Genomic DNA, 72,089 nt, shown 5'->3' on the forward strand with positions numbered 1-72,089 from the left:
TTAGGGACTTAATTACAGGTACTCCACCGATTTTCCGGCAACGGATGGTCCGGCACCTCTTTTAACCAGGACAAAATTCCCTTGACCTCCAGATTAGTTTACTGGGCTGCCCACAGATGGCATTACGTGTTAACCGCGCTCGCTTTGTTTATTCTGCAGTTGCTGGTGGTAGCTTCTTGATTTTGTGTAATTCTCAGCTTGTTTTGGACATATTTAACCCCAGCTATGGCTTCAAAGGCAAGTACAAGTGTCAGTGGTGGTGTAAAGCGTAAACACCAGTCCACATCGATACAAGATAAGGTGGAACTCTTGAGAAAACTCGACCGTAGTGTTTCGGTGTGACGGGTGTGTGATCAGTATGGTATTGGTTCGTCAACTGTGTGTGATATAAAGAAGCAAAGAGAAAAAGTAACGAGATTCTATGCAGAAAGTGATTCCAAGAAGCAAGTGTGCATTAGAAAAACATTGAAAGACAGTAAGAGTACTGAACATGATAGAGTGATGAGTTTCTAGCAGCCATGGTGCTTTAAAAATACCGGGGGGAAGGGGTGTATACCAAGTGGTTCAAAGGTGTATTGCTTAATTATTATATATGACCTCTGTTAATCCGGCAAAACGGATGGTCCGGAAAGGCTCAGGAACCAAAGGTGCCGGAAAATTGGTGGTGTACCTGTATTACTAGTGTAGAGGATAAAGAACAAGATACAGTAAACTAAAGCAATAAATGAGACAACTCCAACAATCAGTGCAGGAAGTATTAAATAACTTACAAGAAATAGTTACACAGTGATAATGTGGCACCTGGGGCTGACTAACATAACATGTCACGAGAACAATTGCAAATAAACAAACACAATGACAATCGCATTATAAAGAACCTGAGGTGGAGGAGGGAAGGAGAGACAGTGAGAAATATGGGACTTTATACTGTATAGGAGTTGCACATCACAAGTGTAGCTTTAAGTAATACTAGTAACCCCGAGAGAACAAAATCCTGAATGAAACAAGAATGACACCAGTCTAGTTAATAAGACTGGACTTAAATGCATAGGTGGATACAGAACAGGCAGACATCCTGGGGTTGAGAAGATGTGTTTACCAGGTTATCACTCACCATCCAGAAAGGACAGGTGGTGGTGTACTACTGTGTCATGGAGCACCTGACAATAACCAGTAATGATGAGCGAATGAAACTAAATCGTCCAAATTTACTTTGGTGTGAACTAATAGCAGAGAACAAAAAGCAAGGTGACAGTAGGTGTGTGTTATAAGGCTGACTCAACCTCACAGGGAGAAGTGGCAGACTCCAATGTCATCCAGAACAGACAGTAGACTGGGTGACTCTTACCATACAAGCTGAGGAGCAAACCTTGACCTTCAAGACACAACACATGAAGGAACCTACTAGAGAAAAAACATTATGGATATACTCTTGACAACATAGGTAGCAATGGTGGACAAAGTCCACATCAGGGAAAAATTAACTCTGGCCAACAACCACCTGACCCTTGCTTTATGTCAACTCACTATATGCACAAATTCTTGAGAAAATTCTGAGGGACACAATCTTCCAACACCTAACCGAGTAGTCTGATCAATGTATCACACGGTTCCATAGAGAATATCCTGTTTGACACACTTATTCAATTTCCTTGAAATGGTAACACATTACATGGACCAAGGTCTACCAGTGGATGAGTAGTACAGTCACTGTCAAAATTTTGATACCCGTGGTGAAACGGAGTCTCTGAACTGACTTATCCTGACTGTTTTCTGATGCAAGTGTGCTGTTTTATCTTATTTGGGGTCAAGCAAACCTTTGATCTCGGGCGTAATACGTGGACTTATCTAGGGCACTTGACAAAGTCCCACATTCACAGGTAGTCTCTAAAATCCAGCCACATAGAATCATAGGCCAAATTTTGAAGTGCATTAACAACAGGTTCAATGACAAGACACAAAGGGTGGTCATAAATGGAGTACATTCAGAATGGAAAACATTTCTCAGTAGTATAGCACAAAGTTTTATTCTTGAATCCAACCTGTTGAGATCTACATAAATGACAGATGAAATTATATCAAGACATATTGTTAGGTTTGTGGATGACATGAAGATATTTGGGAAGATTGCAAGTCAAGACGATGTTGCAACCATGCAAAAAGATCTGCACAAGCTGTTCAAATGGTCTTTAGACTAGCAAAAGACCTTTAACAACACAAAATGCAAGACTCTGCATGTAGGATGCAACAACCTAAATCACCACCATTCTGTTAGTAACACTTTCCTGGATACTGTCGATAAGGAGAAAGATATTGGTGTTGTCATAGATCAGTCACTGATGGAGGCAGAACAAGTGGAGGCAATAGTGACAAAAAAAAAAAATCAAGATTTGGGAATTATAAAGCATAGCCTTCAAATACAAAGATATGAAAATGCTCCTTTAACTGTACAGATCTCAAGTATGTCCCAGTCTGGATTACTGAATACAGGGCATGTAAACACTACCTTCAAAAAGACCCAACATCATTAGAAAAGGTGCAACATGGTGACTAAAATAATTCCTGAACTATGTCATCTCGGTTATCCAAATAAACTGAGGGCCTGAGGACTAACAACCCTTCACTCTTGTAATATTCCATTAAGCTTCTAATAAATCACATCCAATGGATGCCCCTTTCAACTGGAATTTGAAGAACTGTTGACAGTCATAATTATAGGCATCAGTTCTAATAAGTATAATTCAAAATTTTACAACCAAACATGCCACTTCAGTACTATATATATATATATATATATATATATATATATATATATATATATATATATATATATATATATATATATATATATATATATATATACTCAATTGAAATTACACTAACACAAAATAAAAACAACAAAAGGTGGAAGGCAAAACATTGAACATAATCTGTGTCTCGACTATCAAACTTATTCGCCAACTTTCACCTGTCTGTACATCGTAAATTAGTAGGTTATTTAGTTATGTTAAGCATCATACATTAATAGTGCATAGCTTGATATTATGGTGTCAATAACAGACCTAAATTATGGCAAATCCATGAAAATATGCCAGTCAGCTGCTCGCCGGGTGGACCCATCCTTGTGTTTACTATTGTTTCTCATGGGCTACAACTAGAAGTCAGCCCCACTCCCTGTTATAACTAGGGGTTGATTTGAGTCATTTGAGTGTGCAACGTAGTTCTAATTTATCAACTTGAATTTCATATGCAATAATAAGTAAAAAACATAGGAATAATATACCGTTGCATTTATAAGCTATGGGCAGCCTCACCTTAAATTAATTCGGTCCGGTGACTCCTTACTAGCAAACATGACAGGTGGCATCCAGGTACCATGGCCTCTTGTGCAAGACTTACCAATGACCACCACTGGACCTGTAGGAAGACCAGATAGTCATAACTGATAGCTATTAAGTATGAGTGTGTAGTGGTGGTAACACACATGCTCATTGCTCAACTACAGTAGATGCACTCATTTTTGTGGTAGACTGGAAATAAAGTCAGTTAGAAAATCTTTTGAAAAAGATTCTCTTGCTGTTATCTCCTAACAGTTACAGTATATGTCTATGTTAAGGCAAAGTCTCATTATATTATTATTTTCGTGAATCTTAAGTCTAGTATTGATGAATTTTGATCCTAACAAACATGCGATTCGAAACCATCATGCCTGGGGCTTGTTTACTACTGGTTGGCTGGTGGTCTTGTCAACAAAACCGTATAACGTAAGGCATTGTGAGCAGGTGCTTTGTACTGTGAAGGATAACACACTGCTGACACCGAATATCCTGTAGCAGGAAATTCATACTGAAGATCTCACGCCCGACAGATAATAACTCCTAAAAGTTGATAGTGTCTCCATATTGGACTACTATTACATGTACTCTTTCATCCACTACTATTGCATGTTCCACTCTTGCGTCTCATTACATAGGCCAACCAATATTTCACTTCCCATTTTTTTGATACACCCATACTACCCGAGTAGACCCTGATCCACTATGCCTAACATTTTCACTTCTTATTTCTCTAAGTATATAAGTAAGCTGCATTGTTGGGCAGATAGTCATATCCTGTAGACAGGTGACGTCATCGAGTATTGATAACGTGTTGCCAGTCATGATCTAAGATAGCAGAACTGATAACACGATATAGTGATGAATGAATCCTAAAATAACAAGAGCTCCACCTGAAGATAGTTTTCTTTCTCACAAGGTTATTAAACATTATATATGACAAACCACAATTTAATGTCATTTAGTACATAGACACTTATGAGTTGAAGCGACCATTGTAGCCAGTCTGGAGACGCATCCACGATGTTGCTGTAAAGTCTGTAATGAGTTGTTTCATAGTAGGTAGAAAGTGTCCATATCTTGTTAAGGTAGTCTGCGTTATTTTCTCCTAACTGAAGTTAAAGTGTACGTATCGAGTTAATGTACATGTGTACGTGTGAATGTGGTGGTTTGTTTGTGTGTGACTAGTACCTACCAGTATTCTTCAAGTCACGTTTTCTTTCATCAATATCTCCTTAGCTTCGTCTATCGTCATCAATATGCGTCAAATATACCATAAAGATTATCAATGTCATATAAAATCATCAGTAATAAGAGGGTTAAATAAAGGTAGATATATTAAGTATTGTATATTCAAAATATAAAAAAAAAGAGTAATGTACAGGTCATTCATCACATAAATATTATTATAGCTAGTTTTGGGGAAGCAGGTGTGTGTACATACCTGTTACCACTAGGGAGGACGTTTACATAACATCACTAGGGAGACAGATGTGTACATAATCTCACCATGAGGGAGGCACATGTGTACATAGCATCACTAGGGAGGCAGATGTGTACATAACATCACTAGGGAGGCAGATGTGTACAAAACATCACCACTAGGGAGGCAGATGTGTACATAACATCACCATTAGGGAGGCAGATGTGTACATATCCCCACTAGGGAGGCAGATGTGTACATAACATCACCATAAGGAGCCAGATGTGTACATATCCCCACTAGGGAGGCAGATGTGTACATAACATCACCATAGGGAGCCAGATGTACACATAACATCACTAGGAACTCTTTCCTTCCTGTATGATGTAGTTCACCACACAAGCAAGGAAACTTTTTAATAATATAACAGATAATAGGTTTAGGGATGAGCTTATTAAAGTAGCTGAGTTAAGTACTAAGTTTACAAAATGATTTCTTCAGCTCTGAAGAACCACTTCAGAGGTTCAAATATCAGGATAATACTGTGTTTGTGTTTAAACGTTTAGTGTCTGTGTGCACAAATAGCGGTCATGTCAAAGATAGACTTTTATATTGATATGTAGGCAATATAAAAATTAAATGATGTGACCATAGACAATATCAACGTTGCTTTTATATATACACACAGGCATTCGCATGGATACGAGAACAGTATATTGCCACACCCTGGACTGAAGTAAAACATATCTAATTATTAACATTTTTGACTCCCCAAATTTATCAGCACCTTTGGGAAATGGTTGAGAGTAACTACAGTCTATACACTAACTTAGTTTATATTTGGCCCGTAATTGTTTGGTTGCCAGGAAGGACAGTGTGCAAGAGGTGTGGGCTGCCCCAGCTACAAGTGCATGGGCGGCGCCTGAGGGAACATACCGTGACCACCGTTCATCATGGGCATCATCATAGCCATGCGATTTTGTTGCATGTTCCCTTGCCAAGGTCCACCTATACCACCGGGCCCATTCATACATCCTGGCCCATTCATACCACCCCGTCCATTCATACCACCTGGCCCATTCATACCACCTGGTCCATTCATACCACCTGGCCCATTCATACCACCTGATCCATTCATACCACCTGCTCCATTCATACAACCTGGTCCATTCATACCACCTGGCCCAGGACCGTACATATTATTACCACCCCCCATAAAGCCCTGGTCATTAACATTCCCCATCCTTCCCGCGGGATTCATGGGGCCGTTACTCATCCCCATCCCAAGTGGGCCATTCATCATCCGTGGGTCCTGACGGTTCATGCCGCCGCCGTTCCCGAAATTCTGGAAGTTGTTGTGCATCATGTTCCTCGGGCCGGGCATACCATTACCCATTCCCATAAAGCTGCGTTGGTTGTTGACCAGTATCTGTTCACGAAGGTCAGGACAGTTGCCCATTCTTGGGTCTCTGGCATCATTGAAGGAATGGGTGATTCTAGGGTCCATATTGTTTATACACAAGTCTGTATGATCAGACATCGTCCTCCTGGAGTCAGTCATGGCGATCCTGGGGTCTAGTTGCGTACTAGTGTTGATTACTTGTGTCCTCGTGTCTCCTTTATTATCAAGGGGTTCCGGTCTGCTTGTTCTAACTGTTCTTGGGTCTGGCTGAGAAGTTTTTAGATCTGTTGCAAGTTTTTGGTCTGCTGTAGCACCCCTGGGGTCTCGGGTTGGTCGCAGAAGGTCACCAGTTCTCATGTCTACGTCGCCTGTAGTCTTAAATCCTTTATTCAACAACTGGCGAAGATCAACATCAGAGTTGCATATTTGTGTAAGATCTGTGGGCGTTGAGCGGTTGGATGAGGGAGGAGACGGCGGCGAAGGTTCCCGCTGGTTAGACAGAGGTGGAGTTATGCGATGTGAGAAGGGAGTTGAGGCAGAGGAAGTGGAAGACGGTCTTGATGGAGGGTTGGAGTTGGAAGCGGTGTTGTCATCTTCTACGGGAGTTAGGCTGTTGATGAAATCAGTGTGGATGTGCGGCGCCAGTAGGCGAGTTAAGTGTTCCCTGATGCCGTCTACGTCACCGCTGCCATGACCAAGCTTCGTGAGTAAATCCTCCGGGGGAGAGTCTGGCACGCTGTCTAGACAAGACAACACCAGCTCCACCACATGAGGGTGATCCAGCCGCTCGTATAGTGCTCGCTCCTTCTCTGAAAAACGCTCTGTGGACAATTCTGGCTTCTTCTTTGTGCTTGTTATCAAACTCTTCAAAAACTCAAAGTTTGAATTAACTTCCTTAACTTTCTTATGTTTAACAACTTTTCTTTCTTCAGGTGTGGACCTGCCCGATGCTGGTGGTGTATTAGGCTTGCTGGACGGGTCTTGGCTGACAGACGCTCGTGGGTCGAGAGGAGGACTGAGTCGTGGGTCCGCCCGCTGAACTGTTCGCGGGTCTCTGGGTTCAACACTGACTCTCCGGTCCCATGACTCACCATGTGCTTCTCTGGGGTCGCGGGGGACACGTGGTTCTCTGGGGTCGCGTGCCTCGCGAGGATCTCTTGGTGGTGTTGTTCGGCTTTCCTGGACATCTTCACCCTCGTGTTTGGGTCGTTTGGTGGGCGGAGTGTTACGGCCGGTGATGGAGTCTTCACTTTGTGCCATCTGAGATGGTCTCTTGCGGCTTTCCTGTGGCGGGGCCCACTGGGAAAGCATGCGACGCGGGACGCCCACAGTCACCATCATGTCAATCAGCTGACGACGCAGAGCAGTGGAGTCAGCTCGTCTTAACAAACGGAAGAGGTTCCTTTGTAGTATCTTGTGAAGTGACCGCACGTTGTGGTCGAACAGTGTAGGAGGCGGTGACGCAATCTGTTTTTCTATGAGATTGGTGACAGGTCCCCATAGGTCAGGCTTGTAACAGGCGACGGTGATGAGGGCTCGCACCGCCACGATGAAGGCTGAGCCCCCGACGTAGGGCGTGGTTACCAATCCTTTGAGTGCCGCTATTCCCTTGGCAACCATCTTGGGGCTCTGAGCAGCAAGACCTGAGAAGCGGTTCACGTCACTCAACAGGTGGGCAACCAGCGCCGCCTCCAGGAAGCGAACAATGTGTATGATCAAACCCTCGTTCTCGGCTGTGGTCAGCATGTGTATGAGGTGTTCTGCTACACTCTTGACCGCTGGCCAGGCACCATTAAAGGTAACCTCGTCCAGGTCGCCTGAGGTTAATAGCTGCAGGGCGTGGCGGTACACGTTAGCAAACACCCGTATAGTGCGCTTCACCACCGCCTGGTCAGGGTCAGCCAGTAGGTCTCGTAACCCTGACACTAGGTCCGGCGCACTTAACATGGCCGCATATTCCATCACGCACCCTGAAAATACAAAAAAAAAAATACAATTAGTACCTAAGATACACTATTACAGTATTATTATATCACAGTACAGTACTTATATTATCTCAGAATATAGTCATCTCTTTATAATGTGTTCAATACAATCCAGTAAGACAAGAGGCAGGAACTCAGGACTATTAAGAGTGCAGTATCTCCCCAGTGTGTTCAACGGAATATACAATGACCACTATACTGACAGTGTGAAAGTTATACCAAGAGGTAGAGCGTCACACAACTAACACTATACATTTGTGAAGGACAAGAGAAACTCATTTCACAGTACTGCATGACCTTTCAAGAACATAGTTTATCCTATAATAAAAAAATAGCCAAGAGTGATGGATGTATATTACGCCCATACACTACTTCCTACAATATATTACGCCCATATACAGCCTCCTACAATAATATATTACGCCCATACACAACCTCCTACAATAATATATTACGCCCATACACTACTTCCTACAATATATTACGACCATATACAGCCTCCTACAATAATATATTACGCCCATACACAACCTCCTACAATAATATATTACGCCCATACACTACTTCCTACAATATATTACGCCCATATACAGCCTCCTACAATAATATATTACGCCCATACACAACCTCCTACAACAATATATTACGCCCGTACACTACCTCCTACAACAATATATTTCTCGTGTTGACTAAAGTTATCAGCCACACCCTGTACAGTATGTTTAACCCCCTTTACTAGGAGACGCTACTTTTATTATTTAATTTGGCTAAGGGCGTATGATACTATTCTAGAGAGGCCCCAGAGAGTAAAGGTTCCTTAAGCTGTCTTGTGCGTGTGTATGAAGAAGTTAGAACATATCGAAGTAACTTAGAACTAAAGTAAAAAAAAATAATAGTAATATGGGAGTAAAGAGACTCTCCACCATAGCTAGGTATTCTCCACCCGAGCTATGTACTCTCCACCCTAGCTATGTACTCTCCACTATAGCCAGGTAGACAAAAAAAAATCAACGGGAGTACCGTACCCAACCACCCGGATCTTCTCAAAGGTCACATCATCAGACTGTAGACATGCGAACACACGCTTCACTCACCGACTCAAGCAACCACACAAAATGGCGGTCTCAAGAGTAGGACGATCAAAACTGCCCTAAGAACATAACGTAACATGATCTCATTCTCATGATACTTTCTCTTTAACATGATGCTCCAGTTCCTTTATATGATACTTTGCTCTCTATGATTCATTCTCTTTAACATGATACTTTGCTTTCTATGATTCATTATCTTTAACATGATACATTATAATAATATAATACGTCCTCTTAATATGATCTACTCTCTTTAACATGATACTCTCTAGCATTCCTAAGCTGCAATAACCTATCCCCTTAGGTTATGTTACGTTAGGTTAAGGTGTGGGTATTAGAGAAACCAGGTTAAGTTAAAATGGGAGATAAAGTTAAGTAAAGGTTATGGTAAGTTAGGTTAAATTAAGGGGAAGGTTAATTTTGGTAAGGCGGGTAGGTTAAAATAGGCTAGCTTTGATGGGAGGTTGGGTTAGGACGGGTCAGGTTCGGTAATAAGTAGGTTAGGTTAGATTACGAGTAGGTTGGGTTAGAGGTATGTTAAGTTACGGGTAGGTTAGGTGAAGTGCAGGGTAAGCCAAATAAAGAAATGATGAAGTCTCCCTACTTTGAACGTTTTCTGTTGCTGTACTCAGATTCATTCATTTTCATTACTAAATGTTGAGTTTCATAATGTACCGTCCACAGCTGCACGTTACATACACCTCCCTTACTTCACCCACTTACATCTCCCCAACACCACGGAGTTTCTAAGTGTATAAAAATCACCATAATAAATCATACACAGGCTTCTTGATATATATAAATATGAATAAATGTATAGCAAGTAATAGGCGAGTGACGTTATGAATGCGAGATTTCCTCACCGAGCGAACACTTTCACTAGCCTCCGTCCTTCAGGGGGTGAGCAGGAACACTTTCCGTTATATCACACCACATCAACTCTTGTCTTTGTTTATCGTACACCAACTACCGTTTATGTTTTCATTTATATAGTTAACTAGTTTTAATAATCATATACCAAATGTGAGATTGACCAATAAACAGATGAATTACGTGCTGCACAGGTTCATGATAACGACGTCAGTTACCCGTCTCGTGTAAGTCAGTGATAAGTTAGATATTTTTTTACGGATTACTTGAAGATTAGCGTTCCAAGCATAATTCACCTAAGATTAACCACCCTAACCCTCCCTTGGCCCCTCCTCTCCCACGAAGCGTTCGGTTATTTAATCTTATGGCGAAATAAGCATAGGGGCTAATCTTCACGTGATCTTATACACGAGTGCTAAGATTTTTCTTAAAGTGTACGAAAATAATTTATATGTTATCATTTACCTACATTTTATAGTTGTCCGTATGCTTGAGAAAGTCTCCGTAAAACCACATGAATCCTCACGCGTACGGATTATAATGTACGAGTGAATGTGTGTACGTGTCACTTTCACTAGTAAACGACCCACCAACATACTGGAGGGTATATTACTGGGGTACTGTGCAAGTATGTTTCTAATTCAACACAATCTCTCATTATTACAGTACCTATTTCTCGCCAGGGCAGTATAAACCTACTTGACACATTAACTTAAACACAAACAGTAACGTCCACTGGCAATGCCAATGCAATAAAACTATTAATAACACCTAAACTGACACACACACGTAGCGCCAGCACGGTAACATGTCCAAGCTCACTTTATCCCCCCCCCACCCCCTGAGGCAGACCCATGCAGTTAACCAGTCACCTTAACAGGTCGAAGTGGTGGTGACTGGTATCATCACTATCTCCACCACCATTAATCCAATATCATTATTCTACCACCACGACTATCACTCCATTACCACTACGCCACCAACACTTCACCGCTGAGTCACAAGACCTTCGTCCGGCTCAATAAAAAATGTTGTCACTCGCATTCTTTACTCAAGGGAGAGCTCCTCAGAGCTGTGTAGGACTGACTTACCGTCCTAACAGATGACAAGAAAACCTGTCTAACTGGTTCACTTCAACTGCTCAACGTTCATAATAAAATGTTTCCTCCAATAAATGTGAGAACGCTTTAAACTGTTTCAACTACTCTTGAAAACAAAGATGAACTGACCTTTAAATAAGCGATGATTTAATTCAATAGTAGTGAAACGTCACATCATGGACTATACAAAGCTGGACAGGAATTGGAGACTTAGCCAATCAGAATGTGAAGCCAGTGGGCCTTGCTTCACAGTGGGCCTATCACAATATGGTGTAACCCTAGACACGCCCAAGTGACTCAACAGTCTCCTGACATTTGACACTGTCCTCTTAAGTGTATTAAGTGGTGGAGCGGGTAGTGATAGAAGGGGGGCAGCAGGAGCCTTGCAGTATGTCATAAGAGCCGTAATCCACCTCCTCTAACCCCCTGTCACGTAATGGAACAGTAACCCTTCCCAGCCACTCCACCACCTCTCCCGGTCAACCCCTATCACGTAATGGAATAGTAACCCCTCCCGGTAAACACTAGACCTAACAGATGGGGGACCTTCATGTTATGGTACAGTGACCTCTCCCCATTGGTCAATACTCAACCTAACACGTGTGAACACTCAGTACACTCACATCTTCAGTCACACGCATATTACTTAACGCAGCAACACCAAACATCTTCAGCATTTACAGATGTTATTCGTCATGTACACATCACATCAAACTTTACTTACCTTAATCATTTTCCTAACCTAATCAAACACATTCCTAACCATACCACATGAATGCTTAACCAAATCCAATCAATTCTCTAACCAAACAACCAAAATCAACCTAGAACACCTAACCTAAGCCTTAACTTTTCTATTTCTCCAATAAGTCAACAAGATATAGTGATGACATTTTTACTCGTAGATTATAATACAGAATATGTGAGTTGATTGTCGCACGCGCGCACACACACACACATCCATAGACGCGCGCACACACACACATCCATAGACGCGCGCGCACACACACATCCATAGACGCGCACACTCATCCATACACACACGCGCTCATCCATACACACACACACACATCCATAGACACGAGCACACACACACATCCACAGACACGCGCACACACATCCAGAGACACGAGCGCACACACACATCCATAGACGCGCACACTCATCCATAGACACGAGCACACACACATACACAGACACCCGCACACACATCCAGACACGCACACACATCCACAGACACCCGCACACACATCCACAGACACGCACACACACATCCAGACACGCACACACACACATCCACAGACACCCGCACACACATCCAGACACGCGCATACATAATCAGACACGCACATACATAACCAGACACGCACACATACATCCACAGACACATGCGCGCGCACACACACACACACGTTAACCATTAATCACTACAACTAGCAGGTATAATAACCATAATAAGTCGATACATCAATGGTACTCGACACACACCCCCACACTGTAGAAGCAAACCCTGACACCTGTTCACTAATTAGACTCAACTTGACCATTAATCTTCCCAGCGTCCTCAGCAACTGTCAGCATTTTTAGTGGCAGCTGCTCAGTCAGTCACATTACATCAATAATCATCAATTTGATTTCTTCTAATTATGAGTTAACCATATATATATTTTTTTTTCATAATTACTTAGCATGTTAAAGGTTTGAGGTTTATGGACATAATGGTGTACCAGTTTGATTTAGCATCAGTTCTAATGGTCAATAAGACTGGTGTGTGTGTGTGATGACTGGGGCCCATTAAGACATAGCGTATGTGATGACCGGGGCCCATTAAGACTTAGTGTATGATGACTGGGGCCCATTAAGACTTCTAGTGTGTGATGACTGGTGCCCATTAAGACTTCTAGTGTGTGATGACTGGGGCCCATTAAGACTTCTAGTATGTGATGACTGGGGCCCATTAAGACTGAGTGTATGATGACTGGGGCCCATTACATAAGACTGAGTGTTGATGTCAGCCCATTGCGACTCTTAGTGTATGTGATGACTGGGGCCCAGTAAGACATTTAGTGTATGTGATGACTGGGGCCCATTAAGACTTAGTGTATGATGACTGGGGCCCATTAAGACTTAGTGTATGTGATGATCAGTCTATTAAGACTTAGTGTATGATGATCAGTCCATTAATTTAGTGTATGTGATGACTGGGGCCCATTAAGACTTAGTGTATGTGATGACTGGGGCCCACATGACTTAGTGTATGATGATCAGTCCATTAAGACTTAGTGTATGTGATGATCAGTCTATTAAGACTTAGTATGATGACTGGGGCCCATTAAGACTTAGTGTGCATGATCAGCCCATTAAGGATTGAGTGGTGGCTGGACTGGGCCCATTAAGACTTAGTATGATGACTGGGGCCCATTAAGACTTAGTGTAGCGATGACGGGGCCCATTAAGACTTAGTGTATGTGATGACCGGGGCCCATTAAGACTTAGTGTATGATGATCAGCCCATTACACTTCTAGGGCTGATGGGATTGGGGGCCCATTAAGGATTCTAGTGTATGTGATGACCGGGGCCCATTAAGACTTAGGTAGAAGGGGATGACTGGGGCCCATTAAGACTGGTAAAAGGATCAGTCTATTAAGACTTAGTGGGGTATGTGATGATCAGTCTATTAAGACTTAGTGTATGTAATGACTGGGGCCCATTAAGACTTAGTGTATGATGACTGGGGCCCATTAAGACTTAGTGTATGATGACTGGGGCCCATTAAGACTTAGTGTATGATGACTGGGGCCCATAAAGACTTAGTGTATGATGACTGGGGCCCATTAAGACTTAGTGTTTACTCATCGTTCTCAAGGGGTCAAGCCAGACACCCTTCCTAATGGTTCAGTTATAACAGCCTCACATTTCACTAATCATTTAAATACATTAAATTTATAACCCCAACCGACATACATACATACATAAACACACACACACACATACATACATACATACATACACACACACACATACATACATAAACACACACACACATACATACATATAAACACACACACATACATACATATAAAGCACACATACATACATATAAAGCACACACACATACATACATATAATACATATAAAGCACACATACATACATATAAAGCACACACACACATACATACATATAAAGCACACACACATACATACATATAAAGCACACACACACATACATACATATAAAGCACACACACATACATACATATAAAGCACACACACACATACATACATATAAAGCACACACACACATACATACATATAAAGCACACACACACATAAATACATACATATAAAGCACACACACACATACATATAAAGCACACACACATACATATAAAGCAAACACACATACATACATCTCTACACACATACACACACACACACATGCATGCATAAAAACACACGCAGAGGAGCAAAAAGAAGCAAACCTCTTAGCCATCACTATTAAGGACAGGAGATGCTGAGAGGCAACTGACCCAGATAACATCTGGACCAAATCAGCACCACCACCAGGGTAGTGACCTCATCGCACGATAAACATGAACCGATCACGCACACACGGTCCCCCCCCCCCCACACTAGCTAAATATCTGTTACTTTTCATTACCTGAACTTGACCTTTATGTGTGTACTAACCTTTGAAATAATTATATACTTAACATTAAGCACGGCACCAGTACTACCATCACCACCACGACGATCTACCCACACGGTTTCTTCTCTAATACATTAACATAAAACTGCAATATTTCAATAAGACTGTATTTACGACCTCATAAGGAATACGACTTTTTTCACCTGTTAATTAAACACCTGATTGCTTAAATGAGGTTGGGGTAAGGGTCGGGTAAAACAAGCGGGGGTTACTGGAGTTCACGTGATCCTGTGTTTGTTCATAGTTAAACGCCATAAAACTCTTATCGTGTGTACTGAAAAGTGCATATACTTCCAATAACTTGATGACATAAAACCACCGACTCTTCAGGGTTCTACGCCCTTAACTCATGAGACAAAGGCAAGCATGTACTTAGCATGCTTCCCTGTTGGGCGCTGTAAACGCTTCTGCGCTTCACCTTGCACAAGGATGTAGGGGAGTGCCCAATAAAAAATATAAATAAATATATATATACAGTATTGGATAATTGTTACATCTTTAAGGAACGGTAAACAAATAAAATAATACTGTGCTTATCTTATCACAGGAAAAAATATAACAAATGTTAATTAGTGCACATAAGATAATACTGTACAGTATAGGTAAAGTACATTGTGCACATCGTGTAGTTCCACGAAGAGCTCTACTGTACAGCATACTGCACATTATCTACCTGTAAATGATAGGTAACAGTAATATGTTAATTTTCCCGCTTAACGAACGAAGTGAACCAAATCATGTATCTTATCTGTTCTCGATAATAAAATGTCCGATAATATATACTGTACCATGACCTAGTTATATATCAATCATTTATCACAAAGACAAACAGTACCACAAACAATATGACGTAATTATAACGTTAAATAAAGTTTGTCTCATTACATGTACAGTACCCACCCCTACAACACAATGGTGCAATATACTGTACAGTGTTGAAGCTTTGCAAGACCCAGTAACACCGCAGCCCCTGATAACCCGTCCAGGACAGTAACCTCGCACCCTGGTCCAGTGATAGCAGTGTGTGGTGTGGGCCAGGGACCCCCCACACACATCTTTCTGCCTTCTTACGGCACCTTTAGCCATCAGAAATCATGCAGGTACCCACCCCTACAACACAATGGTGCAATATACTGTACAGTGTTGAAGCTTTGCAAGACCCAGTAACACCGCAGCCCCTGATAACCCGTCCAGGACAGTAACCTCGCACCCTGGTCCAGTGATAGCAGTGTGTGGTGTGGGCCAGGGACCCCCCACACACATCTTTCTGCCTTCTTACGGCACCTTTAGCCATCAGAAATCATGCAGGTCACACATATAATCTTAAATACATGACCCTGAGACGTGAGAAAAACCAGACGTGAGTACTGTCCCTGACGAGGTCATACTACACCCCCTAACCTGTGGGCTACACTGCCTGGTCCGAGGATGGGCCACACTACCTGGTACAAGGGTGGGTTACACTGCCTGATCCTAGGATGGGCCACACTACCTGGCCTTAGGGTGGGCCACACTATCTGGCCCTAGAGTGGGCCACACTGACTGATACAAGGGTGGGCCACGCTGCCTGGTCCTAGGATGGACCACGCTGCCTGGTACAAGGGTGGGCCACACTTCATGGTCCTAGGGTGAGCCACACTGCCTGTTCCTAGGGTGGGCCACACTTCCTGGTCCTAGGGTGAGCTACACTACCTGGTCCAAGAGTGAGCCACACTGCCTGGTCCCTGGGTGACACACTGCCTGGGTCCCTGGGTGAGCCACACACTGCCTGGTCCCCTGGGTGGAGCCACTCCTGCAGTCCCTGGGCAGGAGTTACACCGCCTGGTCCCTGGGTGAGCCACACTGCCTGGTCCCTGGGTGAGCCACACACCTCCTGTCCCTGGGTGAGTTACACCTCTCAAACGGTAGGGTGAGCCACATCCTGGTCCTAGGGGTGAGCCACACCTCCTGGTCCCAGGGTGAGCCACACTGCCTGGTCCTAGGGGTGAGCCACACTGCCCGGTCCTAGGGTGAGCCACACTGCCTGGGTCCCTCAAGTGAGCTACACTGCTTGGTCCCCAGGGTGAGCTCACACCTCCTGATCCTAGGGTGAGCCACACTGCCCGGTCCCAGGGGTGAGCCACACTGCCTGGTCCTAGGGTGTGAGCCACACTGCCTGGTCCTAGGGCAGGAGCCACACTGCCTGGTCCTAGGGGTGAGCCACACCAGCCTGGTCCCTGGGTGAGCTATTACACTGCTTGGTCCTAGTGAGCCACACTTCCTGGATCCTAGGGTGGTTTCACACCTCCTGGTCCTAGGGTGAGCCACACTTCCTGATCCTAGGGTGAGCCACACTTCCTGGTCCTAGGGTGAGCCACACTGCCTGGTCCTAGGGTGAGCTACACTGCCTGGTCCTAGGGTGAGCCACACATCAGCTTCCCTACCCTCACATCTTGGGTTCATTCCACAAATTCATGCAAACCTGAAAAATGAGACAAGAATGACCTGTTATTATTGTGATTATTGTCTTGCTGAACAATGGGGGAGCGATTCTGTACAACACACTACTGATACTGTACTGTACAACAATGGTACAAGACACGACTGGTAGTGGTACACGACACTGGTACAAGACACGACTGGTAGACAACACGTCTTGCCCAACACATACAACATCCCTAAGTTCATTCAAAATCAAACTTAATCAAGGGACTTTGTAAAAAAAAATAGGTGTAAACAACAAGGAACTGTAAACACACCATCAAAAACCTCTGTAGACAACAAGGAAATTTGTAAACAAAACATCAAAGGGCCCCCCTGCAAACACTGTCTAACTAAACATCTCCACAATTCACACCTCAAAATCATGTTAACACTTCCTAACGTTTAGGTCACTCAACGTCTCAGTTCACCACAAAGTAAACATTACAGTGACCAAGACAACAAATGACTAATGAGAATGAAGTAAAAGTGAGGTTAAACAACGCGACGTTAATAGTGGCAGCTACTAAAGGTCTCATGATCAGAGGTTGATAAGTGTTGCGTGTGTTTGTTTAATGTGAAATGCTAGCAGGACAAAAGTAATACACCCAGAGAGAATTTAAAGCCCCCCACCCCACACAATAACAGTACGTGTCACTTTTCAACCCTAAAATGATCCTTTAAAGGTGTGGGGAAAGCGACTGTGACCCTTGTTTACTTCCTCGCGTCGCCCTGCCTCCTCAGTATTGATTGCCTGAAAACTCTTCCACCCCACCCCCAACCCCTAACACCATCGTCCCTCTCCCCTCCACACCCTCATCCTTCCCCTACTCCCACCTCCATACCCTCGTCTCTCCCCCTACTCCCACCTCCATACCCTCGTCTCTTCCCCTACTCATCCCTCCACACCCTCATCATCTCCCCCACCTCCATACTCTCGTCTCTCCCCCTTTACACCCTACCCCTCCTCGTCCTCTCCCCCATCATCAATCTACCTCAGACAGCAGCATCCTCCTCCTCCTCCCCTCGCTATCTAAACTGACACTATACAATCTCTTGCACACTGTCAGCCTTCCTTGTTTCTGACCGATTTACTTATCTCATTCACCTCTTATCAGTTACTCGTCCGTTTCGTTACACTGTTGCCAGGTGCTGGACACGTATACAACCTGTATCGAGGAGGGATTATGGAGTCTTAATGGTAATCAATATCAACGAGCACAATGACTTTAATTTGTTGTGTAGCTCAATGGTACTCAACATTAGACTTTATTTTGTACCTGAACAAAGTAGTACTGTTGGTTTAGGTAGTGTGGCTGTGTTGGTCTAGGTAGTGTGGCTGTGTTGGTCTAGGTAGTATGGCTGTGTTGGTCTAGGTAGTGTGGTTGTGTTGGTCTAGGTAGTGTGGCTGTGCTGGTCTAGGTAGTGTGGCTGTGTTGATCTAGGTAGTGTGGCTGTGTTGATCTAGGTGATGGCTGTGTAGGTAGTATGGCTGTGTTGGTCTAGGTGGTGTGGCTGTGTTGGTTTAGGTAGTAATGGCTGTGTTAGTCTAGGTGAATGGCTGTGTTGGTCTAGGTATTATGGCTGTGGTCTAGGTAGTGTGGCTGTGTTGGTCTAGGTAGTATGGCTGTGTTGGTCTACCCATTGAGTATGGCTGTGTTGGTCTAGGTAGTGTGGCTGTGTTGGTCTAGGTAGTGTGGCTGTGTTGGTCTAGGTAGTGTGGTTGTGTTGGTCTAGGTAGTATGGCTGTGTTGGTCTAGGTAGTATGGCTGTGTTGGTCTAGGTAGTATGGCTGTGTTGGTCTAGGTAGTGTGGTTGTGTTGGTCTAGGTAGTGTGGCTGTGTTGGTCTAGGTAGTGTGGCTGTGTTGGTCTAGGTAGTGTGGCTGTGTTGGTCAGGTAGTGTGGCTGTGTTGGTCTAGGTAGTGTGGCTGTGTTGGTCTAGGTAGTGTGGCTGTGTTGGTCTAGGTAGTGTGGCTGTGTTGGTCTAGGTAGTATGGCTGTGTTGATCTAGGTAATGTGGCTGTTTTGGTCTAGGTAATGTGGCTGTGTTGGTCTAGGTAATGTGGCTGTGTTGGTCTAGGTAGTGTGGCTGTGTTGGTCTAGGTAGTATGGCTGTCAATCTAGATTATGTGACCATTTTGATACAGGTAACACGAACAACTGGTACACCAAGCCGACACACACACAGTTAAATAAAATTGCCGAATCAAATATTAAAAGCGGGGTGGCCATAGTGAGAGGGGTCAGCATACTGTACATCGCAACCAACACCATGAATATAAACTTATTACTGTTTTATTTGGGGTGACCTTCTTCACATAATAACACTTCTTTAACCTAACACGTATACATAATTAAACAAACTCTACCTTAACTACTTTCACTTTGTATCAATTAGTGGGTTAATTAAGGTAAAGATTCGACTTAATTTGATAATAGTTGATAGTTAAGTTTATGTGTTGTTGTTAACGTGTTGGAGAAAGTGAAGGTCGTGTCTGTGTGTGTGTGTGTGTGTGTGTGTGGGGGTTCTATAGTGTACCCGCGCCTCAACTCAGAACACTTATATTAATTTAAAATGTACGATGTTTCTGGGCTTATCAATTACTGTATATTCGGGGCATCCTGATGATTAGACCCCAGCTTATTTCACCTGATTAGACCCCAGCTTATTTCACCTGATTAGACCCCAGCTTATTTAATCTGATTAGCCACTGTGTATTTTACCCGATTAGCCCCCCCCCCAACTTATTTAATCTGATTAGCCCCAACTTATTTCACCTGATTAGCCCCAACTTATTTAACCTGATTAGCCCCCAAGATAAACCAACCTGACCTAATCCCTCCTCCCTCCCCAGGCAGTGTTGAGGTGTTTAAAATTAATCCTGAGGTAAAATATACTAGAAAGTTAATCAGGTGAGGTAAAATAATCCAAGGAGGGGGGGGGGGGGTTAACCTTCATGTGATCCATAAACGGTACAGTACTTCACGTCTATCCTGACCATATAGTAAAGAGGAAACAAAGAGGGTGAAAGCAAAGAGGGTGAAAACAACGAGGGTGAAAGCAAAGAGGGTGAAAGCAAAGAGGGTGAAAGCAACAAAGAGGGTGAAAGCAAAGAGGGTGAAAACAACGAGGGTGAAAGCAACAAAGAGAGTGAAAGCAACTAAGAGGGTGAAAGCAACAAAGAGGGTGACACAACTCAGTCTCAGGAAATGTAACAAATATATCCCTTGTTTGAAACACATCCGTTAAGTAAGTTTTCACATTGCCAAGAATCTTAATATTAAGCTGACTATTAATATTCTTGGTGTGGAGTTCTAAGCTTTAACTATCAAGAATTTTAATGTTAAGCTTGCCATTAATCTTCACGTTAGGTTCTAAGCTTCACATCCTAAGAATTAATCCCTTTAGAACGACGATTTAATCCCTTTAAAACGGCGACGATACAACCCCTTTAGAACGACGACGATTCAACCCCTTTAGAACGGCGACGATTTAACCCCTTTAGAACGGCGACGATTCAACCCCTTGAGAACGACAAATACTGAAAAATATTCTGACAAGAGTGCAAGAACCTGACAAAGACACTGGTATATACTGACACAATCGACCAACATCCTTCCCTTGGTTCTGACAATACGATATGGCAATCCTTTGTGTGTTCAGTGTGCGATGGTAAATTGAAGTGTTTATGTGTTAGTTCTCTTTAATTGACTGACTGGTTTTCCGACTGATTGAACTGACTTATTGACTGAACTGAACTGCCTATGACTAACTCGTTGACTGAACTGAACTGCCTATGACTAACTCGTTGACTGAACTGAACTGCCTATGACTAACTCGTTGACTGAACTGCCTGCCTGGTTGGTTGACAAACTAAAATACTGATAAATCTAACTGGTTGACGACTGGTTAACTGACTGAGACTACTTGACTGACTAGATACTGAATAAAACAAAAGCCGAAAGATAATAATAGAAGAAATGGGAAGAAGAAGAAAAGTAACAAGACGAGAGAGAGAACAGAATTAAACAAAGAAGAAAGAATGAGGAAGAGACGTCAATGTGGAATAGAATAGAAGCAAAAAAAATAAAAATAAAGAACAAATAAAGAATGAATGATACTTATGGCACTCAAATAGTTGTCGAGGTTACCTAGACGACGGTACAACAAGGTCTACTACAACCACCTCTAGCACACCTGTAACTAACAATCCAACCTAACTAACCTACCCTAGTACAACCCAACCTATACTAACACAACCCATCCTACCTTAACACAAGCCAACCTATCCTAACAAGCCAACCTATCCTAACACAAGCCAACCTATCCTGACACAACCTAATCTACCCTAACACAGCTAAACCTAACCCACCCTACTCCACAACCTACCTAACATAACCTAGGAATATAATAATAATAATAATAATAATAATAATAATAATAATAATACGTAAAAGGTTAACGGTGATTTGGTGTCAGCAAGGAATGACATTGATTGCGTCAACCAACTCAACCTTGTTCGAGATTTGCTAATCCCGGGAGCCGTAATCTAATCTAACCTACACCTATTTGATCGTAGCTATAACCCGAAATAATTTAACCAAATCGAACCTAACCCAGCTTAACCTTACTTAATTTAACCAAACCTACTGGAGGTGGCCCCTTAATTAAGTCGACAGCATTGATATATTATAATCAACTCATAGCCACTGTTCTATTCATACTCAAAGGTGATCAATTATAGAAACAAAAAGAAAAAAGAATAAGATAGAAAAAGAGTAAGAGAGACAGTAATAGATAAAGAGAATAAGAAAAAAATATAGGAAAGAATGCGAGAGAAAAAGAGAGAAAAAGGAAGAAAATAAGAGAATAAGAAAGTGAATACGAAAGAAAGATTGAGAACGAATAAGTGAATGCACTAAGCATTGATTATTGTTATATAGTGTCGATACTTGAGGTAGGTGGCGGTGATTTACAGCATGTTATGGATTGCCAGGTACTGTGTCATCTACCTGCCGGTGTCATCTACCAGGCCGTGTCATCTACCTGCCGGTGCCATCTACCTGCCGGTGCCACCTACCAGGCCGTGTCCTCTACCTACCAGTAACACAACTACTGTATCGCAATATTCAATAAAACAATATGTGCGCGCGCAATTGACATGCTTAAAAACCAGCTCACCGAAACTTTTATTATTAATATGTCAACATGAGAGAAATTTATTCAGTGGGGAACATTGGCTCTAGGTATGTATGTATGTATGTGCATCGCCATACGTACACCAATACATACACGTATGGATGGATGATGAATACCAGTTATGTATGATCGTTATACACCCGTGTGTATGGTTGTTAATAGTTTGTAAATACATTCGTTACTTCCAACTATGTATACATGAACGTAAGAACATAAGGAGTCTGCAATAGGCCGGTTGGCCTGTGCATGGCAGCTCCTGTCGAGAGTTACTACCACTCTCTATCATCCATGAATCTATCTAGCCTCCTTTTGAAACTTTCCAGAGTTCCCGCACTTACTACAAAGTTGCTAAGCTTGTTCCACTCGTCCACCACCCTATTTGTGAACCAGTTTCTTCCTATCTCCCTCCTAAACCTAAACTTATCCAAACTTAAATCCGTTGCTACGAGTCCTATCCTGCTCGGATATTATAAGAACTTTATCTATTTCTCCTTTGATTCCTTTCACCCACTTAAATACTTCTATCATATCTCCCCGCACTCTTCGTCTTTCTAGGGAATGCAAGTTTAGTTTCTTTTATCTATCCTGATATGGAAGGTTTCTAAGTCCCGGAATTATTTCCATAATTCTTCGCTACACCGACTCCAGTGAATAGATATCCATTCTATAATAAGGTCACCAGAACTGAACCGCATAATCGAGGTGCGGCCTGACTAGCGCAAGACATAGATGCAATATGACCTCCGCACTCTTATTACTTACACTTCTAGATATAAAACCTAATACTGTTTGTCTTATTTCGAACATTAACGCACTGTTTTCTAGGCCGTAGGTCCGGGCTTACAAATACCCCTAAGTCTCTTTCACAAGTCGACTTCTCTAGGTTGATGTTGCTAAGGCTGTATATATGTATAAACGTACACGAGATGTTGCAAAGTCTACACGAACGTACACATGTTATGTATACATGAAAGTAAAATTTGTTTCAACCAACATTTCTTGATAACAAATGGAACCGAACCCCCTTACTTAACTTGACCTAACATAGCTTAACTTGACCTAACAGCTTGACCAGACCTAACAGCTTGATCAGACCTGACTTAACATAGCTTGACCTGACCTAACATTGCTTCCAATGAGCTTAACTCTACCTATCCTAACCCTACCCAGCACAGCCTAACCTAACCCAGCCTAGCACAGCCTAACCCTACCCAGCACAAATTAAGCCTACCCAGCAGAGCCTAAGCTAACCCTACCTAGCACAGCCTAACCTTCCCTAAACCAATCTAACCTAACCGTACCTAAACCAATCTAACCTAAACCAACCCAATCTAACCAAACCTAAACCGACCTAATCTAACCCTACCTAAACCAACCCAATCTAACCTAATGAAAACCTGACCCAGCCCACTAAAGTTAACCGAATCGTACATATTCGTGACGTGTTTATTTGATGGTCGCCGTCACTAAGGGAGATCAACATTCTTGAAGTAGTACTGAAGTTTCGGAGAGTTAAGTGACGATCGCCCCCACACGCCACCCGTCATTGATTTAAGACCTGTACTATTTAACACGCTTGACTGTTCTACTACTATACTTAAAAAAGAGATCTCTACCCTAAGACACTTTTAAAAAATATTCTATCATAAATTATCTGTCTAATGGTCGAGTGTTCCTGCTACTACTTTTGGTACAACTATTACTACTACTACAACTACGTATATGGTTTGTATATCCGGGAGTCTAACTACATTATATGCCTGCACTGTCTCTATACCTGATGTGTCTACCAATCCCTTTCTTCACCGTCAGCCACCAGTACTAGGTCCCACTTGACTCTCAAACCCCTGAAATGTTATGAGTTGAATAAATTATATAACTACATTACTACACTAAGTTAATATATTGTTTCCTCGAACCTACATAGTTAAGCTGTAACTGATCTGTTTACAGCTAGGGACAAAATTCTCCAGTTAATGTGATTGTCATTTTAACACATTTATTCACTTGTACCTTTATATGTATAATGTTTTCTCGTCGTCATTTTGACATAATTCATAATCAAGAGTATTGCTCTCCAGCTACAAGTCATTCGCATACGATATATAACGCTCAGGTAAATATGACCACATTTTCCGGTAACTTTAGCAACTGCATTTCTTCACTCTTAAAATATACCACAGGAAGACTGCGTAATACTTCCCAGGTAGTGCATGAGTGTATAAAACACCTTACTGCCTCATCCTGAAGTTGACTGGCCTTACTTGCAACTGCCCAAGGACAAATGACCTTCCTGCCAATACCCTAAGGTCAAAAGACCTTACCTGCCACTAACCTCAGGTCAAAAGACCTTACCTGCCACTAACCTCAGGTCAAAGTACCTTACCTGCTACATATAGGTCTAATACCCTGTAAATCTCGCCTATTTTGATAGCCTATCTTTCTACTTCCCCTTGGAACTAAGTGTTCCTGCACCTCTCTTCTCCCTCTCCGCGATGAAACTTCCCCTTTATATTTCCCCCTAGTGGTCATGTGCTGTTTCTATTGTTTCCCGTGTGAGGTAGAGAACCATCTGTCAGTTACTCCAGTCCTGTAACACTCAACCTTGTTACTACTTGTTCATTTAACCTCCCCGTGTTCCTCTTCAAGAACCTTAAAATAACTAGATAAATAAACTTAATGCTTTTATTTGACCTCCCCTAATATTGCCCTTCACCAAACTTGTGTGTGTATGTATATCAGAGTTGTTAGGGTCACTTACCTGCAGTACATAATAACATACTACTATCAATCACACAAGCCCCCACCCTGCCGCCTTCAACGATGACGCCCATCTCTTTGCACTAACTGTAATGTTAACCCCTTCAATAAGTTAAACAAAATAATATTAAACACTTAATTCATAGTTATACATTACCACGCTCAGCAGGTGTTCACAAAGGTGCATGATAGACAGTTAGGTAAATAGATATAGTTAGTTGGAGAAAGTGTCCCTCAGCCATGATAATATCTCACTACTGTTCCTCCACCATGATAATATCTCACTACTGTCCCTCCACCATGATAATATCTCACAGGCTCAGCCATGTTAATATTGTTATTATTATCCACTCTGTATCTGCATTTTTCTGGCTAAATAAACTGTTACAAAAAAAAATAAACTGTTACACTAATTAGGTACGGCATGACCCCTCGCACGTAGGAAACGTAATCAATCAAGTCAGTAAAGACGACGAGCATGGGTCAGTGTGAACACAGCCTCAAAGTCGATAGTCCGCCAACCCCTGTCCCTCCCCACACCATTACCTCCTGTCCTTCCCCACACCACTCACTACCCACCCCCCTGTCCTTCCCCACACCACTCACAACCCATCCCTCCCTACACCTCCACTACTCAACCCCCATACCCCCTCCCCCCTACCTAAGTGCCAGTTATTGATCCGGGAGCGCCTTGGTTTGTGCGTATCAGTGTTAAGTAATCAACTCCGGCAGCCACAACACCTTTTGTCAATATTGGCGTCACACACACATTACTTTACACCACCCCTCTCACTTCATCTCATCTCTCTACAAGCCTCTCACTTCATCTCATCTCTCTACAAGCCTCTCACTTCATCTTATCTCTCTACAAGCCTCTCACTTCATCTCATCTCTCTACAAGCCTCTCACTTCATCTCATCTCTCCCTACAAGCCTCTCACTTCATCTCATCTCTCCCTACAAGCATCTCACTTCATCTCATCTCTCCTACAAGCATCTCACTTCATCTCATCTCTCCTAAGCCTCTCACTTCATCCATCTCTCCCTACAAGCCTCTCACTTCATCTCATCTCCCAAGCCTCTCACTTCATCTTATCTCTCAAGCCTCTCACATCTCATCTCTCTACAAGCCTCTCACTTCATCTCATCTCTCCTACAAGCCTCTCACTTCATCTCATCTCCCTACAAGCCTCTCACTTCATCTCATCTCTCCCTACAAGCACTTCATCTCATCTCTCCCTACAAGCCTCTCACTTCATCCCATCTATCCCTACAAGCCTCTCACTTCATCTCATCTCTCCCTACAAGCCTCTCACTTCATCTCATCTCTCCCTACAAGCCTCTCACTTCATCCCATCTCTCCCTACAAGCCTCTCACTTCATCTCATCTCTCCCTACAAGCCTCTCACTTCATCTCATCTCTCCCTACAAGCATCTCACTTCATCTCATCTCTCCCTACAAGCCTCTCACTTCATCTCATCTCTCCCTACAAGCCTTTCACCTAATTGATAACCCATTTCTATCGCTACTACCATCATAACTACCACTATTTGTACCACTACAGTATTACTCGCACCAACAACCATCACTACTAGTACAGACAAGCACCACTGTCAATACCACTAACATAACTACTAGCACAGCGAGCACTGCTAATACCACCAACTACCACATTGACCACCAGTCCACTACTAGTACCAGCAATCACCACCAGTCCACTACTAGTATCAACAATCACCACTAGTCCACTACTAGTATCAATAATCACCACCACTAGCTACCTTTACTCGGAGGCAATCTTGGATTCAGGACGCCAGTCCAGTCAATTTAATTGCTGAGCGTCTGTGTTCAAGAAAACAAAACATTAGACATGGCAAAATTCAAAAGGTAAAGTCACTCACCACACGTAGAACTCGACAGACTTCAGGCAACACATCGCCATTTACATCCACTTAATAAAAGGCACAAATGGCGACACTACAGCTGCCATAACCTCCCGGACAAGACAATCGGGTTATAAATTTTACCCCGTAGCTTTGAAACAAAATCTAGAAACATTCAGGGTAAAATATCCTCCACAGTCCCCATCAGTTATTTATCTAAACAGCTTAACATTTAAATTTACCAGTAAGACATGGCTACCACTTGAAAGGGAATGAGTAAATATATGCATTGCTAATTTTATCTACCTATCGATCTAAGTTTCATATAAATTATTATCGTATTTGTATCACCTAAACACAACACCTTGTAGTGAGATAATGGACAGGAGATAATACTGTAAAAGGTTGAGTACGCGGCGGCTTGAGCGGGCAGCATTAGTGGAACTGGCAGCCCGAGACCCCCCCCCACCCCTCCCAACACACTCGCACTTGCGCTCAAGGTAATCGACTTTTCTAGTTGTTTCGTTTATACTTCAAGCTCAAAAAAATAAACTCTGGCTAATCATGTATATCAAGATGAACACGTAGGTGATGGTAACATATAAAATGAGTTCTAGTTGTCAAAAATAAATAAGAGTAGTTATGACAATCTGAAACCCCCCCCACCGCAGGAGCCAGCCCTTGAACACGTACCGTTAATACCACACCCAACTGTATTGTCTTTCCTCCCACCACACAACCAATACTGACTGTACTGTGTTGATAATGCAAAGTTGTATCATTGTTAACCATCCCAGGACTGTCACATGATCCCCGTCCTCCCTCCCTCCCTCCCTCCACAACTTTTCACTTCAAATCTGGCACGATGCCTTTTTGGAGGGTTGGACAAGTAAAAGACATTATGGCGTGAGTCCAGTAATCAGCCAGTCAACTATGTATAATCCTTGTGGTACATTTGGGGATATACGGCTAACATAACACTGACTTTTTGTCACAAACCCACCAGCAAGTCTTTCATTCATACATACACAACTCCATAATTATGTGCACCCTTCATATGGCCTCTTAACTTAAGAGCTGTGTGTAGTGGCAGCGTCGCCTGCAGCAGTGCGCGACTCCCAACACAGGTGTGGAATTGTCGCCTCCGGTACACCTGGTGTGCTGTAAAAACATATCTAGTCAGTCACTCCTGACAAACTATTAAACGCCAAAATTATGACCGACACAGATGTAAGATGCTGTATCTCTGAGGTGGATGGGGGGGGGTCTATTCTTACTAATATTCTAATTTGAGCTGAAACACTCACACCAATACAATCGCACTTATATCTCACATGCCACATACAGTATACTTAAATCTAATAAGCAACTACCCACCCCCCAAAAAATATATATATATATATATATATATATATATATATATATATATATATATATATATATATATATATATATATATTTTGTCGCGTTGTTGAAAATTACATCAATGCAGAGATTGGACAACTCTAAGCACAAAAACAAACAAAACTTGTCACAGCTGACCCACACAGCCTAGCCTGGCTTCGTATGTAACCGTAACACACACACGCCTCACATTCTCAAAAGGTTTGTTAATACGCACTCACATTCATCCTGGTAAATGGTAAACAGAAATGTGAAAATGCACTTGTGACTAAACTAAAACACATTACAACAAATATACCCCCGCTATAGCACAAAAATTACACCGTATTTAAATTACATGTTACATTGGGGAGGGCAGGGCTCGTTACATTCGCAATGTATCTCGTAATTCAACACCCAAGGACTCGTATTCTCACTAAGCTCAAACACAGTACGTAAAAAAAAAAAAAAAAACGTTAAACACGATCCAACACCTACTTGCCAAGTTCACCAACTATCGAGTCAGCTGTATCGAGGATGTTTTGTTAAGATTATCCTATCTCCCAACTATTCTTTCATTAACTGTTCAAATGTCTAATTTATTCTTATTTTTACTAAGTATTTTATCATTTAGCTCAAGTTCAAAAGTTAGTTCCTTCTTTACACTTCACTTAAGAAATATTTATCATACAATCCCCCCCCCCCATCCTCGAAGGGACCACCAGCCCACGGGTGAGAGGCGACGGGTGGCGGTGTGGATGTTTGAACGTTGTAATCTGACATTTTAAAGTAGACACCACGTGGTCACCCGCCACAGCTTCCGCTTTAAGCACAAAAATCGATGAGTTTCTGACCACACTTCAACCTTAAGACATCAACTGGAGTTAACGGTTGCCACCATACAGTTTTTGAAAATTTTATTCTATAAACACATTCACGTCTACCAATTACAGGTCATGCAAATTTGGAATTCCTTATAAAAAGCAGGTGTGAGGAAGATCTCCAACACCTACATATAATCTATACACTATCACCTTGATAATTATGACCCCTTATTTGTTCGCAGTTAAGAACTTAATGACTATTACCTACTAAACGCAACGGTGTTAAGACATATTGGCGAAGACAAGTTAGGGAAGGTTAAATTGGGTATGGTTTAGGTAATGTTGAGATTAGATTGAGGCTAAGATTAAATAAAATCAAGGAAAGGTTAAAAAGTTAAAGCTAGATAAGGTTCATGACTTTCCCCCAACTTTAACACCACATGAGCCCTAAGTACACTACAGTAGTTAACATTATAACAACCCCCTACACTATTACTAGACACCTCACCATTTGGTAATTATACTATTTACTCTAACAATAAATCCAGCTAAACGTGACTTACCTCTAAACACTTATAAAGATAATCACTTCCATCTCGACTGATCTATAGATACTGTACTTTAATCTCAAGACTAAATTACTTACTTTTTATCTCAGGACTGACTTAAAATACTTCTCAAGGCTGACTTAGATACTTACTTTTATCTCAAGACTGACGTATGATAATTTTATCTCAAGACTTGGGATGCTACAGTTACCTCCACAACAGAAATACAAAACTATACACCTCAACACTTCAGTTTTTGTACACAAACACAACACTGAGGTCCCCAAAACAGTAGAGTACCACCAATATTTACGAGCTTGAACCAAGAGGTATAAAGATATGAACATGAATAAAATATACACTACTTTCATGTTTAGCTAGTCAAGCCATTCAATACTTTAAATTCTAAAGCGACACAAAGGTGCGATTATCTTGAATGTTACAACTCAGCAACACAATCAACAAGTTGCGTATAAGGTACGCAATGCTGGCAGACACCCTGAACACGCGAGTTGGGGGGGGGGACCCTGTGAGGGAGGAGGGGGGTAACTACTGAGGGGAGGCACTACACACCACGTGGTGGAGGAAAGATAGATGGGACTAACAAACAGGGGAGGGCGGGAGACGTTAGTAGCATGATACTGACATTTTTTTTAAGACAACTTGATCCTACTATAGTACAAGATAATTAACTGTACAGATTTTTAAGGTATGAACAATACTAGGAGGGAGGGGTGGTACAGGGGTACACGTTATTACTCACCTAACATAACTAACGACTTTCGTTATAATCATGTAACAGATGACCTACAACAGATGGCTGCCGACGACCTCCTGCAAGCTCCGGCCCTCACAACGCCAGTTCAGTAACAACCCACATTCTCCCTCCCTGCACAACTGTTACAGTTCAAACACCTGTGACGTGCTAGAACACCTGTAAACTTCAACCAGTCCCTTTTATCGTTACCTCTTCTAACTACCTTAATCACTGGAGATAATATCATAATCCTTAAGCGTTACGGCTAACAAACGTTACTCTACTTCTCAAAATGTTAGTAGCTACACACTAGCGTGACACATTACCGCAATAGGGGGGCTGCTACAGTTAACATGCATGGCGTATGAAAATACTAACCAAACACAAATTCACCTAATATCAGTGTAACTACTACTACACAACTATACAGGTCAAAGTGTGGTCAAATACTGTCACGACGTACGGATAGGGGGCCACATCTCGGCATAACGAAATATTAGATTCATGAATTCCTCTGTATCTCACGATAAATTTACACACTGGATTGGATAAGTTTGCCTCAAATCAACTGTTAATCATACAAATTGTCATAAATAAAGTCAGATGTACCTTAACACGCAGAAGTGAGTAACTGGGGCGATCACCCACCAAATTACTGGAGGTTGACGCTACACAAAGTGAGGACTAAACCGCGGGAAGGTGGGAGGTCCGGCCGTTAGGGAAAGAACCCTAACACACCATTAACTTAGCTAGGCGGTCAGCCCGCCCTCTCTTACCTCCTCCTAAATTTCTCCAATTTCCGAACTATAACCAACTTCCTTCCCCCACCTCTAATCTTCTTTCACTCTGATTTTTCTACAAAAAACACACATGCGTAAAGAGTAGGGGGGAGAGGTTGAAGTTTATTGGAGGGAGGTACTCAACGGGGATGGGTGTAAGGGAGGTGTACTCACTGGGGGTGGGTGTAAGGGAGGTGTACTCACTGGGGATGGGTGTAAGGGAGGTGTACTCACTGGGGATGGGCGTAAGGGAGATACTCACTGGGGGGTGGGTGTAAGGGAGGTGTACTCACTGGGGTGGGTGTGGGAGGTGTACTCACTGGGGATGGGTGTAAGGGAGGTGTACTCACTGGGGATGGGTGTAAGGGAGGTGTACTCACTGGGGATGGGTGGGGAGGTGTACTCACTGGGGATGGGTGTAAGGGAGGTGTACTCACTGGGGGGTGGGTGTAAGGGAGGTGTACTCACTGGGGGTGGGTGTAAGGGAGGTAGCAAATGAGTGCTTTACGAAAGGTAATCACGAAGGTTAAGGAAGGTACATGGGGCGTAGAGATGGCCGGGTGTGGGAGTTGGTAATAGGAGAGGGGGGAAGTGGAGTAAGGAGGGGTGGGGGTGGAGGGAGGGAGTAGGAGGAAGGGGAGTAGAGGGGTGGGAGGGAGGAAGGGGTAGAGGGGTGGGGGAGGAGGAAGGGGGGGGGTGGGAGGGAGGAAGGGGGAGAGGGTGGGAGGGAGTAGAGGGAGGAAGGGTAGAGGGGGTGGGAGGGAGGGTGGGAGTAGAGGGGTGGGAGGAGAGGGTGGGAGTGGGGTGGGAGGGAGGGTGGGAGTAAGGGGTTAGAGGGAGGGAGAGGGAGGAAGGGGTTAGAGGAGGAGATGGAGGAAGGGGGAGGGGTGAGTGAGATGAAGGAAGGGGGTAGAGGGGTGGAAGGAGACGGAGGAAGGGGGTAGAGGAGTGAAGGAGGAAGGGGGGGGTAAAGGGAGAGTAAGGAAGTAGAGGAGGAGATGGACTAAGGAGGGAAGTGGCGGAGGATGGGGATAGGGAAGCGGGTAGTCATATTAAAGACAAGGAACTAAAGTGTATGAACTGAAAATGTGAGTGGCGAGGGAGTCATGACGTAGCGTAGCGGTGTGTGAGGGGCGGCCGGTCAGTGACGTCAGGACAGGGGGACTGCTGTTGGCGGGAGTGCAGGTGTGTCGATGGAAGAGGGGGGGGCTGAACGAGTGGCTGTGTAATGTGAACGGTGAGGGTAGTGTTGAAATTCTGGGGTGGAAGGCGATACTAGGTCGAAGGTGAGGTAATGGAGGGAGAGACAGAGACAGCGGAGGGTGGGGGGTTAGCGGATGGCGCGGGGAGTGAGTAGTGGGTGTTTCAAGAGGATGGGGGAGCGAGGCAGGAAGGAGAGGGGGGGAGGCAAGGAGAGGGGGGAAGGAGAGGGGGGGCAAGAAGGGAGGGGTAGGATTGAAGTACGTAGTGGCTAATACGCGATAAGGTCAGCGTTCATTACTAATAAGTTACTTGGACGATAATAATTATAAGCCCGTGAATATAGCCATTATATTGTAAAATATTTAGTTATTGTAAATCATCCATAACGCCCGTCGAACAAAGACGTACACCCGCCAGCTTGGTATTTTTCACTACGTAACTCCTAATACGTGAGTTTCATCAAATATCGAAGCAGTATTAGAGCTTGTACGTCAACTCAATACAAAACAATCTAAATCGCCCGAGTTTATAGTCAATTAGAAAATCTAGTTAATTTTCTGAGTGCTGTACATCTGGCATCAGACGGCGTGAGTCAGACCTGGCAGGTTTCCGGCAGCTCTTAAGAGTTCCAACATGACCACTCAACGACTGATTTCTTAAAAAATTAGATATTTATTCAGTGACTTTACGCCTATCGCTTATTTTAATCAACGTTTCTAGTATTCACAGTTTCATCACTTCACATTATCTTCTTCATCCCTCCCTTCCCTTCACTTCACCAGACAGTGTACGACGTAGTCATCGTTGTACTGTAGTGGCTCGGCTCCTCTGCTCCCTCAACCCTGCCAAGTTTCAACCAATCATCAAATTATTAATTAATAAAAAATCATACATCATTAACTAATCCTAAGAGGTACAACAGCAGCAATAACATAAAAATGTACACAAGTTAGGAGATTGGTAGGCCTGACGCTTTCACTATTACACGCAACTATGCAAACCAACACGATTGTTTATATTATATATATTGAAATAACTTATGTATATATAGCTAACGAGGCCAAACCTGCATGGCGTGACACAAGAAGAAGAAGGGGAACAACTGCACGAGAATCACAGATGGGAAGAAGGGGTTCCCTGCCTGCCTCTGTCTTCTCCGGCGAAGAATACTTTACCTTAATAATCAATTTTTGCCGTTTTTGATCAAATCTGGGGGTAAATGAAAATAGAGTGAGTTGACTAGGCCTATGTCAATGTATGATATAGGAATATCAACTCTAAAACGCAGAAAAATAAACCAACAGGACGGCAAAAAAAGGTTCTTGTGAGAGCTCCGTCCCGGTATGTCCTACTCGTGTGCCTCCTGGCCAACGAATAATGGCGCCACCAAGCGACGGGGCTCACACTGATGACGTCACGCAAGGATTCCCGATGTTTCTCTCTAAAACTATGACTTTCGCTCACAACCATAACTTAACGCTCATCAGCGCCGCTTCCCTTTGCTGTTTTGAATGTAGAATACTAAGATATTTGCTATATTTAAATAACTCGTGGCATGTGTTGAGGCTAGGGCGTTCTCTTTATTACAGTTGCCGAGTTTATATATATATTGGTAATATTATCTCTTTTATGAGCAAAGAATGAATACAATTCACTTTCATAATCAACTATTTTATTACATGTACTACTTGATAAAATACAAAGATTTAATTTGGTCTGGGTAATATAATTGTTGAAAACACAGCCATCAGTGGCCGTTGCAACACCTTGCCACTTGTGAAAGTTTCGAGGACAAATTTGAACGTCCCGCCATAATACTTTCTCAGTATATTTCTAACACATGCATTCTTCTACATTAGTTGATCAGAAACAAGGCAAGTTTTATATTTATTTATCGTATTCTGTGTCGTCTTTTCAATATGAATGTAGATGCTCTATAAAAAGAGAAAGTGGCCGTATTATGCTCTTTTTCATAACTGTAAAAATACAAAACTATAATTGGTGAAGGAGTCGATGAAGATGTACTGTAGATGACGTGTTTATACAGCAGTAGATTTGGTTATAAAACTTTCGTCATTTTCTGACTCTGGCGAACATGAAGATTTTATATAATTGTTTACGTGCTAACCTTGGCCAAATTACCTTACTGTTTACCTGCAACTGTCTCGACAGAAACTGTATATACTCCCACGGCTTGCGTGGGATGTATACCTACATTTATCTATATCCATGCTCAACTGTATAATTGCAGATTTTATAACATGCTTATTCAATTATAAAACTTTATGACAATTTTACTGACACACACACACACACACACACATATATATATATATATATATATATATATATATATATATATATATATATATATATATATATATATATATATATATATATATATATATATATATATATATAATTTATATATATATTTATCAAGATTTATCTTATCCACGTTTTCATTGTGGATCTACATAAATATATATATATATATATATATATATATATATATATATATATATATATATATATATATATATATATATATATATATATATATATATATATATATATATATATATATATATGGACATAAGAATGGAGGAAACTGCAGCGGGCCTATTGGCCCATGCTGGGCAGTCCCATTTAGTGTTAGGACAGACCAGGAATCCAATGCTGTTTGTTCATTTGAGGGATAATAAGCATTGCCTTCACTGGGATAATGCCTCCTCAATATTACCTTGTAATTCAATTGACAGTAGGAACATCATAGAATCTAGTCTCATTAAACATACCGAATCCGTCAACATGAATTTGAGTAATGGTATGTACAAACTGGATAATTTCGTAATTAAGAAGATTTGTAACCAGGTGAGAAGGTTGGGTCAGCTTACCCTCTGACCTGACTACCGACCGCTGCGGTGCTTTTTTTTTGAAGATTAGTAGGGTCATTACCTATACCTGACCACTGTGGACTTGATCTCACCCTCCTCTGTATATATATATATATATATATATATATATATATATATATATATATATATATATATATATATATATATATATATATATATACAGTACCTTGTTTTGTACTTCTCCTTAGTCTTTACTCACCCCTGAAGATGTGAATTACACAAATAGGGTGGTGGACGAGTGGAACAAGCTTAGCAACTTTGTAGTAAGTGCGGGAACTCTGGAAAGTTTCAAAAGGAGGCTAGATAGATTCATGGATGATAGAGTGGTAGTAACTCTCGACAGGAGCTGCCATGCACAGGCCAACCGGCCTATTGCAGACTCCTTATTTTCTTATGAAAACGCTTGGGAACTTCGTGTTTTATTTTTCCTTGTGGTTATCGGCATATATATATATATATATATATATCCTGTGGTTATCAGCATATACCTGGATCACGCGCACCTACAGTGATTTACTTGCATATATATATATATATATATATATATATATATATATATATATATATATATATATATATATATATATATATATATATATATATATATATATATATATATAATCATGTAGATCCGCAATGGAAACGTGGATAAGATTAATCTTGATAAAATCACAATATTAGAACGGCATACTGAAAGCAGTGCACTTTTCGTTCATATTAGGAACAATAATCATCTAGTTGAAGCAAGTTTGATTAGAGAAATTAATTCTTTAAACGTTAGTGATGGTCAGTACAAAATTGATATGTTACACAAATTTATTTGTCAGTGGCCCAAGGTTAAAAATGCTTTGAAAACATTTGAGGTAGACGTAGGATAGATGATTAGTGAGTCATATTTTTTACCTGATCTGACGTGACTAGTTATGTCGCCTGTTCTTGTAAGTTCTAATTATGTTTGCTGTGGTGGTTGGTGTGTGGATTAGTGGATGTCATGTTTTAGCTGAGAGAAGGGTTATCACCCTTGGGGGTGAATTACATGATCTCACACGAGGTGTCCTCACACAATGTACCCACAGAGGGCGACCTCACCTTACCTGGAGACCAGGCGGTAGAGGATGACCTGATAACGAGATCTGAGGTCATTTGGCCGGTCATTGCCGTTTATAGTAACTTGGAAGACACATAACAACGTAATGGAGGAAGGTACTCAAAATGATCTAAATTATGCTTACGTTGATTACTTGATTATACACAAGAATCCGAAAAAAAACGTCAGTGAAACAAATGGGAATCCTGAACAGTCATGCACCGATCCACAAGTAGAAATCACCCCTGATAAAATTGCAGTTTCACACCGTAGTGTTATCAAAAAAAGAAAACGAGAAACCCGTTACAGTTCTATTGAAGAAATGGTTCATATAATAAGGGAAAACGCTTCCTTGAGAAAAAAAACAAATACAAAAAGAGGCAAGCAAGAGAAATAGATGTAACTGTTATGTTTTTCTTTAGCATGGCGAAGATGTAAAAAAAAATTACACTTGAGTAATGTATTGCACGCAAAAATAAGCATGAATGAATTACAACATTAACAGCATCCTCAGTATCAAATTCAGCATTAACTAGTAATTCAGTATATTCACCCCAAATGGACACTGAAATGGATCCATAGAACCTAACAACTGCAGAAACCAATAGGCCTTCAGTGTTAGAACTTACAGGTTTTCAATTTGGTCCTTAAAACAAATAACTAATTTTTTTGTTTCAAAATTAAAAAAATATTGTTTTTTTCAAAATTGAAACATTTGGTAATTTTTCTTTATTCAAATTGAAAACAAAATCATGTTTCATAATGAATTTTTTTTAAATTGAAAAATTTAATATTTCGTTTCAAGTTTGAAAAAAGGTAAATTTTCATGAGTTGAAAAAAAAAGTAAATTTGCATTACAAGTAACCATTTTACCTTAATAAACTTTTTAAATAATAGCTGTATTATTTAATACTTGCCCCGGTACCTTAGACATACAGCTAATTTTTCACCAGTACTGAGTGAAGCACAAAATTGTGTATTTTGCTTTTGTATGTCTTCTTTAACGAGATCATGTAAAAAAATACATTCTTCCTGGTTCATTCTGAAATACATATGGTATCAACTTGGATGTTCTTCTAGTTCTTTAACTAAGTGATGAAATTCACCCATTTCTTTTCTTTTTAAGTTTAGCTCGTATATCCACCAAGACTTCGTTAGGGGTGGGCTTCCGGGGCTTTAGCCCCGAATCTTTTCAAGGATTAATAATGTTTTAACTTCAGGATTCACTTCCATCCATATCATATGAATTTTATATGAGTGTCCTTAATTTATCAATCACAACTCCTGATGAGTCCTGCTGTTACACAGTGCCTTGAGGAGATTGGAACAGCCATGGCAGTAGGTCTTAGAGCAAAACTGGATGAACGCGAATAGTGCTTATGTGCAGAAGGCCAGATGGGATTTCCCAAGGAATCACACTCCTATGTACCACCCCCCCCCCCAGACCCCAGCAAGGGAATGCACTTCATATCATCATGGGTTGCTCCACTCAGGTAAGAGATAAGTTTTATCAGGAGCTCTTCAGACTGAAGGAGGGAGAGCCTAGTGTTTGTATGCTGTACATAAAACATAATTGCACCTGCAAAAATTCCATGAGACATCTTTTCTCTTGGATAAAACCTAACTTTTGTACAAGAAAAAATCAAGAGCTGTGAAATTCTTTGGGTCCAGTCCTTTAAAATTCCCACATTTATCACCATCTTATGTAAAAAAAAAAAAAAAAATCCAGTCACTATTATTTTCTTGCACATATCGGGTAGTTCAGATTTGAAAGTCCATTGTCCCTGAATTTTTTTCAGAAAAACTTGACAAGTTATTAGATACTGTATAGTTTTCATATCTTCAACCTATTACTGTACTGTACTGTACAAGTTGTACTGTATTTTACAAATTGATTGTTACTTGTCTCTTAACATTATGCCTCCAAGAACTTAACGGTGGAAAAAAATCCAATTTGATCGTCCCCCCCCCCCCAAAAAAAATCTAATACAGTATATCTGCATTTACGCGGTCAATTGAACCCGTGGAGGCCCGCGTAAAACGAGAAATGCGTAAATGAAATAACAGAACATATGGGATTAATTGAAATAGAGACTGGGCCGACCCCCAAACTCCACTTTTTCCGACACAATACGTGCGTTGTAGTAAAAATAACATCTTAATTTTATGATGGTAAGCACACATAATTAATAATTAAGAGAAATATCAATAATATTAGGTTTTTTAACACTTACGTTAGTAGAATAGCTGGGTCGGCACACATGGATGGCGGCTGGTTCCGAGGCAGATTAGTTGCCCTCCGGTGAATCACTTTCACTACTCACAGGGGTTTGCAGGGCCACCCTGATAAACCCCTCAAAGTCCATATCGTCACTATCACTGACTTGGGCTGGCTGTGGTTGTGGTGGGTTGCAGGCGAGGAAGTCCTCAATACTACGTTGACGACTAGCCTTGATGTTGTCTAGATAGATCTGGATATACAGCTCCATAAATTTCGTCAGATGGTTATTAGATGCTTCATACCGATGCTTGTCTGGGTAGTTGTTAAGGATGAACTTAATTTTCTCCCCCAACTCGATGATTTCCTTCACACAATCATGGCTTGGTCCAGGAAATTCAATATTTTTCTCTGGTAGTGGGGGTCCCGCATAAGCCATTGTGAGGGGAATAGCGGGCACAAGAGAGAACTGAGAACAATGAGACAGGCCCTGCTAGGTCAGCGACTTCTTCCCTCCCGTGGTAGGGCACGTCATATTACATTAAACCAATCACAGCTAGTGGGGGAGGGTGGTAAGGATGCGTGGCCCAATCACAGTCCGATACGTCATATGACGTCACCGATAATGCAACAGTGACATACTCTGCACTTTGCCGCTTCCCCCAGCGTGTGGTCAGGCATGGCGGGAGGTTTGAATCCAGAATGGCGCGCTGGTTGACCAGCTGTCAGAAAACCAAAATTACTTTAATTAAAGCATTTTCATTCTGGCAAGGCACGCGGTAAATGACAAAACGCAGAACAAAAGCCGCATAATGCAGACTATACTGTACTGTACTGTTTTGGGTTTGGTTAGAATACATGGAATTTGAAATGTTCAACCTGTCTTATTTTCAATCTTGTAAGTCATTTCCTGATAAGGTATATAAGGATGGTTGGAAGGGAGCACAGAAACTCCTTATTTGAAGATTTCACAGTCATTCAAAATCTTGAAATGGATGGAAAATGTGAACCCGTGCGATTTTTTGTGATATCACGCACCACCAACACAAGGGACATAACCTCAAGCTCGCCAAGTTATCATGTAGAACGAACATAGGAAAATATTCACACAGAGGGTGATAGATCTATGGAATGGTCTACTAGCTCAAGTTGTGGAATCGAGAAAGTACTAGGCTTCAAAATAACCCTAGACATAATAATCAGGAACACTGGAGGTAACCTAGTACATAAGCCACTGGTCTCCTTCCCTCAGCATAGCTACCTCTTGTAGCTAAATTAGGTAAAATGTCTTGTTTATAGAATTATAATATAATTGATGATATTATGTTACAGTACAGTAATCTGCATTGATGAAGAAAGGATATAAAAATATCAATAACATTATCTTAAAAGAAATTTTAACTACTACTGTACAGAATATACAATGCACAACAGACAAAGAATTTTAACAAAAAAAGTGTATAGAATACTTAGTGGTCACACAATCTGCAGTTTTTATCATCAGTGTCTGGTGAAAAATTGTTTTTCTCCATGCTGGCTCCCCTCGGTCACATACAAGATATTAGTTAAAGCTTGTCAGCCTGATGGAGGTTGGTTGGAGCGTATGATGCCATGTCTCTGAATATTAATCAGGAATTATTACAATGCCTCAAGATTACAACACAATACCATCCAACCAAACCATCCTGGGGGTACCAGTAAGCTCCTTTATCCTGGGTTTGCCTACCACATCCCTAGATTCTTTCATTATGTTGCTGCCTGAAGACAAGAACCTCATTCACTATATATACTGATTCAAATCATAAATAATTACCTGATAGAAATGAAGATTTACAGATAATATTCTTGTCATTGTTTTGTTAACATCACTGGCAGCAATGCCCAGTTAGACTCATCACTAGCCACATTCTTCTAGCCCTCCCACTAACAGGCCAAGCTGTGAGGTATTACTGGTTGCTAGTGTCTGTAAATAATCCAAGGAAATGCATGAATTTTAGCATCTCAAAAATAAATTGCATATGTAGTGGTATCCCCTACTTTTTGCATAAAAATTTGATCATAAAAACTAGGAACTGTATATTTTTTAATGTCTGAAAATTTGCTGCACAGGAGATGGTAAGAAGGTTACATCTGCAGCAGCAAAAAGGTTAAATTGAAAATTTCTGACTCAAAAGATATGTGATTTCACCATTAATATACTAGAGCTGTGTGATTTACTAAAAGTGTAGATCACCCTTTGTGATAATGGGTTTATGTAGTTGTCCTGTGAGTGTTAAGTTAAACACTTGGTTTTAAGTTTAATTTTACATTTTAATGCTTCTCTTCGACATCATTCAACATGTATCTTGAAGTGTCAGCATTTATGTACAGTAAACACTTGGTAAATATTGAGATACTAGCAGATAAGTGTACAGCCTACTTTATTAAGTTTGCTTGTCTCACATTCAAATTTGTTTCTTTGCAGTGATGATTTATCAAGAGTGGTTTCTACTTCCAATGGGGTTCCCGGCCTACACTCAGGATACTGCTCGGTGTAGAAGCTATGTAATTCACCATGTTCCACCAACATGTCAATTTTCATCTGAGGGAGAAAACAAAATAAAAATAAATCAAGTTCTGTACAGTACCTTATTTTACTTTGTCTTACAAAAGTTACAATCATCTGTATGGCATTCTTGAAATACAGTAGATACTTCTAGCAGTTGATTCCACTTTCAGATGTTATTTTTGGGCTTTAGTTTATATCAACCTGTTAGGTGCATTCTTATGTTAAGTAAATGAGAAATGTTTATTGTTTCATGTTCACTTAATCATGTGCCTTCATGCTTTCTTTACAGCTGTTTCAGAAGCATCACAGTGATATCTGTAGGGAAATAAATACTGAAGATATACTGTAGATGTAGATCCATAATTCTTGTTCCAAGGACAGTTACTCTTACTAGAGAAACCCATGAAGATCCAGTACATCTCTCTCAATATGAGATGTACACTTTCCCAACAACTGGGGGAGAATATTGATTCACATACAAATTGTTTACCCATCTTTGTGTGATATAATTATATATAATACAATACTAGTAAGTCAGGATCCTTGATTTGATGAAAGAACAAAATACAGGAATACCTCATTCTCATATTCGTACGTAAGGCCCGCTCACACAAACGCTTTTTTCCCATGTGTAAGGACCAACACCTTTTAGAAATTAATGAATTTCAATGGGAATGTTCACACGGAGCACAAGTGTGAAAATTTACGGGCAGGAGATGCTCTTCCCGCATCAGTACCTGCACTTCCAAATCGTGACGTAAAAAAATACACCGAGTGTTCTAGAATTCTTCATGTGGCAATGGTACATTCTACTTTAAATGTTTACACTTTACTAACATCATGCACACACACAATGTTATTGTAATTATCTTATTGCAGTATATTGAAAAACATGCTGCTATAATATAAGAAACATGAAGAGCATAGATGTGTAAGCGAGTGAAATGAACGCGGTGTGTGTGGACTTGGCAAGTCACTAAGTTAGCTTGTCCCCATAGCTACATCCTCCACCTCTTCCTACCGGGCAAAACTGTGTTATCGTTATTCTACAACTCATAATTTCAGGATATTCTTATTTGTATTATTATTTTTTAAGTCTGTTACATGCACACAATTGTTCATACAGAATATGCAAAAAAGTAAATATGAAGGAAAACATTCTCATAATGTAAAAAAATATATAAGAGAATAAATATTTCTGCACAAAAACCATATTTAAATTACAGGGTATTGTTGGAAGCTAATGGTTCTGGCATATACAGTACTGGTGGCAGGCAGATTACACTAGGCAGTCATATTTGAATTAGTCTCATAAAATGGATAATTAAAGTCTACAAAAAGTACAAAGTGAACCCTGAACATGTTTCCGGTGATTATACCAAACATTATTCAAGGTCAATGTTAACCGAAGTACTGTACTGTACCTTCATGAAAAACAAAATATATACAGTACTGTATTATCAAAAGGGTTTATTAGACATACCGGTATTTCCTTCATCACAAGTGAGTCAACTTTTTTGTATGTTATATGGAGGAGAAGTCTCAATACAGCATGTGTGATGAAGTGCTGTTACTGTATTTGTTCAAGATGGAACTATAGGATCCGCATACAACAACTGGCTTCATTACACACAACTCTGACTCATAAAATGGAAAGCTTGTTTTCTTTTCTTGCCTTCTGGCTATTTTGCAGGTGGCCAGAATCAAGACCAATCCAGATTCTTCCTTCCTTCACTGCCATTTGTTCTTTTAAGCTGGCATAACAGTCGTGTTCTTGTTCCTCTTCCACACCGAGGAAAGCTCCAAGACACTCACTTGGTTTATTCATGTACATGGTTTCCAGTTTTGTATCACAAATATGCTCACCCAATCCATACCATACCCCATTTAACACCAAAACAAAGCGTTTACCTGTTCGTGGTTGCGCTTAGCGATTTCTTCAGATATATGTCATAGCTTGGCAATGACTCATAAGGTGCATTTCTTTTTCTTTAACTGTACCCTGCCACACATTACATGCTGCAATAAAAAAATAGATGCAGTACACATTTTGAATCAATACTCTGCCCCTTATTCTTTCCATTTTGAGATAGAGCTGTTTGACAAATCTTGTGGAGAGAATTTAGGCAAGTGTTAGGGAAAGAAATTACAACTGAATAAAATTAGTTGGAAAAAATTACTATCAGTAAGGTTAATAGTTAAAATGTTCACATAAAGAATTTTTTCCTCCAGATTTTGAGTGTTTCTATTTGCAATGAAAGTTACTGAGTGATAATTGATGTGGCAGCATAGGTTAGAGCTTGACTTATTCTATGGAATGGTAGTTTGTGCCCAAGGCACTCCTAGTTCATCCAACTGTAAGTGGGTATCTACCTTCCAACTGGGGAAAGTGAAAGTGGCTGGGCAGATCAGCGTATGACATCCACTTAATGATTCTCACACACAAAACATCAAGGGGCCGATGCACACTTAACTCGTATCCTATTTCTTTGCAGATTTCACAATTTAAAAAAAAAAATATATAAAAAATAAAAATCTTTACATATTTTTTCCAAGATAATTCTAATAAGCTGGCAATAACAAGCAACATGCTTTTTAGGTCAGGTATCTTGAGGTAAATGTTAGGTAATAAGCGAGAAATACAAAAAAATATGCTTTTGACCAAATATGAAATATTTGACCTTGTAAATGACCTTCAAGCCAAAATATATTAGTATCTACCCACAGCATTATTCTAATGCTATGAGTGATAGATCTAGCATCGATACTTGCTTTCAACAGAAAATGTCACAACAAAAATTTTTAGAGCACCTTCTCATGAATGGCTGGTCTACTATAAGATGAATTTGCTTTTAAAGTGATCACAACAATGGTCACAGTAACTTACACGACCGAAATCCAGTTCTTCGGTATTGGGTATTTCATCTGCAGTGCGAACCTTGCTTGACTGAGGTGACGCGATCACTTTGGGAAAGTTGAGGGTCTCATCACGGAACTCAACTAGATGCAGCTGCTTCTCATCTGCTAATTTCTGATGTGTTTTCTGGGAATATATACAGTATAGACAGACAATGAATTTCTGTATCAATTATTAACACAAAATATCGGCCATTCAATTACAGAACATGGCCTACCTTTAACAAATCATGAGGACTGCTTATAAAACACTTGGCTTCCTTTGAGCAAAAATCACCCAAAAAATTTTAAAATCTAGTAAGGTGATCCAAGGAGAACCTCACTTACGTTTCAATACTTTGTACAGTATCATGCTAACAATACTGGCTGAGTCAGACATTAGCCTAATGTTGGACAGGAATACAGGAATTTCCTCCTGTATAGTACCTGTATATCTGAAGCCTGTAAGCAACACTTCCAGACACAAGTTATAAAGTAACACATCTAAAAGAAGATATAATACAGCCATAATCCCTTTCCTTCTCTTATAAACTCCACCTACCATACTTATGCAGCATTTACCAACTGGTCATTTTATGACAGCAGTATGAAACATACAGTACTGTTATTCACTTCAACACCTGCAGGGAGTACAATGACCTTATGAACTGCATTTTACAATCTAAGATTCCCCATTTATAAAACAAATCTAAAATCACATAGCAGTGTTTAAATTCAGTTCAAGACTGCAAAGTAGATTTTACAATTAATTTTTCTTAAGTATTTCAACCACTGTAAATAAAAATAGTGTGTTTTACTGATGTACTGTACCTGGTTAATGAGTCCTAAAAAAAATGCCTTGGTGAGGTTCTGAATATTGCTGGGACCTTCAACCTTAGCATGAATGTCCTTGATTCCAATGACTTCACATATGGTGCGGATGGCTCGGTGACACACTAACCCATGACCCTCAGGCACCTTTTTGACAAATATTTTTGTTTTGCCAAATTGAGTGAAGAAGTCATGGAGGACTGTAAAATAGAATAAAAAAATTATTAAAATATTTCCAAGACCTTTTTAAAGCTAGTATTGTATGGTGTAGAAGGGTAAAGGTGACACAATAAAGAGGGTGCACAGGGGTAATGTAGTACAGAAGGTGCACCCACTATTGTTAAAAGTAAATGTAAATACAATTACAGTACGGTATACATTATTAAAAAATAAATTAGATTGTTAGCACTCTCAGGGTTTCCACACAGAAAGATACATATAAAAATGTAAAAATCCCCAAAACTTTAAATATTTTATTCACCAAAATTTTTAATTACTGTATTAATATGAATTACTGTATACACAAAAATTTTAATACAGTGTACATTATATATAAGTAACTTCCTTCAATTTGGGAAAAAAAATTTTGTACCAATAAAAGCATAAACATGGAGTATGGCTGCCTCGCCAGCCTCTGGACCACAAGGGGTGGGGATGCCTAGCCCCCCAAGACCATAAGGGTGTGGCTGCTATCCCAACCCCTGGACTATCAGAGGTGTGGCTGCCACCCAAGCTCTCTCCTGAGTGTTAACAACATAGTAGAAATATAAAAGAATATCATAAAAATGACTTATTTTTTTTAATATTCTTTGTCACTCACCAGTGTGTTCATTGTAACGCTCAATGTAGAGAAGTCTTTGTCCTGCCATATTCTTCACTTTCCTAATAGCATCTGGCACAGTTGTAGCTTTAGCGAGGGCAAACCCACCTAAACCGTTGCCATTTCCAGTAACGACAAATATGCTCATTCGTCGTTTTCTCTAAGATGGCGGTCATGCAGGTCACAACTTTCAACTCAAGCACTTTTGTATCAAATCCTTCAAAAGTATCTGAAATAAGTCCATATTACTTCAATACTGTATTTTAATCTTTTTACACAACTTCGTTTCAGTAAAAATCCAGTATTGTATATGGTCACGCGTCACAGATGACTACCGGGGGTAATATTCTATTAAAATATCATCAGAGCAAATTACTGTATTTTAAACATATAATTTTAGTTTATTTCTTGTTAATTAAATGAACTGTAAGAATATTCTTTTAACAATCTAATGGTGTATCCAGTGTCGTCTTTAACAATCTAATGGTGTATCCAGTGTCGTCTTTAACAATCTAATGGTGTATCCAGTGTCGTCTTTAACAATCTAATGGTGTATCCAGTGTCGTCTTTAACAATCTAATGGTGTATCCAGTGTCGTCTTTAACAATCTAATGGTGCATCAGATCTCTAATAATCTAATGGTGTTTTCAGGAAACTGACAAGACACCCCTAAATGAAGTGCCAGAGCCCAGCATCTTATTTCTAATTCAAACTTTTTGTATTACTTATTTAAGTATTAAATGTGAAAGATTCCTGTACTCACAAAGCAAGACATTTAAATCATGGGTACAAGTTTTCTGTCAACCCAAAATCTACTTTACAAAATAAACTGTTTTATGAAATATTTGAGCATTCTAAATAAGGTATGAAATTTAAGAACAGAGAAACATTGTCTTTTTTATTTAATTTTCCATATATTATTACATGAGAGAAAATGAGGAAAACTGGTTCAGTGGCTGTGTGGGTGGTGGTGTGAGTGTTGAGTCTATACTTGGCTTTATGAATTTTGAAGTGTGGCAGACAAAAATTTGACAAGGAACTAAAAATTTAGAATTGATGGAATGAATATTAACTTGGTAGGCCCACACACTTCTGGTTATCCTGAGGTTATAGTGTTCTGTATCTAAATATGTAAACAATTGACAAATTCATTCCATGTTATTGAAACAAAAACTCTCAATAATTTAAGATATGTAGAAGGGATCTCCCAGATACTGTGGTGGGCTAATGGTAATTGCACTATTGTGTGTAATTCAACAAAACACAAACTAGAAGAATCTAAAGAGTAAAGAAAACAATGAGATATTCCTGTATGTGCAATAGTATGATGGACATTTCTGATAATTTTATAATTGTTAATGTTATGGTGGATTTTTTTCTGAACTGAATCACCAAGGCAACATGTCCCAACAGACAAGTGACAGCAGTAGAGGCAACATGTTCCAAGAGATAAGTGACAATAATAGGAATCCATGTGGGAATGTTGACTTTGTGTAAGATGAAGTGAGTGCCCAAGTGCTCCTTGTCACACCGACTTGGTCAATGAGCATAATAAGCCATCCACTGTGTGTTGTGGATGTTGAAAATACCCAGCATTATGAGTTTGGCTCTGGGATTATGTTGTACAGTATTTTAAGTACAGTTAAGTTAGTGAGAGAGTGTGAAACAATGTGCATCACAAGAACACCAGGAGAGCATGAGACACAGTGGACACAGTTGGTTTGGGTTAGGTAAGGTTGCTGGGATAGTTTAGGTTCTTACTACTAAGTTAGGTTGTTATATTAGAGTATTGGATTAGTTTAGGTTACTGCATTAGGTTATGTTAAAATATACCTTCTCCGATGGGATCTGGGATGCCAATACTCCTCCCAGGCATTTTAGTGCCAGACCAACCTCTCTCAAGAGGGTCTTCATTTGTTGAATTAGTTCTTTCCCACGTAATACTGGAGCATTCAAGCCAGGCCACACCATATTCACCTTTCCTAAAGTAAAAAAAATGATAAATTTGCCAATCATAACTTTGTAAACACTTTAATTAATGGTATTACAAAATATTACAAAAAAACAAGATAAGCATATCAAAATGTCAAACTACTTACCAACACCAATTATTTGACCCCTATTCAAATCTTTGGCTCTTCTCTTGCCAACACCCTTCCTGGCTCGCTTCTTTCAAGTTGCTCACACCTTGTCACGCCTTTCCATAACTGTGCAGCGGATACTGTAATAAAAATACTTCTTGGTAAAAGGCTAAACAAGAGCAGATGGATTGACAACACATATTCCCCAGACACAAATATGAGAGCCCATTCCTTAAAATTTAAATTATCATAAATCCCGAGTGATGTAAATTAAATCTCTGCATTCATGAATTACATTCCTGGAAACTTTGGGCATGCAAAATTAAAAAATAGAGAAACCTTTGTTTAATAGGAAAGAGGAGGTTAGGATTCCAGGTCAAACTGAGCATACGGTGGATGAGCACATATCTGCATCTACTGAGGTAAAACGTGAGTCAGTTGACACAGCACTGAAAGTGAAATATATAGCTATGGAATGTGCACAGAGTGGCTAATTACATCAATGATGAAAGTCGAGATTTCAAAAAAATCATCTAACTACCTTTACATTTAAACCTTATGTACCTAAAGATGAATCGATTGTAAACTGTAGGCCCACCAAGCATCAAAGATATGAGTTGTATGTCACATCTTGCATTGAGTTGGATTTGAAGGTGTTCAGACTAAAGAGATTAAACACACCAGTCTGATATGTAAAGTGCACCTAAACTAACATTTCATGAGACCAATACTGTATATCTATGATGTGACAGGTTAGGTAGAGTGAACTACTGTACTGTACTGTACTGTACAGTACTTATGATTGTGAAATATTCTCTTGAATATATCAAACCACATTTCCCACCCCATTAGCTGCACCACCTTAAGAGATGCACCTCTAACTTAGCAGGGAATATCTAGGGAATTTTTTGTTTTGGTTCTCAAGCAAGCAGTGTTTCCTCATCAGTGCTACTTAAACATCTGCCTTATATCTTCAATTACCTTAAATTAACAGTTCTCTTTTGGGCTTTTTCTTCCAGGAGGAACATTTATCATTAAGCTGGATGTTTTTACCCATTTTGGCTGGGGTTTCCTGAATTTATTATTAAACAAAAACTCATACAATATCATAAACTATACCATGAACGCATCTAAGTTTTGTTGGGTGTACCAGTAGCATTTGTTTTGTACTTGGTCAAACATTTGCTGTAGCGGTGAAGATTCGGAAAGGTATACTTCATATTTATATGGAGATAAAGCCCCCCCAAAATATACTATATACAAACTTTCCACAGCAAATTTATATTTTTGGAGTATTTGGGACTTATCGATTTCACACAGGGACTTACATTTTGGAGACACTGTTTAAATCTGACTCATACGAGTATGTCCCGCTAATCACCGTCAGTTTCTGGGCCATATTCAAGATCGTTTAGCTTCAGATCTCCCTATGGGGATTGCCCACATTTTGCATTCAAGAAGCATGGGGAATGCTCAGATATTACAGGAATTTTCGTGAGAAGGGGGTGGGCACTCTAAGCAGGCCCTAAGGATAAACAATGCTGACTATTAACATAATTGCAATTACAAATATGCTGCAATGCTTCTAGTACTGTACAGTATAGTAAAAAAAAAAATAGTCATCATACATATATATAATAAATTTCGCTGAAGGAAAAGGCTGGATATGGCATTTAGACATTGATACTCCACCCCCAAAATTTGACATTTCATGTTTGTTTACCAAAAATCAGATCACCAAATTTGAAACCCATTCATGAATCTAGTGTGAATATACAGGAACGTCTTACTATAGAAATATCCCTTCAATTTTGTTGATGTCTTTAGGCCTACTCTAATATAACACTACACACTAATATAGAAGATATATTTGATAATTCTACTGATTTAGATTATCTTTATTTTATTGCCCATAACTAACATTACAGTTTGGGTTGTTTGACACACTCCAGGAAGATTTCTCTTTTGTTGTCAATATTTTTACAGGTGATATATTAATCAGATAGCATATTAGCCTAGGTCAGGGTTGAGTCAATACTGATGCTGAAGTCTTCACTCTAACCTCACACACAGACACATGCGAATTCATTTATCATCACCAGTATACAAGATTGGGAAATTTTTACAAGTTGCCCAATGTCCCACAATATTTTTGGGTCCAGTTCTAGATATAACTCATCATTCTGAGTACCTTTCATTCTATACATTTCTGCCATAAACGAATAATTCTGTACATAATAGAACCTGACCTAACCAGCCAAAGAAACCTACCTAACCTCACCAACTCCCTTGCCATATTAAACAGAAAGTACTTGTTATCAGGTACCAATGAAAGCAGCTTTATTGAAGCGTCATGGTATAATTTTACATTTTATGTGGACGTGAGAATACGCTTGGACTGAGCAGGTCAATTGTAAGCCAACAGACGACATGCAGTAACTCAGCAGATTATGGGCAACTTGTATAAAAAATACCACAAGATTTGTACAAAACAGAATACGTATATGATAATTCTATTGATTCAGTATATCTTTATTTTATTTTTATTGCCCACAACTAACAGTAATTGTTGGCAGACCTGGAGTAAGTCCCATGCAAACCCCACAATTTGTACCACCAAGAATGTGACCAATGCCCATGGCTTGGGCAAAGCTCACTGTGAGGATTCCTCATGAAGAAAGCCCATAAAATGATCTTGAATACAGCCCTGTGTTACGCAATAATCCTGCACATCCTCCATATTTTGAATTTTAGTTGGGTAGTCACAAGATGGCTTCTCTCTACACCAGTGTTTTTTCTTGGTTTGACATATCATTCACTGAGTATTTACAAAAAAGCTGCTGCCAGTGACATTTTTAAGGCTCATGGTATTCTGCCAACCTCTGTGAAGTGCTACAGGTGTTCATGTGCAAAATATAGAACGACTGTAAAGGGCGTCAAGAGTTTGGTACCTCGTGCCAGCAATAAGAAGGAACATTACCGACAATATTTTGCTCTGTACAGGTACATGTTCCAAGCCAAATACAATGATCACTTTATCCTCTAGTATCTGTTAATTAAGGTAACATTTATACACAATGGGGGGTCAGCAGGATTCGTTTAATCAGGTTTTGCATGTTTTTACCCCACAATTTCCCTCTGCAAACCCCTGCCCACTTTGTGCAACCAATACTGTTGGTATTTGGAGGGTCAAATCTCCATAACCACTAATTTGCAATGGAAATGAAGGTCATATTCACTTGAAACAACAGAAAATACACTAGTAAAACCTATTTTGTGTTCCGTAGTCAAACTTTTCCGAATCTTTACCTCGATATCAGCATTTGCCCAATGCTTTTTCTTCACAATGGAACAGATGTCACTTAGTTGGATACACTGTATGTGTTTGTATTAGCAGGGCTTGGAAGACATCTTAATTCTAAAATCACATAAATTATTAGCAAATAAGTGGAAAGAAGAACACAGCTGTATTCCTACTCCTTTAAAGAATCACTGGTAACAGTTGAGACATACCCGATAAACACTTTAACTCATGAAATCAATGAAAAATGCACAAGAAATAAATTTTGCATAAATCACTTACAAGTCTTTTGTTTGAAGAGGGCTTCAAAATTCACCTGTCATGTCCATCATGTTCATATCATTTCTCGGTATTGGTTCTATTATTTTTTTGTTAAATATAAAAGTAAGTATAATACAGGTACAGTATAACTGAAGTATTTTAGGATATGTTGGGTTTGGTGAGTTAAGTCTGCTTAGATATTTTTGGGGTTGTCTGTCACAAATCCTCATGTGTAGTCCATCTATTTGAAAGTGAAAAGCTGAGAGATTATGCCTCCTTCCTCCACATAAGCAGAAGGAAATGACAAAGCCAATACCTATCAAGGCTGTCCCTTATGTGGACCATCATTTATACAAGAGTGCACAGTAAACAAGTATCATGAAGGTTTAACTTATTACTATAATATATGTGATATTAAGATTAATCAGTCTATACATTTTCCTCACAGAGGAAGGCCCACTCATTAACAGAATAGGTATGGACAGTAATAATCCTAATTTGGGTAATAAGCCATATGAATTATCCAATCCATTATCAAGTGATTAGCTGACCATCTCTTGGAGTGGTTCATCTAAGTTCTTCAACAAAATACATAAAAGCCTATAATATAACCTCAAAAGAAAATATACTGTAGTAGTAAACCTTGACATCAACAGCAAAAAAGTCTTACATTTATTGAAGAAGCTTGTTGTGTTTCTGGTGAACTGTACAATTGGCAGTGAAGGTGCACACATAATATGCTGCTGCTCCACTCTGGTGATCCTGGCAGGTACTGTCGGAGTTCCCCGCTGTGATACACTGACATAACATCTTGACCCTGTAATAAAAAGTGAGGTGGTTAATACAAGACTTTTTTCTATCTACTTCGTCTCTGCTCTCACTTTTGTGTGGGGCTCATCAACAAAAAGCTTAAAAAATAGGTGAAATAAAAGACTGGTGGAAAGTGACAGGAAAGTACCCAGACTGCATGTAGAAATATATCCTGTACTTGTTGATGTGATTAACTTACAGAATTTGCCTATAAATATAATTATCACAAGACAAGACATTCACTTAATTAGTTTTAGTATGACACACTGATGTAGTCCTAGCATGACACTGCTGGTCTTAGAATGACACACTGAAGTAGTCTTAGCATGATGCTGAAGTAGTCTTAACATGACACTGATGCAGTCTTAACATGACACACTGATGTAGTCTTAGCATGACACACTGATGTAGTCTTAACATGACACACTGATGTAGTCTTAACATGACACACTGATGTAGTCTTAGCATGACACACTGATGTAGATTTAACATGACACACTGATGTAGTCTTAACATGACACACTGATAGAGACTTAGCATGACACACTGATGTAGTCTTAACATGACACACTGATGAAGTTTTAGCATGACACACTGATGCAGACTTAACATGACACACTGATGTAGTCTTAGCATGACACACTGATGTAGACTTAGCATGACACGGTTTTGTAGATTTAGCACGACATGGTTATGTAGTCTTTGCATGACACACTGATGTAGTCTTTTAGCATGGCACACTGATGGAGTCCTAGCATAGCACACTGATGTAGACTTAGCATGACACGGTTATGTAGACTTAGCACGACACGGTTATGTAGTCTTTGTATGACACGGTTATGTAGTCTTTGCATGACACACTGATGTAGTCTTAGCATGACACACTGATGTAGTCTTAGCATGACAATCATCCGACGGCGTTCTCCACTTCAAACCATCACACACAGAAGACTTCTCTGGAAGAGGCTATTTAACCTGTGGCTCCATAAATTCCCTTGAACCATATAAGTATGTATTATGTTAACCAAGATATATACTTACCGCATGATGAAACAGATCTAACATTAACAGAGACAATATTTCTCGTTAAACTTGTCCACAGCGTCGAGGATGCCATGATGTTGTTGTCATTCACTCAGCTGTTTCTGCCAGCAGCCATCCCATGCATCTACACAAAATGAAAACAAATATATTAATACAAAATTAAACAACAAAAAAGACTCATATATCAACGATACTAATATTTTGAAGGAAAAAAATTCTAGTCTGTGAAACATGGGGTTTTCCGTATATTTGTTCTTTTCTATAATGTACAACAGTGAGCTCTACAAGATGCACCTCCGTCCGCCAGGCATAATAATTTTTTCGCCACTTAACAGATTAATAGGGCGAAACAACACAAAACTTTATGAGTAAATAATAACTGGATACCATGCATCATTACACTGTAGAAGCCAGTAACCGTTGCCCATTGGGTTAACTCCAAGTTGCCGCTGAGATGATGGCATGATGAAACCTTGTAGGGGTATGAGATATTGGTGCACACTCAGTATGGGATGGAGAAAGGAAACTCACAATGTGCTCACTGTATACATATTGTATTGGATGTACAATGCAGCTTGTTGCTGGGTAGGTAGCATGGTAATAAGCGTTGAGTAGAGAGAGCTGGGTGGTGAGGGTGCCCAAAGTGAGGCCACGCGGCTTGAGGGACGCCAAGGTCGCTGGCGGGAGCGGCAGCCGCCCGGCTGGCTTGGAGGAGGTGGTGTTGCTTGCTGGTGGCACTGGGTAGAAAAGAGAGCTGGTCACAGTGGTGTCAGGCCTTATAAGGTGGGGATAAGCGTGGGTAGATATTTGACCCCCGCTCCGTGGGCTGGGGAGTTCGAGAAGGTTCGGTGCTTGTAGGGGAGGAATCCACTACAACCTCACATGGTCGTGAAATTCCGTGAATTACTAGAATTAACATAATGGAAGGAGTCAAAGAACGAAAATTCGGTCCATGTCTGCCTTGCCTTTACTTTATCGTCTTCCTTTCGCCTATCATTGGCATGTTAGCCACTTAGCTGGTAGGTCGCGTCATCAATGTTGGGCTGTGGCACACTGACCTGTTTGTTAAATTTGTATATAAGAACAGCACATGCATCAGTTGTTTCATAAACAACTGCAGAGAATTTCGAGGGTGTCTCATGCATGAGATTTTGGGTGGAACACACTATTTACTAATTATATAGCTTTGGGAAGGTTTATCAACAAAATTGTTGTAATTGGGTTGCATCTTGTAAGCAATCTCGTGACCATCTGAACAACTCGTACAGATCTTTTTTTAGGTTGCGACATTGTCTAAACTTGCGACCTTCGCTCTTTCTATGTGTATGTCAACTTGTTTTTCTAATAAGTTACCATGTTTAGTAAATAAAGTTTTCTAGTCTGATTATACATATTTTACAGTTACCTGCGTCGCCCTGCAGCGTCGCTGAACTTTGGTACTGTACCTTTCTAAGTCAATCTCAAGTTTCTCAACCACGTAAGCATTTCCCAGTGCTGTAATATGCATGCAGTATATCCAATTGCACAGTATTTTGATAGAGGCAGTAACCAGATAAGTTTCCTCGTAATTTAAATCGAAGATAAGAACAGAAAACACGAATGCGTAAAAGTTTTAGATATTTTCTTGGTGCGATTTTTATTTCTCAAGAATGTTAGATAGATATATGGTTATTAAGTAAAATCAATATACAAGTTTACAATGATTCCGTAGGTGTACAACATTCATTAACTGCTGTAGTTACAAACAATTACATATACGTACTCTACTTATACTAGTATTCTATAGCACACAGTATAGGAATATAAAGAATATATAGATTTCAATAATACAGAAAATGATATGGTATAATACAAATAAAAAAAAATACACATAGACTACTGTACTTATATACAATGTACACAGTGTCGGTATACATAAACAATGTAGGTATACAAACAATCTGCAGTACGTAGACAGTGAAGGTATACAATATAAGTGTACATATGCCTGTTTTTCAGCAGTATCCTCTTTTAGGCTGGGTAGCTTGCTAGTCAGTAACAATGAATCTATAAAATTATTATACTGTTCTTAAGTTCAAGATTTTGTTTTCTTAAAAATTCTTGGTACTCCTGTACAAGGAATCACCCGCCTCTCTGTATGCATACGTACTGGGCCTAGATTCTTTAACGGGTTACCAACATCTTAATTGCTTAAGAGTTCATAAACTCCTACGGTGGTGATTCACTAAAGACTTGCTTAGTCCACAACTGTTTAAAATTGCTGACCTTCCTTCGTAACTTATGGCGACTTTTGAGTACCTGTAAACTATTGTAACCTAACCTTAGCGGTCTACAGACAAAACCCCAGTCTCATATATAAAATAAAACACTATTATGTTAGGATAGGTGCTTCTATATGTCACTTTGTCGGTAGAAAACTGTTGGGGTTTTGTCGTGGATTCAACCTTAGCATACCTTACCTTATCTCACTTTATCTAAATATACCTTACCTTATCTAACCTTACCTATTTTAAAATACATTTGCAGAGATAATCAAAGGTTAAAGTGCATAATAGTGGTATTGCGAGTTACATTTATATATAATCAACAGATTTATAGATATGTTGGACAAATTATTGGAAAAAATTATCTCCTCAAATGGTATTTAAAAAAAATTATGTTATTGAAAATTTTCTAGAGAACTTAATTGTTTGTCATGTGCATTGCGGTTTTCTGTGTTGAGTGAAGGTGCTACATTCCATCATTAATCCAATTTGAAAATGTTGCCGTGTAATGACTGAAATTAAGTATTATGAATGCGTGGAGGATGTCTATCTAGATAATTACACTACAATAGTCTTAGGTTAGCTTGGTAAAGGTAACATAAGTTTAGGTTAGGTAAGCTGTCATCTTGAAAAATAGCAGTCATCCTGAAAAATGGCCACCATCTTGAAAAATGACCACCATCTTAAAAAATAGTTGCCGTCTTGAAAAATATCAGCCATCTTGAAAAATAGCCATCTTGAAAAATGGCCATCTTAAAAAAAATCTTGAAAAATATTTGCGATCTTGAAAAATTGCCTCTATCGTGAAAAATGGCTGCCATCTTGAAAAATAGCCGCCATCTTGAAAAATAGCAGCAATTTAGAAAATTAGTTGCCATATTAAAAAAACTTAAAAGCAAAATAACTGTTAAAGTATTAATTGTATCCAAAAATAACATCCTGTCAAAGTTGTTCTAATTCATGTACTTACTAGCATGTTACCTTTATGTTATTAATACGACTTTGAAGGATATTGGGCACTGATACGATAAAGTTGACATTATGACTCGGCCTTTTAATATAATAATAATGGAAGCCCCTCGAAATCGAGGATGGCCAGTCCAAGGGCCTCCTAGGTGTGAATTTGTTAAGGTGTAGAAGCTGTCGCCAACACAACAACCACACCCTAAGTTAACGATCTGCATGACACAATGTCACGGAATAGTCCGAGAAGACTGGACAGCTCACCAACTGCACTGGCTAACCATTATCCCGGAATACGATCCGCAAATCGCTTAACATCCATGTTCCCAATTACTGCTGGGTAGACAGAGACAAATGACGTAAAGAAACTTGCCCATAGTTTCACCCTGCCCGAGGATCAAATTTGGGTCCGCTTGCTTGCAAGGCGAGGATGCTGACCATTACACCACAGCTCAGCCAATTAGGTCCTATTTAACAGATCCTCCCAGGTAAAAAGCTTCTGTTTTGTGGATTTACTTCATTATATACAAGTGTCTTCCTTACATCAAAGGCTTCCATAAGTCTCTGCAAAGTAGAAGTCATGAAATTGGTTGAGTATTTCGCCAGGTGTGTTAGTTACGTTGTGCCTTCAGGATTTCCGGAAAGAAGCAGTAGACTTCCAGAAAGTCTGTTCTCGGGCTGTGGGGGAGACTGACGAGGCAGACAATGTTCCTGCTGAAACAACCGAAGAGTATTATAGGCATTCGCTAAGAGTTCCATTTCCTGACCATAAGAAACAGGCAAGGGCCCATATTCACTTATACTGTTGAGATACAAAGTTCATAGCTGTCGGGAGATCTAAAGTCCATACAAACAACCGTAAGAACGATTCACTAGGTTCATAACTTAGCCGTGGTGCTCGTACGAACTATGGCATTAGTTTGTAAAATGCCAACAGGTGGTGGTGGTGGTGTGTTTCCTCTTGGTCAATTCCCTGCGACATACATAACTGATTAGAAGACATAAGCCGATCAAGTCACAAGAATATTAGACCCCATAGAGTGCACTTGTGATCACCGTAGACATTCACAGAAGAAAAGAGGGTAAATTTGGATGACACACCGGCACCGATTTTTATTTCGGCAATAACACATCTGATAAGAAATTCCTCGGTATATGTACCATATATGACTCATTTGTATGTGCCAACAGTGATCTGTGTAGGAGCTTTGGTAATGGTGAATTTGGACACACTTATCTGCCTTTACACTTTGAGGTAACAGATAAGTGGTTTACAGTCAAAACTTCCACAATTATCATCATAATGGTTAAAGACAAAAAGTGAATACTGATATCATGGTTAAATTGTACCTAACCCAATCCAAGCTCATCAAACCTAATAAAAAGGGGGGGTAAAAATGCATAAGTGATACCCCATTTTTCCTTATAGAAAAGTATTATTTTCATAGGTTTTTTATTTAATACATTCAGTAGTGATGTTCTTTTTCACCATAAAATTAGTGAAATGTATCTCAACATAACGTAACCTAACCTAACCTTTGCTGCAATTAATCAGACATTTTTTTTTTTCAGTTAAGCTATGAATTACCATGCAGATGACCGTTTATTAGGGGCAAATAAATATTTCAAGTCTTGGTATCCGGACCCAGATCGCCCTCTTGTATCCCATGAAATATACTACCATAAGTTTTATGATATATCTTATACTGTGCATTTCGAGGACTATCAGCAAATGTTCCACGAAGGCTCCATAATTCCCAACCCCATTATTGGCAAGAAATTCTCCTACGCGTTAGAAGCTAATGAGCAATTGATACAGTTTGTCGTGTCTTCAACGGGTCACAACAAATATGGCAACATCAGCTTACTTATTAACTTGAATGAATTACTGTGTTACTTGCAGATTCAAGGTGGTTTTTACACTTACCTTTTGGAGATAGTTGAATACCCATCTGTTAGTGTTGCTAAACTGATGTTCTCCCACCTCCAGTTTGAAGACATACCTAAATATGATGCATCCAAGCTAGGTAATCCCTGGTACAGGGATCCACAAGGCAACAACTACTGTTCTTTCAGCACCAGAAGATTTCAATATTTTGGGGAGAATGAATATGATACTGAGTTGGAGTTTCACTTGCAACTGACAAATGGTCAATGTAAGGAGCTGTACAACAAATGCAGAAGAGAACCAGTGAGTCATTATGAAGCTAACCTAGAAGAGCCTTGTAAATGTATGAAGTACAGACTAGGTCGTCGGGATAGGTGGCAGAATTGTCCCTCACCCTGGAAGAGTAAGGAAACAGCTCTGAAAATGTATGAGCTACAGGAAGAAATTAAACCTGATGGCAAAGATGTTATCTAGGTGTGTGTGTGTATATATATGCAAGTAAATCACTGTAGGTGCGCGTGATCTAGGTATATCGAGCAAAATAACGGAGATCAATTTAGCATTAATTTTGATTTAACAGAAACGGGTAGCTCGAATTAGTTTGTTAAATCGAGAAAGTACCGGGTATTTATATATATATATTGCCTAAGTTTATTAAGGACTCTCATGCATTGTATACAATTGCTTACTTTAAAACCCTCCCCTTTCTCAAAGATATATTTGTGTTTCTTTATATGGAACTTTTGGTTGTTGGTTAGGTTTTGAAGCTGTTAAAATATTCTTTTTTCTTTTCTCACATATATGCAGGTACATATTTGATTAACATTTTGTGGAGAATGTGCTTCACAAACACAACTTTAGTTCCTGCAAGTATCATATTCTATCACATTTACTTCTAAATATACTGTACAGTACATTAATGCATTTTTAAACTGTACAGTATAGTAGAGCCATGTTATAAGAGATAGTTTTAGAAAATAGGTTTGAGTAAAGTATCAATCATGATAAGTGTATTGAACAATCATGATAAAGAATTTCTGTTATGGGGCCATCCAAAATATGTCATAGACTTTGTGATAATTTCACTGTATGATGTCAGTGTGTGTCTGTATAACTTTATGTATAGTCAGTAAAAGTATCAACCACTCTGCTTTGTGTAACAATATGAAACGTTATGCAAAAATTGTAAACCTATACCTGTGGCTACCAGCGTCAGTTGGTTGTTGTTGTTCATTTTCTTATTCCATCGACCTTGAGGTGGTTGATGTTTATTTTACTGACTCATGTGATTAAAAGATTCCCTTGTGTAACTGTTCCTTCACAGCTTTCTATCTTACCTGTAACTGAAAAAATGATGCTGTACCATCTTGATTCTATGGCTGACCTTAACTTTCTAACAGTAAGTGTCTGGTTCATTATTAAAGGCAAATATATTTAAGCAATGACCATTATGCTTTTTAATATGGACTCTTACTTGTTGATTTGTTAATGATTCTAAGTGCACAATAAGAAAAATTAGTGGTATGGCTTATGGAATGTGATATACAACATTCTGTTATGATAAAACTGAGTGATATCAGCAGAGAACATACCTGTACTGTACTTTTGATATAATGTAATCACATTAATGCCCATAAATACTAATACAGGAACCAATTATAAATTATTGTATCACAAACAAATGCAACATATTGCAATACAGTACTAGACAGAAGGAACCACTGTACTTAAATAAAATGGTGCACAGTAACAATAAACTTATACCTGTACTGTACACTGTAAGGGCCATCACATCATGACCAAGAATTAGTCATTGCCCACACCATCAGAAGCTGGTCGTTACATGAGATTTATAAAAACAAAACAGTTGCAACCAAACATGGACTTGATGGCTCATAAAAGGTAGGCAGTCAAAATAAAGGTTAAATCTAATTACAGTTTACCAATGTTTGAGGTAAATCTCTGATAATCATGAAATATATACAAAAAATTTCTTAAATTGTCAAAAATTTTGAGTGAGTTCAAACCTGGAACTAGGGGATGCCTACTGCACAAGGAGTCACAGCTTTAAATTGAAGAAGCCACAGGTTCAGAAAATTGACACACCAAACTCTTTTGGGGTGAGAGTTGTGAACTCTTGGAATTACCTGCCAGAGAGCATTATGGCAGCAGTATGGAGTGTGAACTCATTTAAGATCAGACTTGACTAACACTGGTGCAGGTTCAGATACATTCTGGAGTCAGTACATGCCCAATCCTTGCCAACAACGTGTAACAGAGACGTGACCTACAGCTCAAGTAGTTAACAGCCTGATCAGCGGTACATACCAAAAAGTAAAGTTAAATAATAAAAAATAAGTAACAGATGATGTCTCTTAATTTTTTCCATCCTGGGCACAACATTAAAGCACCGGTAACTTACACAACAAACTCTGCTTGTTTGGTCAATTAAAAAAATGTCTACTGTACTCGCCCTTAATCATATTGTGTATACAGTATTGATCAAGTCATAAAAAAATTCACTGAATATGAATTTCCACAGAGCTTTTACCACACATGACCCAGTTTGGTCTCAGTGTCTTCTGCAATGAGAATTTTCAGTACAGCAACTTCACACTCTGATTACCAATTATCTTGTTTGAATGATGCAAGAAACCCCATCCCACTTTACAAGTCCTGACTACAGTCCTATTGGCCCTACCCTCTTTCTAAAATCCTGAAAATACCCCTGCAAAAATCTTACACAACTTGGGCAATAGCCCTCATTGGGCCCATCTCCACCTTTCTAGAATTCTGGTTATACCCCTAAATTCTATGTTAAATTCCCATTCTTGAAAGAAATGGTTGATTTAATTAATTGAACTGGTTTAGTTTATTAAAAATCAATGTGCAAAATCCCACTAACAATATCTACACTATTTTACAGATAAAAGATCTAAGTTAAAAATTATGTCAGATGTAAGGTGATATAAATAAAAAAACTCACTATTATAACCAATGAATTTATGGTAAAACCTGAAGTGGATAATAAGTAACAACCCTCCAAAAATGTATCAAATATACAACATTCATTCAATCTGCTGTAAGTATTATATCAATGGGCATATCTGTGTCCTCAGTAGGAATTTCTGGAAGAATTTGCTCTTTAAAAGCTAATGCAACTGTACTTGGAGGTTGGTTTTGCAACTCTCGACACTTTGTCAGATATGTGTCATAATAGCCGCGTCCTCTTCCCATTCTGTAAGAAAAAATCAAATACAGCTGTAGTATACATTAGAAAACAGAATTCTCATCTGTTTATAAAATCTACAGTACACAATTTGCCCCCGACCAGAGGAACTGAAAAACGTGTTCTTAGAGACAAAAAGTCTCATAAAAATGAGCTGGTAGGTTGACACCACTGAACACTTCAACTTGAGCCACCACTCTATGGCTCTGAGTAATACAAGACGTCCTTTGTTTGTGACTGCAGGTCTCAAAAAAGACCACATCATAAGCCTTAATAGGTTAGTCTTGTTAACTGACCCATCAATTCCTTAACCCACAGTCTATCAGGTACTGGGTGCAATTAAAGAACATTGACAGCAAAGAACTCCTAGCAGTCAATTCGGGTTCATTCACCTCTTTGGTAGACCCTTCTGCTGCCAGAACATCGATTGTGCTCAATATTGAAGGTATGCAGTCTACCACTCCAGTAAACCACCCCTGTAAGAGAGGTACCACAAAGGCATGCCTAAAGTTCTAGACCCTGAAACCAATGACAAGGCATATTAAAACAATATAGGACAAAGAAGCATCACAATGTATGTCCCTAAGTCTGATTCACTTTCCACAAGGTCCCTGGACTCCCTAGTGACCCTGCTAAGAGAGCACCTTCCACACAGACCAGAGTCACTGTTTATATCCAAAATGCTGACTCATATAATGGCAAACATAAAGAATGATCGTGGTCTTCCTCCACACCTGAACCACATAAACAACTCTCATTCCCACTGTTTTGTGTACTAACAGCTGGCCCTCATACAACACTCATAGTGGTGTTGACTGTAAATGTTACTTATTAGTACCAGTAAAGAGAATCAATAAAAACAACTGATGGAGTAATCAAAGGATAAATTGTGTCCTATTTCTTAAATGTACAATAAAAGATCACAGAAAAAAAAATCTCTTGACATATAATTAAATAACAACATATGTTTAACATCTTTTAAAGCATTAAATAAAAAACTTCCTTATTTCAGTAGTCAATCTAACAGTCATCATGATGTTAAAGCCACTGTCTTACTTTATGTAGAATTATTGCACTCTTCTGTACGCCATGACTAAGTCAAGTATTGTAGAACCAACTGTTCACTCCGGTTACCTCACCAACCCTATTTCTCATTCTATCAACATGAAGTTCTGACACACACACAAAAATAAAACCTAAAACTTAAACCCAAGTCATACAAAATAAAACCTTCTGTCAGAACATTACACATGATATACTGAATATCACACAGATTGTGTACAATTAACTTATTATGGAAATTTAGAAGTAATGTACAACAATTTCTGGCCTATACTGTACAGTATACACAATCCCCTTGCTTAACACGGATATATTGAACATAAATTCGCTTGAACACGGTTTTTTATCACTACCCAGTATTGCTTAACAAAGGGCTAAGATTTGCTTGAACGTGGGCTGAGCTGGGCTAACATTTGGCTGAATGCTGCCAGGTAGAAAACATTTTGTGTGGCCCAACAGCCAGATCCATTCCAGTTCTCAGGTAGCGTCTCCACTGGGCCAGTGGTCGAGTCCAGTACAGTCCATGGGCAGCGTCCCCACACCACATGGGTCCGGCCAAAACCAAAATCTTTGCATGGATTAGCTTAATTTTTTCGCTTGCTTTCATCACCTTGGCTCTACCTAAACGTTCTCTAAGTGCCTCTCTGCCTAGGGACACTCTAGAAAAGAAGAATAGGATCATGTTTATCCTATAGAGTAAGTCAGACTCCGTGAAAGAGTACTGAAAAGATTAGAGCCGTAATTTTGGGTAGATTAACATAACTTTCTTCATATTTTTCTAATCATTTACATGTGCATATATACACAATCCTTCATAGCGAATGTGCAAAAATAAAATTAATCATTAGGTTAAAAACAAATTTAATAATATTTTTTTTCATTTGTCGGCGAGATTTAGCAGGAGTTATGTTATGGCTATTTTTCAAATTGTACTTTCAAGTAGATAAGCTTAACTTCATATTTTCTTTATTCAGTTACATCCACACACAATCCTACATACAGAATGTGAAAAAAAATATATATACTGTATATATAAATATATATACAGTACAGCTCCTCCCCGACTTACAACCTACTCGACTAACGACCACCCGGACATACCTCAGTCATACCAAAAATTTGTCAAATTACGTATTTTCGAGTCCCAACGTCAGTGATTGCGCTGTGTACTAACAAAATTTTCGTTTGTAATTCATTTAAAATGGCTGGCATGCTTAAAAGTGAGAGTTTTGTGGTGCTGAGAAGAAAAAGAGACACCCATTTTAGATTTTCTATGTATTATTTAAGCATTTTCAACTTACGACCTGGATTTGGGTCCCTAACCCAGCCGTAAGTCGGGGAGCAGCTGTATATAAAAAACATAAAATGAATAAACATTTCTTAGTGTGCTAGCAGGAGAGCAGGAGGGGAAGTGTTGCTCAGGGTTAGGAGGGGGAGAGTCCAGCAGCCGGGCCGGAATGCTATGGTAAGGCTGGAGGGAAGCCATGTGTGACTCATACAGCCTCTGCAAATGGCTGTGGTGTTAAACTTTCAGAAACTGATTTTATGGACATGCCAGTGCCTCCACAACATAAAGTTTAAATGAATTTCGTAGATGTATGTGTATTAGTGAGTTAATTTAGAGTTGTACAACTTTTACGATGTCTTTGAATTTTGGTTTTGAAGTGCTTTTGGTGTGAATGTCTGTGTGTGTGTGTGTGTAAGGGGGGGGGAGAGTTTGGGTTCACCTGAAGGATCCCCTATATCCTTGTGTTATAATGGATATGCTCTACATGACGTTTCCTGTGAATGCAACCCCAGCATTAAACAAGGGGGCAGTGCACTGTCCACTAAAGTACTTTTCTTTTTTATACATGTAACTGGAAACAAACCTAAAACTAAATACAAGGATAAAATTAAGTCTCATTATACCTGTATTGTACAGTATCACAAATAATAATCACCTATGGCCTTCCTTTGAGAAGGCTAATCCAGGGATAAGAATAAGGTCGAGTCCTCCTGAAGAAAGCGCTTTGTCACACTGCTTGTCCAGAGGTGGCTGCTTAATCTGCCACTTTGTCACTGGTAAGGACTCATATTCCTCCCAAGAGTTGACACGCACCATGTCCATATAGGTAGACTTACTATCATATCTGGCAAGTTTACATATAATCAGTAAGCTTGATTTCATTTACAGTACATGCTCATGTGCTAAACTAACATGGTACAAAACTTTCCTCTTAGGATAGAATTACATTGTATTAAAACTAACTCGGAACCTTTGCTTATCTGGAGAATTAATCATAGATAACACAGTCAATAAAAGTATTGCCATGTCTTGAAAGAGTGAATTCATTAACCATAGGTGTAAGAGAGAAACTCCTTAGGCTAACCTAACCTACCTCCAGGTGGCCTTTGGGTGTTTAATCATCAGGTTAAATACCCTGAGGGTGAATCTTTTAGTGATCTGAAGGTAATAGTTAAGGATAATTGTATGCCCTAATTACCTCCTGTATGACATGTCACCATAGAACATAAAAGCTTTCTTCCTCTTGAAATCAATAAAAAATACAACATTTATCAACGATAAAAAAAAAAAACGATTTATTTACCAGATGTGGAAGGAGCCGTCAATTGACATCAGCTATACTGCGGTCTGACTAATTACCCAAATGTACCCAAATGTAGCCAAATATAGCCACAATGAAGTCAAATAATGGTCCTACATGAATAAATCGGACTGCTAATCACTTCTCGACTAGTATTTGGTGTCAGAAAGTCACAAAAAATTGGAAAACTTACTTTAATCAGAGTTAATAGATCGCGTGCATGTACCGGCGGAGCGAGGAATTACCCAAATGTAGCCAAATGTTGCCGCAATGAAGTCAAATGATGGTCGTACAAGCGTAATTCGGGCTGTGAATCACTTCTCGATTATTATTTGGTGTCATAAAGTAAAAAAAAAATTTGTAAACTTAATTTAATCTGAGTTGTGTCGTGTTGTGTTAGGTTAGGTTAGGTTAGGTACATGCACTCGATCTATTAACTCAGATTAAATTAAGTTTACCAATTTTTTGACTTTGTGACACCAAATACTAGTCGAGAAGTGATTGGCAGTCCGATTTATTCATATAGAACCATTATTTGACTTCATTGCGACTACATTTGGGTACATTTGGGTAATTCCTCGCTCCGTCGGTACATGCACGCGATCTATTAACTCAGATTAAAGTAAGTTTTCCAATTTTTTGTGACTTTCTGACACCAAATACTAGTCGAGAAGTGATTGGCAGTCCGATTTATTCATCTAGGACCATTATTTGACTTCATTGTGGCTATATTTGGGTACATTTGGGTACATTTGGGTAATTAGTCGGACCCGCTATACTGTATTATCTTCTCGGTCTATTGCAGTGTACCTAAAATAAAACTTTGTTTTGGTTTGGTTGCATAGTATATCAAGTTAAGTTAACTTAGGTTATGTTTGGTAGGTTAATTTGGTGCATTTTATACGTCAAATTATAGAAAGAAGCAGTACAGTATCTGCCACTACATGAATGTTAGCACTTGTCAGGAGCTACCGAGAGGGACTGTTAATAATTTATTGTTGTAAGACAACCCATCTAACTTAACCTATCAAACCTAACCCAGCCTAAAATACTACACTTTAATTGCGTTTTCATAGTCTAAGAAATTAAAAGAACTCAAGCCAAGATACACGGCAACCACAGGAGATCAAGGCAGGTGGATTTTGGAGTCCATCACAGACAAAAGATGTAATACCAGTAAGCTTAAATGTAATTTCTGGAAGACATATTGCTCGTGCATATTGTGTCAATTTCATGAGGTAAGAAAGTATTTATGTTCTACAGTGAAATAATGCACACTAAGTAGTTTGGGTGCACAATTAGTCTCAACTATTACTGACCAGAGTTAAACACCACAGAAAAATACTACCTATGAACTTAAAAAATCTGGCTTAATGACAGTCTTTCACGACACAAATAATGTCTATAACCTTGGGATGAAGCAAGTCTTGCCAGTCTCAAGAGCATGACGAAGAATGGGCTCAGTCTGTATCTCGTCGTTCATACTCAAGAATATGGACACTCGCTGACTTCTCTTGTACAGTTCATGTTGCAAAGTTTTCTGTTGCACTATCACGGACTGTCTGGCCTTCTCTTCACTGCTTAAAGAATTCAACTTTGCCTTTAATTCCTTACGTAAAGCTGCCTTGGCTGCCTTGATTACGCTCATGATTATAGTCTGGAGAAGCTACTGAGAGCTGCCAGCTCCAAATACGGGAATGGTGGTTTTAAATAGTACAGTACTTCAGTAGAAGTTCATGTTGATAGTGTAGTCTTGGACCAGCTGATCCACCATGTCCCATCTCATGTACAAGGCTAGATAAATGATTTGGGGTAATTTTCTACATGAAATATAAGAACCACAATAAAATACCATTTTAACTATTTTATTAGTATATAAATAATTATATTTTCTTCCCAAACACTTTTTATAAAATAATAATAGTCAAATGAATCCAAAGTCTCCAATTATACTCGAACACAAAATAATATTCTAAAACTCACGGTCTTTTATCGAAATATTTCAATTTAAACCTTAATACCGTATACAGTATATGTTATTATATATAAATATATATATATATATATATATATATATATATATATATATATATCTTGATAAACTCACACGGGAAAAGGTAAACAACGGAGCACCTTAGCCTCTGAAGATGTCTTGAATAAAGACGAAAGCTAAGGTACTCCGTTGTTTCCCTTTTCCCGTGTGATTTTATCAAGATTTACCTTATCCACGTTTTCATTGTGGATCTACATGAAATATATATATATATATATATATATATATATATATATATATATATATATATATATATATAAACTTAGAATCACAACTTCCTGAATAAGCATTGTTAGATAACAAATTCTATTCCACAACAGTAATAATAATAAAATTAAATGAATGAAGTAAACGGTAAATGTACAGTATATGATGAATTATAATAACAACCTTTACATAATATGAGGTACGCATAGAACCATAGATTGACTGTTAATGTAACTAAACTTCACTAAATTAAAATGTTATAAGATCCGCTTCAACGTGAGGCCAGTACATTTGGTTGATTCATACACTTGCCACCAACAAGTAATTGTTTTAAGTGATTTATCTTTGGGTTAAAAGGTGGAAGTCTGTGAGTGGCTGTGATAATGAGTGTGGCAGGCTGTGGCAATTACATCATGGTCACTCAGTTGCCAGCCGGTGGCCCCACTCACAAGGCAGTACGTACTCAGTTGATACAGCTCACTCTAGTGGTACTGTCACTCTCTTACTGCTATCGTCTCTAATAGGACAGACGGGAAAAATGCCTTTTGTATTCCTCAGAACCAATTTACCTGATGAAAAGTTATCAAAAGAATTCCACCTCCAGTTGGCAGCGAAAGTGGGAGAAGCTTTAGGTAAATCTGTGGAGGTAAGTTAAGAAACACCTTTCCCTTAAAAAAACAATAACATTTTCACAAAAAATTAACATGTTACTTTCTACTGGTGAACGATGCATTATAGAACACATTGTTCTTACAGGATAAACAAATATATAAACATACATATCCTTTGCTCGCATTTAGACCATAGGTAATTATAGAACAAGCGGTGAACACAGGTCTAGTGTCACCACCCATGTCAGGCTACGAACACCACCCGGGCAACCTGCATGTAGTAGCATTAGTGTGAAAAGTGGCCAACTGCAAGACTATACAGTGTGAAAAGTGGCCAACTGCAAGACTATACAGTGTGAAAAGTGGCTAACTGCATGACTAAACCACATTAAAAAAAAATATCGTACATTACTCAATTTCAATATTTTTAGATGTACGAGTAGTATAATGAATCGTGCAACAGGAGACCCAAACACTGAAATGGTACACTGTATATAACCTATTAATTATAACATCACTTGAATCACCTGTAAGTTAGACACCCCAGCTTATTTCAACTGAAGATTAACCACCTTAACGCTTCCTGGGGGGGGGGGGTTAGGATAAGTTAGGTTATGTTAAGTTAGCTTAGCGTCAGGTTAAGTTGGGCAAACATTAGGTTCAGTTGTGTTAGCGTTAGTGTGGTTAATTACCAGGGGAAGTAAAAAAAAGGGATGCTAATCTTCAGGTGATCCGAAAATGATGTTATATAACGAAATTTTCAAGAGATGACTGTTGAAGGTGAATGCTGGAACAAGAGAATGATAGAGTCTGGGTAATGTTACTGTGAATTTAAGAGAGGTGAAGGCTTATAAATGATATCATGTATTACAGTAGCTACAACAACTATCTGTGCATACTTTGTGGGAAACAATATGAGACCATGGACGATAATTTTTGGTATATGAGGGCTGTCACTAGTCACACGTAAAATTTCGGAGCATATCGACCCCCACCTGCACAGATAGTTGTTTCAGCTACTGTACCTGGGAGAAATGTTCAGGAAGAAGAGAGAAGGTGAAGTTAATAAGACACACAGGTAGAGCCGTGAGATAAATAACTCTTAAGAGCAGTACCAGTGTAGTGAGCGAGGAGACTGTATGATGAAGGCGCTGGTGCCTGCTGGGGAGACTGTGTACGTGATGAGGGTTTTCGAATGCTTTGGCAGGGACACTGACACCCCCAAGAGGTCACACGAATTGTGGTCAGACGGTTTTTAACCCATGAATACAGGACAATCGGGTATATATTACGTCTTTGTCCCCATAAGTGAACGTATACCCTGTACATTATTTTGTATAACATAAACTTGACGTTGTCATATTAAAGGAATATTAAAAACTAGGCGAGTTACCCGGCTTCGGTCGGGTGGAGGGACAGCACAACCTCCCTTAGGTTACCCGCACCTCCCTACCAAATTAACCAGCTCTCTCTCTTCAAAACTGTGGAAATGCATAAGTAACACACACACACACACACACACACACACACACTATCGGCCATCCCTGCATTTTACTAAAAAGTTTTCCATCGTGTCTCAAAGAAACTTATAAGAATTTCTCTACAACCACTTACATACTTTTGACTTCATACAGTCACATGTATTAACAGTTTTGGGCAGCTAAAGTAGATACTGTACTCACTAATTTGTTATTTTAAAGAAAGTGTCGCTGACAATTGAGACGAACCTTCGCATGACGCGAGGCACCAGCTTCGACCCCTTGTGTGAACTACACATCTGCTCCATCGGCCTCAGCACTCGTGAGCAGACCGTCCCGCTCACCAAGACCATGACGGAGTTCCTGGAGGAGCACACCGGCATACCCCGATCCAAGTGAGGCTATGACTGACCCACAAGTTCTTACATCTATTTTTTACACATTTATTTATTAGTCTTCATTGCTAAATACACCTGTAAAATTTTGTGTAGGCAGCTTTAATTATATTGTGAATCATATTTATATTTGCTTCCCATTTCAGCAACTTTTTGTGTTTAACAATTCTCAGACTGCTCTACAAGTCTTCAGTCTGTTAAAATTCCCCTCTCTGTTGTTTATTCTGATTAGGTAATTCACGTGTAGATAAACCATCCTATATTGATTCACCCGACGATTAAACATCTTACTTGTCCACGCTGTAGTAAGAGGGAGTAAGGGAGTAGCTCTCCTCCTTTACTCTGCCGACACATCCCTAATGGAGACATTCTTCCCTTACCCTATGCTGAAGTGCCCTGCCACCATGATGGGGAAGAGAGATAACTACAATGTGTCCTCACCGGTACACGTGTCATTTATAACATACAAATTCTGCTCACACATACAGTACACCTTTCAGTTATATATAATTTGTGTCATAAAACTTAAGGATAGAAGACAGCGATGTTCTTAACCAGTTGGTGGGGAATATCTCGTACAAGTGTTTATTGATCATGGCTATCGTCTAAACCTTGAGTCTCATCTGACCAAACTTCCTGACTACAAGTAAGACGCTCTGCTGTTTCGTATGTGAAGATCATGACAACACATACTGTATAATACCAACACTCCGTTACATCACTACACAGGTCGTGTTTGGCTCAGCTGTTTTGCTTTCACACACATTATTAGACCCATTTATTCATCCTGATACACGAGAGAGATCCCCAGCTGCCCACTGCTGGTCGACTGGGATGATGTTCTGAACAACACAAGTACACAACTCGAAATTATCTTATTCTCCCCCCATCCCCCCCCCCAAAAAAAAAAATATGTTGCTTATCTTAACAATATACTATGACACACACACACACTGTAGGTACGTGTGATCCATGTATATGATCATAACAAAAGAGAAAAAAAAACACGAAATACCCAAACGCTTTCACGTGAAATATAATTAAAGAGGACTGGACACATTTGGGAAGAGGCTCATTAATATTGAGATCCAAGAGGGTTAGAGACCCGGCAGGTACAGCAGATGGGGAGTCAGGGTGGGGAAGTAAAGAGGAGTATTGTCACATATGCACGTCACCATTGAGAGGGTGTACCGTGAAAAGGAGTTATCATAGAGAAGATAAACGTTCACTGAAGGGAGGGAGGGTGGCTTATCATGGCCTGCTGTGTTGTGTGGCGTAGGATGGACACACCTGATAGATGTAGCAAGAGTATAGGTGAGGCGTCATACTGGGAGGCTTCTGTTGCTCTAGTAGCCTCTTGACTCATGTAACTTGTTGACATCATCTTACATTTTCATTTTATTTGGAAATTTTACCATAACTCAGGTGTGCAGCTTAATAATGTTGTTGCCTATTTTTGTCACGGTTATTGACAAACTGCATCTTATCATTCCCGCATTTTATTTCAGAGACTCCCTCCCGGCTCGGCCGTGCGTGTGTTTGTGTGTGTTTATGTGTTTGTGTGTATGTGTGAACGTGACCTACTAAAATGCCTGAACACGTATACGCATATGCACATTCACATTTCCGCCTTAAGGTGAACGTATGTAAGACACAGATTCTGACCCAGCCCTTCCCTGGTTCAGCCAAGGATCCTTATACCTTGGGTTCATCCACGCCTCCACCGTCCATCCAGGTTACCGGTACCACCCTCTCCAACGTTATTCATTTCCAGTACCTTGGCTCCCACCTGTCCACCACCGCCGCGGACATCGATAAAGAGA

At 39.7% G+C, this 72,089-nt stretch overlaps 5 protein-coding genes across 8 annotated transcripts in view; 2 read left to right on the forward strand and 3 right to left on the reverse strand.

The window, feature by feature from the left end:
- Positions 1–4,671: 4,671 nt before the first annotated feature.
- Positions 4,672–34,076, reverse strand: LOC121860939. 2 transcript variants are annotated; one of them, XM_042358332.1, is made up of 3 exons: positions 33,890–34,076; positions 28,271–28,381; positions 4,672–8,130 (listed from the first exon to the last, which is right to left on the reverse strand). In XM_042358332.1, the coding sequence occupies exons 2-3, from the start codon at positions 28,275–28,277 to the stop codon at positions 5,660–5,662; spliced, it is 2,478 nt and encodes an 825-aa protein (XP_042214266.1). In that variant the 5' UTR covers positions 28,278–28,381; positions 33,890–34,076; the 3' UTR covers positions 4,672–5,659. The 2 variants fall into 2 exon arrangements, with proteins under 2 accessions (XP_042214266.1, XP_042214268.1); XM_042358334.1 differs by lacking the exon at positions 28,271–28,381.
- A 9,338-nt stretch (positions 34,077–43,414) lies between these two features.
- On the reverse strand, positions 43,415–53,652 carry LOC121860940 (28S ribosomal protein S5, mitochondrial-like). Its single transcript, XM_042358335.1, is given in 11 exon segments — positions 43,415–43,504; positions 44,373–44,528; positions 45,212–45,411; positions 46,032–46,186; positions 46,188–46,260; positions 47,865–47,942; positions 47,945–48,013; positions 48,131–48,205; positions 48,208–48,252; positions 52,345–52,491; positions 53,526–53,652. Coding segments are annotated over 11 exon segments (1,125 nt in total). The 5' UTR covers positions 53,602–53,652; the 3' UTR covers positions 43,415–43,453.
- A 539-nt stretch (positions 53,653–54,191) lies between these two features.
- Positions 54,192–60,091, forward strand: LOC121860941. Of its 3 annotated transcripts, none has more exons than XM_042358338.1 (2): positions 54,192–54,311; positions 58,328–60,091. In XM_042358338.1, the coding sequence occupies exon 2, from the start codon at positions 58,335–58,337 to the stop codon at positions 59,115–59,117; it is 783 nt and encodes a 260-aa protein (XP_042214272.1). In that variant the 5' UTR covers positions 54,192–54,311; positions 58,328–58,334; the 3' UTR covers positions 59,118–60,091. The 3 variants fall into 3 exon arrangements, with proteins under 3 accessions (XP_042214272.1, XP_042214270.1, XP_042214271.1); XM_042358336.1 differs by lacking the exon at positions 54,192–54,311 and adding an exon at positions 54,532–55,490; XM_042358337.1 differs by lacking the exon at positions 54,192–54,311 and adding an exon at positions 54,532–55,005.
- Positions 60,092–61,629: 1,538 nt separating this feature from the next.
- Positions 61,630–67,302, reverse strand: LOC121860942 (5-formyltetrahydrofolate cyclo-ligase-like). The gene is made up of 3 exons (XM_042358339.1): positions 66,932–67,302; positions 64,878–65,066; positions 61,630–61,881 (listed from the first exon to the last, which is right to left on the reverse strand). The coding sequence occupies exons 1-3, from the start codon at positions 67,168–67,170 to the stop codon at positions 61,716–61,718; spliced, it is 594 nt and encodes a 197-aa protein (XP_042214273.1). The 5' UTR covers positions 67,171–67,302; the 3' UTR covers positions 61,630–61,715.
- Positions 67,303–68,198: 896 nt separating this feature from the next.
- LOC121860943 (MIF-like protein mif-2) overlaps positions 68,199–72,089 on the forward strand; it is a 4,906-nt gene continuing 1,015 nt past the window's right edge. The window contains exons 1-2 of the mRNA XM_042358340.1: positions 68,199–68,428; positions 70,094–70,266. Of these exons, the coding sequence (XP_042214274.1) occupies positions 68,321–68,428; positions 70,094–70,266 (281 nt within the window). The 5' untranslated portion in view covers positions 68,199–68,320. The remainder of the gene's footprint in view (positions 68,429–70,093; positions 70,267–72,089) is intronic.

The sequence above is a fragment of the Homarus americanus genome, unplaced genomic scaffold (genome assembly GCF_018991925.1).
Source record: "Homarus americanus isolate GMGI-L3 unplaced genomic scaffold, GMGI_Hamer_2.0 scaffold52806, whole genome shotgun sequence".
Classification (NCBI taxonomy): Eukaryota; Metazoa; Arthropoda; class Malacostraca; order Decapoda; family Nephropidae; genus Homarus; species Homarus americanus.

What these genes read in the sequence shown, in the direction of transcription:
- LOC121860941 (XM_042358338.1), top strand. Translation starts at nt 58,335, where the DNA reads ATGAATTACCATGCAGATGACCGTTTATTAGGGGCAAATAAATATTTC.
- LOC121860942 (XM_042358339.1), bottom strand. Translation starts at nt 67,170, where the DNA reads ATGAGCGTAATCAAGGCAGCCAAGGCAGCTTTACGTAAGGAATTAAAG. An exon ending in AAGACTTGCTTCATCCCAAG is followed by an intron (nt 65,067 to 66,931) that starts GTTATAGACATT and finishes TAAACTTGCCAG; the next exon opens with ATATGATAGTAAGTCTACCT. An exon ending in TTCTCAAAGGAAGGCCATAG is followed by an intron (nt 61,882 to 64,877) that starts GTGATTATTATT and finishes TTTTTCTTACAG; the next exon opens with AATGGGAAGAGGACGCGGCT.